This window comes from Pteronotus mesoamericanus, unplaced genomic scaffold (genome assembly GCF_021234165.1).
Source record: "Pteronotus mesoamericanus isolate MK-2021 breed Mesoamerican mustached bat unplaced genomic scaffold, CSHL_Meso_final scaffold_21, whole genome shotgun sequence".
NCBI classification, from domain to species: domain Eukaryota; kingdom Metazoa; phylum Chordata; class Mammalia; order Chiroptera; family Mormoopidae; genus Pteronotus; species Pteronotus mesoamericanus.
The window spans coordinates 14,977,518-15,049,606 of NW_026555310.1; the positions used below are offsets into that span (position 1 = coordinate 14,977,518).

A 72,089-nucleotide genomic window follows, 5' to 3' on the forward strand; every position below is an offset into this window, starting at 1 on the left:
TTGATAATTTGCCTGCATAGTCTTCTGTTGAAATAAATTTCCCTTAAGAATTTTTGAGGCATTGCCGTACTGTCTTCTAGCTTCTTAATAATGGGGTTCAGGATGTGCTACCCCAAATATGGCACCTTCGCATATTGAATATCTTCAACAGAGTTTGAAAAAACAGCAGTAGCAGGAAGTTTGCTCTGACCGCCACCCCTCCCCAATCCTCCTTCCCTAAAAGCAGGAGATAAATCTCCTGCATGAAAGGTGCTCTCCCTGTACCGGGAGGAAGAGAGACATTCTTATCGCCAGAGACAGGGAATTTAGGGCCCAGAAGGCTGAATAAACAAATATTGTTACTGCTTCATTATTTACTACCCAAAGCCCAAGCCTCTTTGTCTTGTCAATTCTTCAAAGACTGTCTCTTGCTCTAAAATGTATAAAAGCTTCCTGCTGTGGTCACTTCTTCAGGTTTTCATTTTCTTGTGATGTGTCCCATGTACTTGTAAACATCCTATGAAATTTATATGTTTTTCTTCTGTTAATCTGTCTTTGTCAGTTTAATGTTCAGGCTCAGCCAGGGACCCTAAGAGGGTGGAAGAAAACATTTTCTTCCCCTACAATTTGATGCTGTTGAGAAGTACAAAGCAATTTCAATTCCAGTTCTTCTTTTTTTGTGCCCTGTTCCCTCTGATCTCTTTTTCTGGTAGCCTGAGAATCTCCTCTTTTGTCCTAAATGTTTTAAATTTCACAATCATATGTTTTGGTGTAAAACAATTCAAATCTGTTATGATGGATTCTTTCAGTTTGGAAGTTTGTGTCCTTCAGTTCTGCGGATTTTCCTTGAATTATTTTATTGTTGATTTCTTCCCCTCTGTTTTTCCTTCTGGAAAATTCCATTATTTGGCTGCTGAATTTCACAGGTTTAATTTTCTTACCTTTTTTTCACCTATTTTAGATCTCCTGTCTTATTCTGTTCTTTTTTTTTACATAATTTTTTAAATTTTATCTTTTTTTCCTTTAATAAGTTTTCATTTCTTATATCTTTAACTTCTAAAAGCCCTTTTTTGCTCTATGAATGTTCCTCTTTATAAAAATATTTATTTATGCCCTGGCTGGTGTGGCTCAGTGGATTGAATGCTAGCCTGGGAACAGAAGGGTCGCTGGTTTGATTCCCTATCAGGGCACATGCCTGGGTTGTGGGCGGGGTCTTCAGTTGGGGGTGTGTGAGAGGCAGTTGACTTAATGTTTTTCTCACATTTCAATGTTTCTTTCCCTCTCTTCCTCCCTTCCCCTCTCTCTGAAAATAAACAAAATCTTTTAAAAAATATTTACTTATTTTATTGATTTGAGAGAGAGACAGACAGACAGACAGACAGAACCATCTGTTTATTGCTCCACTTATTTATGTATTCATTAGCTGATTCTTGTATGTGATCTGACCAGGGACCGAACCCACAACCTTGGTGGGAGGATGCTCTAACCAGCTGAGCTATCTGGCCAGGCATGAATGTTCCTCCTTTTAAAAATAATGTCCTGTTCTTGTTTTAAGGATGTGGTATCTTCTCTTACCTTTCTCAGGACTGAGAAATGGAAAACTACAGAAACCACAACTTGAAAAACAGAAAAACTGCTCAGAAACCACAATTTGCAAAACAGGAAAACTATTTCAGCAACAGCCCCGCTTACACTCCTGTGCTCAGTAAAGATAAAACCACAGACTCTTTCACAAGTGGCCTTGCCTAGCCTATCAAAGCTGTCAGAGACTCAACCCACTTGCAAAACCAGACCAGTTCTTTCCTGTTCAGCCCCACCCTTCCTTCCTGCCCCTCCCCCACCCTTGCCAACTTCCGCCCTAAAACCATCCTTTCACTAACTCCTCCCCAACCAAACTTTATAAAACTCAAGTTTCAAAGCTTCTTGGGGAGTCTAGTTGAAAGTCTTCATCGGCCAGGGTCTCCCTTGCTCGACACATTTTTAGCAAACTAAATTTGGTGGTCATTGTTTATGACAATAAACCTAACAGATTTCTTTGATGGTCTCTCCTTGAGAGCTTTGACTGAAGACATTTATGCAGAGTTTTCTTTCATCTCCAATGCTGTTTTCTCCACGGTGCTTTTTCTGCTTGTTTGTTCTTTATCTTGCATGATAGAGATTTTCTTTGGAGTTCTGCTCACAAAGAAACACTGATTGAAGTTCTGAGTACATGGAGAGTTTTCTGTATTCTGAGTTCACGGCAGGGCCATTTATTGGTTGGGTAACCCCCAAACTCAGCTTCTTTACTTCCTCTCTTTTGGAATTTTTCCAGAGAAAGAGTTGTCAGTCTCCTGCTGAGAGGGGTAAAGGTCTGGCTGCCATGGTTTGGGGACCCAATAGTTGAGGAAGGCCTTGGAGCAGGAGGTGATGCTTTAAGCATGCAGGATGCATGTGATTACATAAACTCCATTTTGCACATAAACTCCATTGTACCAATGTCCTCAACGGTGCCTACTGTTCCCCAGTCCAGAGACTTTCATTTTTATCCTCTTCAGAGACACCAACTTCTATTGGAGTCAGGGAGAAAAAGTCATTTAGTACCATGGAGATAGAGAGAGGAGAGGGGGAAGGATTTAAGTCTGTGGGTGATTCTGCAATATAATCGTGTCCGCTCTCAATTTTCTACACTGTTGCCATAGAATTCAGCTTTCTCTGTTCTTCTAAGTTAGTTGGCAATCTATTTGTTTTCCAGCTTCCAAAGGTTTATTGTTGTAGTCCGTCCCACCACATTTGTGCCTTTGTGTCTTTTTTTTTCTTAATACCACTTTTGTGATTTTAGAGAGGGAACAAAGTTAAAGTGGTGGGTTCTATCCATCATCTTAACTCAGAAGGCCTTTAATGCTTTTTGCATTAGCCGAACCCACTCCCACCCCCCCGCCATTGGCATTCTACCAGAAAGACATCTTCGGAGTCAGTAGTTTTTTATAAGAGCTCATTCACTAATAGCCAGACTATTTTTGAAACATTTGGGCAGGTCATAAGATTAAGCAATGAACTCTCTTTTAACTGCTGAGCACTGAAGTCTCTTTCAGGTACAAAATTCAATCAATGAACCAACGGATTGCAGCAGCTTCCTCTTTCCAAATTCTCCTCCTTTGCACTTTCAGAATCACAAATCAAAAGTGTTGCAGTTTAAAGTATGCAGAATTTGAGGGGGTAAGGAGAAAGGAAAAAAGAGGGAAGAGGAAGAGAGGAAAAAGAAGGAGAAGAGTGAGATGAAATGACATTTTGCCTGAAGAAGGTAGGGGAAGAGAGATTTTCCTTCCACCCTTGTCGGTTTGATAGCTGGATCTATGAAATACACTGACAACAGGCAGATTCACAGGAGACAGAATATACCAATTTATTAATTTTTAATATTATGAGCATGTGGGCACCACAGGAATAAAAAGTGAATACCCAAAAAGCAGTAAAATTTCAGAACCTATATACCACCTAAGTAGGGGAAGGGGAGGGAGGGTCAGGCCACTGAGGGGCGAGTGAATGGGTTTGAGAGCAGACGAACGAACCCTTAGAAGAACAGATGGGAGGTGTACGGCTTGCAACAGGGTGTCAAGGTGCAGTTATCTTCTAATCACCTCTCCTGTCACGACAAGTCAATCCTACCTGGTTGGTGAAATTCTTGAGCAGAGGACTTAAGACAATTGAGTTTTTTGAGGATCTGTTTTTAGGCAGATAAGGGAAGTTTAGAGAAAGCCTCTTCCTGCATTTGCTATTTTTCAAGTACTTTCAGCTCAAAACAATTCTTATGCCAAAGAGGTATAGTTTAGGGAAACTGGCCTGCCCACAGAGGCCTCACTTGATCTTGCCAAGGTCACCCGTTCCAAGGTCTGGTCTTCAGTTTAGAATTTAAAATGTTAAATATATTCAAAATTGGCTGGACTGCAAACTCAAAAAGATTTATTTATCCATTTTTCATGAAAGAATTAGTGTTTATCATGTGTAACCTTGGTACTGTGTGCTGAGGTTACAAAGGTGAAGAAAAGAGACATAATCCTAGACTTTACGGTGCAAGTGATCTACATAGAAGAGATTCCTGCTTTTGTATTTGTTACTTTGCAGTGACAAATATTATTATCAATGAGCATACCATCTATTTTTCTGAAAAGACGTTACCTGGTTCTCAGTCAAGTCAGTTATAGAATCTTCTCCCCTGCATAATTTCCAGATTCAATGAGAATTTCTTGTTCTGTTGCTTTCATTTTACTCTACAGATTAGCTTGACTGCTTAAGACCTCGTGTTGAGAGAATGAAATGCCATTCATTAAATCTCTGCTTTTTAGTTATAATAACATTCCAGTCATGACTTTCTGATCTTAATTGAATTTGGGGTATTCCCAACTTGTTTTCAACATATAAAACATGCAAAGACTATGCATAGACTATGTAAAGAATAGCTCAGCAGGCACGTCCGGCTAAAGAAATGAATCATTGCCAATGCATTTACATCTCTGCCTTATATGCCTCCCCAATCTTTCCCTCCAGAATTGAGCACTATGCTGAATTTGGTGTTCCATCATTTCATTATATATTTTATAATTTCACAGTAAATATATGTATCCTTAAGCAAAACATGGGATTATTTTGTGTGGGTTTTGCCTCATATAGTGGTATCATACTATATTCATTCCATAACAGCTTTTTATTTATTTATTTTTGTTTTTTTAATCCTCACCAGAGCTATGTTTATTGATTTTAAGAGAAAGAGAAAGGGAGATTGAGAGAGAGAAACATTGATGTGAGGGAGAAATATCAATTGGTTGCCTCCTGTACTCATGCCAACCAGGGATCAAACACACAACCTATGTATGTGCCCAGACCAGGAGTCAAACCCTCAAACTTCTGATGTACAGGAGCAATGGTCCAACCAACTGAAACCCAGCCAGGGCACAGCTTTCTTTTTTGGATGAATGTTATAAACTTAGAGATAAAAAAGCAAATTATAGGGTAAGTGCTTCTTCAACAGTACTATATATATTAACAATTCGTCCTTCGATATTTACAACGCCTGTTATGCCTCCCCTGCCATAGGATAGAAGAGTTCCTATTGCTTAAAACTTCCTCTCAAACTGGGTGCTTTTCTAATTAAAAATGTTTTTAACAATAATGGGTTTAAAATTATATCTGATTGCTACTGTGATTTACATCTCCCTTATAATCAATGAGAACCTTTTCATATGGCTGTTTGTATTTTATTGTGTTATTTCATGTTGGTTAGTTGTGTCCTCCACTTCTGTGAGTTGCATAACAAGAATGTAAGTTCCATGAATACAAGTACTTTGTACCCCAGCATCATGTGTAATGCCTAATACATTGTAGATATTCAAGAAATATTTTGTCGAATCTTTTGTCAGCAAAATATATATTGATTGACTAGTGTAGGGGAGGAAAGTTTTCCTCAATCTTTTTAGGGTGCCTGGCTGGGTCTGAAAATTAAATTGGCGAAAACATATTAACTGGAGAAAAGCATACAAATTTATTTCTTTAAAGTTTTATGTGACACAGTATCCTTCATAAAGAAATAAAGATCCTCCCAAATATTAGACCTGTGTATTTTTATGCTAGGTTTCATGAAGAATGGACAGTCGTGGAAGACTATCGGAGGCTAAGGAGTATGAGGTAATTGTAGTAACCTGAGGACACTGAGCATGACCTGTTTGTTAACATTCTTCTTGACTTCTCTTGTCTTTGGAGATAAGGAGGGTTTTATGACCTGTTGCAGGAGATTCCTATTTGCCTCTTTCACCTGGCCACTAGCCCAGTTGACATGCAACATTTTCCTGAATCTTAGAGTGAGTGGAGCACAGGCTCAAACTAAAACCCATGCCATACATGTAACTCTTAGCTCACTGTACAGTTCATTGCTCATAACACTAGTAGATAGCACTTATCAAAGGCTCGTCATGTGCCAGGCACAATACTAAGAATCTTATGTATATTATCTTCTTTAATCATTTCCACAAGACCATTATTAATGCCCACTTCTCAGACAAGAAAATTGAGAGACCAAAAAATTAAGCACCCATCTGCAAGTGATAATGCCAAGAGAAGAACCCAGTGTTTGTCAGACCCCACAGACTATCCTTTGTAAGCACTCACATGAGGTTTCTTGAAAAAACTATTACCCTTTTTGGTAGTCCATGGCCAAAATACAGTTACTGCCACTGGGTCATGCGTTCACATAATACTCTTTTTTGTCACTTTACTTAAGACATTCAGCACTTACTGAAAACACTCAGAAATTTGAAAGTATCTTCTTTTTGGACTATTTCAAGTCATCACCGAAGCAACAATGAAAACAACTACAAAACTACTGCTATCTACCTTTTAATATCAGATGTTTTGCTGTTACATGTTTTTCTGACAACGCAATAGACCCCTTCTAACCACATCCTCTTCTTAATGCTCCCTGTTATGCTTAAAGCTCAGGAAATTATGAATTTTCTAAATCGATTAAGATAATTTGCAATCTTATACAAAAGTTACTTTTTGTTGTTTCTTCTTGTCACATAACTTTTCTTTTTCCTCATGCTAGATGGCATCTCCCACAATTAATTCCATATACATTTAAATATTTTATTGCATATTTATGTCCATGAGTATAAAAATTAAAACATAAGAAAAAACTGAGTACATATCATAGAGTATATTTTATTACTCATTTTTAAAATTTGTGAGGTTTTTTTTTCATTTTGGTGTTTTCTCCTTGAATTTAATGACAGCAAGAAATATTTTAAATTGTCTTTTGATTTTAATTATCTATTATTGTTACCATAAAATGAAAGAAAAATTTACAATATGTATAAATGAAAATAATATAACGAAAACATTAATTATCTAATTTTTATTGTGGGTATGTATATAACATACAAGTTGCCATATTAAGCATTTTTAAGTTTAAGATTCAGCGGCACTTAGCACACTCACAATGTTGTCCAACTGCCACCGCTGTCCGTATCCAGAACTTTCTCATCATTCCAAATGGAAACTTTTTACCGGTTAAACAACAGCTGGCAATATGCCCCTCATTCAGCGCCTGATAATCTCTTCTTACTTTCCGTCTTTATGAATGTTCCTATTCTAGGTGACTCATGTAAGTGAAACCCAATAATATATGTCTTCTTTGTCCAACTTATTTCAATTAGCGCAATGTTTTCAAGTTTTATCCATGCTATAGCATATCTCAGAATTTCATCCCTTTTAAAGGCAAAATAATATTCCATTGGATATAAACTACAGTTTATTGATCTATTCATCTATTGATAGATATTTGGATTGTTTTTACCTTTTGGCTAATGTGGATATTGCTTCTCAGACACGGATGCACAACTTTGAGTCTTTGCTTTCAGTTCTCTTGGGTGTATACCCAGGAGCAGAATGGCTGGATCATGTGATCATTCCATGTTTAGCTTTGAGAGGAACCTCCAAACTGTTTCCATAGCACTGCAACATTTTACGTTCTCAGGAGCAACACACAAGGGTTTCAGTTTCTCCCCATCCTTGCCAATACTAATTTTTTTCTGTTTTGTTCTCTACATCATGTCCTAATGGGTATGATGTAGTATCTCATTGTGATGTAATTATCTACATTTAAACTCTTATTTGAGAGGCAAGGAAATTGAAATCAAGAGAGATAAATATGAAACAGGGAATAAAAACTTTATACTACTTTGACTTACCATAAAATGAAATTAGAATAAAATGTACTAACAAACTGATAAAAAAGAACTCACATACTAACAGTTTGTAAGCATACTGCAAGTGCCAGCAGTCCTAGTTCCTGCTTGGTGTAAGAAATGGCCTTGACCGTGACTTTGGGTGACGCAGATCAGCCAGCTGCAGGAATCTGGCTGGCACTGACCAGTTCCAAGATGATGACATTAAAGATCCATATCAGGACCACCACGGATCTTGCCAGCACATCCACAGCCCACAGCCTCTTCCCCGATCTCTTTGTTCTCATTGTCCCCCTTCTTCCTTATAAAAACCACTGCCTGCTCTGAGATGTTAAGATGGGCTTTGAGATGAGAGTCCCCCATCTTCCAGGTTGCTGGAACCTGAATAAACCCACTTTCTTTTACATTGGCTCCTGCCTTTAGAGTGTTGGCTTTTGAAGCGGCCAGCAGCTGGACCTGCATTCGGTTACAAATAGACTTCCCCAAGCACTTATAGTTAGTAGGAGCTGAGGGAGAAACTAGAGTAGAAGCCTTCTAACTTGAACCAGATCTTTTTCTTCTTCACAGTCTTGTCTTATTATATATTATATTTTCTATCTATTTGGCTTGTTATACATTTTGTCTGACTTACATTTAGAGATGAAATAAGATAGTGTCCATGTAGTATTAGGCTTAGCCATATGAAATTGTTCTTTCTAGGCCAAACACAATCAAATATCAGGGATTGTATAGTTGAACCTAATATTGAAACGTGCTCTTTATTCAAGCATGTGTTGAGAAATAAAAGTAAAATTTCAGAAGAGGTCTACAAATATAGTGAAAGAAAAGTTGTTGGATGGACTTGGGAAAGTGAAGGAAGAGAAGACTTTTTGGTTATGCAGAGTAGTTTATACGTCCCTTATATTTAGATTGTATTATAACTTTATCCATATATATTTTAAAATATGTCCAATGTATTTCCTTCTAATTCTAAAGACCTTTAAACTTGATTGTATTCTAAGACATATAAATGTCCCTTTTTGTTGAATTTTAAAGAACCTTTAACTTAATTAAGCTTCCATCATTTTTATATTCTCAGAACCACCCAGTTTTTATTTATATTTAAAATGACATATGGGAAAGAAAGGGTTATTGTGCAGCATGTCTGCAATTAACTCTCTATTGTTACTGGGGAAGACTTCTGGGAAAAAAAGAAGGGAGTAGTCTGGTCTAATTTTTTGGTGAACATTCTAATAAATAGCCTTCCTGGCAAAGAAGCTAATGATACTTGCTAGGTGAAGAGTTCTTATTTATGGAATGTTTTTGGCAAAGTATCTAGTTTTCTAGGATTGCTTATTATAACGGCACCTGGAATCTTTGAATTTATAGGATAAACCTTTCTGAAAAATGTCATGTAAGCTGAACAACTCTCTGAGTATAAAATGGAACTTTCATGACTAAAACAGCTTACTAGACAAGTCTCTGCTTTTGACAATCTGATCTTCTGTGTTATTCTATTATGTGAATTTTGGAGGTTGCCCATAGCTTTTCTAATTCACAGCCTCATCATACATAATACATATTCAAATAAATATATATAATAAGCCTTTGCTCTTTTCAACAGCTGCATAATATTCCATTGTGTATATGTATCACAATTTATTTACCCAGTCTGCTATTGGAGAATATTTTAATTGTTTCCATCCTTTTTGCTATTATAAATAATGCTACAATAAACATCCTTGATAACAGATCAGCTTGCACTATTGGGAACATATATATAAAGTAAATTCTTAGAAGTGTAATTTCAAATAATTTATGCATTTTCAATGTTAGGGGCTATTGCCAATTTCTTCCCTATGGAAGTTATAAATTTATATTCTGGTCAACTATGTGGGAAGCTGCCTATTTCTCTATACTCTCACCTCACATTTTCCAAACCAACAGGTGAAAACTTTTATATAATTTTAAGTTGCATTTGCTTGTCTCTTGTGGGTAGAACTAAACATCAAATAAATGCATCTTTTTAGACATTTAATATCTCCTTTTAGGCCTGGGACCTGGATTGGTGGTTCGCTCACAGGGTACAACACATTACAATGCTGCACTAAAGATGTCCTTTTTCACAGGGGTTTTATGCCTGATATTCTCCACAAAACCCTCAGTCAGTTCAGGACTTAATCTTCCGTTAAAACTAGTTCCTTATCAGCTTCTGGGTCTCTGTGCAAAAGAAGACTCCAAGGGTGGGGTTAAGTGAGAGGGAAGAAGAGAGTACTGCGTATGGCAGATAAGGCGCTGGGAAGGAAATATGTTCATTGGGAGTGCTTTCAACCAACTGAAAGCAGGAAGGATATAGAGAATAATGAGAAATGGTTTTAAAAGTGGTAAAAAATCATTTCTTATTAATGAAGAAGAAAGTAGCATCCCAACTTCTTAAAAGAGGCAGTGGAATGATTGAAACATTTAAGCACAGCATGACTTTTGAACAGTTAGTGAGTTGGCTGGGCAATGTAGTGCCGAACACAGGGAAGCCAAACTAGATATTTTAAAGGAAGAACACAGAATCTAGATTAATTATTCTGCACAGGGAGAGACAAATATTTTTTTTAATCTAAAATTAGGTCATCATGCCCTGAATTTCTCTCAGTAGTGTGCTGGCACTGGCCCTTATCAGTTCAGAAAAACCAAATATCCAGGAATTTTGTGTGCTGGCTCTTAGTACCGTTAATAACTCAAAATTGGCCACAGTGGAGTATTTACACCATGGAAATCAGCAAACGCTAAAAACAAAATGTTTTGCTCTGCTGGAGAGCCAATTACTAGCACATCGCCAGTTTCTCTCCAAATCATCCCACCCCTACAGGACCATAAATATTCAAGTTCAAGTTTACTGAATTAAAAAAAAGATAAAGTTTCAGTTGTACAAGATTAAAATGTTCTTGATATCTGCTATTCAAAATTGTGGTTATAATTAACAATATCATACCATACTCCTAACGATTTGTTGAGGGTGGATTTTATGTTGTATGTTTTTTTAAAAAATAAATTAAAAAAATAATAAATAATAAAAGCAGAGTATCATCATCACCATAACTTTAACATTGCCTGGGTGTTCTCGGTCCAGTTCCTTCCAAAACAATAGGTAACTGAGGAGCAAAAAGGCAATGTTTATAATGATGTGGACAGGCTGAAGATAAACCAGGAAAAGATGGTGAAGCTTTTCAGGGCTAGCAAGAGCCTTCCTGGGCCATAAAGGGCAAGGAGAAGAAATAGTTATTAGAACCCAAAGAACATAGCTTGATTTGGAAGAGAGGGCTGCTTGGTAGAAGTCATGGCCTTTTTTTTTTTTTTTAAAGACTTTATTTATTTATTTTTAGAGAGGGGAAGGAAGGGAGAAAGAAAGGGAGCAAAACACCAATGTGTGGTTACATCTTGCATACCCCTAACTGGGGACCTGGCCCTCAAAGGAGTCATGTGCCCTGCCCTAGGAATTGAACTAGTAACCCTTTGGTTTGCAGGCTAGTGCTCAATCCACTGAGCCACACCAGCCAGAGCAAAGTCATAGCTTTCAGAAGGGGATGCAGAGACCAGCAGGTAGGGAGCCAGAAAACTAAATACTTTAGACTTTCTCTTCTCATGCTTTGTAGTCTCCAGTACTGCCCCCCATCCAGTTGGAAACAATGTTAGGCAGAATAAAGACCTTCCAAGATGTCCATGTTTTAATCTCTGAAATTTGTGAATATGTTACTCTACATAGCCAGAGACTTTATAGGTGTGATGAAGATTCTTGAGATGGGGAATACCTGTGGGGACCCACTGTAATCATAAAAGTCCTTGGACATGAAAGAGGGAGGCAGGAGTGTCAGAGAGAAAGAGATCTGAAGATGCTACGTTGCTGACTTCAAAGATGGAGGCAGGGGCTTGTAAACCAAGGAAGGCAGATGGCCTTAACACGCTTTAGAAAAGGCAAAAAAATAGATTCTCCTCCAGGGCCCCTAGAAGGAATGAGCCATGCCAACACATTGATTTTAGCCCAGTGAGACCGTTTCAGACTTCTGACTTCCAGAACTAAGATAACAAATATGTATTGTTTTAAGCCACTAAATTTGTGGTACTTTGTTAAAGCAGCAATACAAAACTAATACGGAAACTAAGCCTGCTGATGTAGTCCATAATGATCCAATCCCATAGACACAGAATAGGGTGGGAGAGAACAGGGAGCTGACCCATGGTAACAGGACAAAAGCCACTCTCTCAAGTCCTCTTTCCCAGAGCTCACTGGACCTGATAAAGCATGACTGATCCTAATTGTGTTATAAGCCTTTATCCTCAGGACTGGAAAATTATGGGAAGTGCCCTGAAGACGCAGAGGCTCCAGGGAACTTGCAAAGCAGGACATACCAGACCGCAATGACCACCAGACCCTGCACCCAAAGCTATTATCAAAACAAGCTGCAACCTAACTAAAATATTCTGCTCTACTGTAGTGGGAAGAAAAACCAAAAACCAGAAAGCCCGATGCTATTAACCAGCTCTGCTCTCCTTCTGTAAATTTGCTTAGCCCAGGAACCGCCACCAGCTGCAATAAGCCTCTCCCCACCTCCACTAGCTGCGATAAGCCCTCAGACCAAAGGCTGACCGTTCCAATCTACGTCCGCATTCCCTTCCAGCCCGGGACTTTCCGGTCCTTTTCCCGCCCAACGCTAAGGCTTGTAAACCCCGGCCCAACCTCAGTTCGGAGCTCAGAATTTGGAGACCGCCTCCTCTGGGCCCGCGCGTGAATAAAGGCTTACTCCGTTCCCTGAAACGTGTCTGAGTCTGTTTTCCCGCAACACTACAACCACCCCACTACCCAGTTAAAACTCAAAGCTTCCACCACTCAGGGCTGGTGTCGGTGCACATCTCTGTACCTAGCCCTTTCCCTCCCTTGGGAAAGTGAAAATAAAACCTTTACTCTGCACTTTCTTTTCCTTGTGAATTTGTTCACAGCCCGCATCACCGATCACCCTAACACATGGGGCAAATGGAAACTACACAGTGCCTTTTCCACACTTTTTTCCCCTCTTTACACATTCGGTCCTTGGACGAAATGAGAAATTTATTTCTCAACACCAGAGACACACAAAGTCCCATCGAGCACATTATCATGGAATGATGTCAGTTCTGTCATACCCCCCCCCCAACCTGAAACCAAAAACACTAACCATTCCCAAAGCACTCTCTCTCTCTCTTTTTTCTTTTTCTTTAAATAAGAGAGCATTTATCTAGAAAGTGACAGAAGTTGGAGTGAGCTGCAGAAGAAATGGACTCAGTAACATGTTACAGAAGCAAAAGAAGGGCCCTCGGGGCTGGGGGGAGGGGATGGGGAAAGGTACAGGCAGACATGCTCCCTACAGAGAGCTGCCTCCCCAAGATTTTTGTATAAGTTGTCTGGGGAAAACAAGGAAGGGAGGAAAATCATTAACAGAAAATGTGTTGACTAATTTCTCCAGTGCTCTATTTAGTTATAAAGCTAAATTGATAATCATATCCTCTTTCTCCCACCACTCATTTTATAACCTCCTTAGCTCTGCCAGCCTCCCTTTTTAGACAGAGTCTTTTACCTGGTGGGGTGACTCAGCCTTTAGTGGTTCTCTCTTTATCAACTTGCCACAGTTTCCCACTGAACATTATTATTGAGTGTGGCCGTACTGAAAGGTATCACTTGAGTCCTGGGTTCTGGACATAGTCTTCCTCACTTCCACTTTCAGTTTCCCCCTGGTAATCAGGATTGATCAATCTGGCCAATAGGTGGTTCAGTGGCATGAGGAACTCAAAGGGGTCATGGAGGAGTCTCAGCTCCCAATACATCTGGATTCTAGTTCCTGGGAAACACATCCCTCTTCTGGGTGCTAGGACCTCTAAATCCACTAACCCCAAGAATTGCAGATAGAAAGCAAGAAATCCTTCACTGGATGTTTAGGTGTAATAGTGACAGAGTCACTCCCACTTTAACCTTTTAACTCCCAGGTTTACTCATCATAGTTGTAGAAGAGATGTATCCGATATACCACACATGCCTAGATTGTCAAAACAGACTCGCATGAGTCATAGGTCTTACTGACACCAAATTTTATCAGTGATTCAATTGATATATGCAGGATATAGACACAAACGTAGCATTTGTTCCTGGAAAAGCTCAATCTGTAAGACACATTTTCCTTATTTTCCCATTCTCCCACACTGGGGATGCATTTGGCTTTGGAGTAACAGAGGAGCACTTAACAATGTATTCTCAGAGAAAATTATTTGATAGATAGAAAGATTTGCATGACTGACACTTACTATCCAGCCAGTAGTCTCTACCAGTCCATAAATCTTAGATTTATTTACAAGAGGAAATCTAGACAGACAAGTTATGTCCAGCTAAAAAAATTTTTTTAATATAAGCATTTATCAAATGTCTTTCTTTCTTTCTTTTTTTATATTTTATTTACTTATTTTTAGAGAGGGGTGGGGAGGGAGAGGGAGAGAAACATCGATATGTGAGAGAAACATCAACTGGTTGCCTCTTGCATGCTCCCAACTGGGGACCTGGCCAGTAATTTTGGCATGTGCCCTAACTAGGAATTGAACCAGTGACCTTTCAGTTCATAGGCCAATGCTCAATCCACTGAGCCACATTAGCCAGGATAAAAAAGTTTTTTAAATAAAGAGTTTTCTGTATATTTTTACTATAAACATACTGATGACATCAATATCAATGACATTAGCATGTTTACAAGGCAGGATGGTTAATGTCTATCAATTCGTTCATGTCCCTAGTAAAGAGAAAATTAGTCACAGGCCTGCTATTAACTCATTCCTTCACAGAAACTTTTTTTAGCTGCTGGTTTAAAGTATATACTGCATCATATAGGATGGTGTCCCAGCTGCTTCTGGGTGATGGGACATATATTAAGACAGGCAAATATTTGGGGCCTGAGCACAATTCTTTCACTGCAAAGTGATTCCTCTGGGTGGAGTCTGTGTGTGGATACCATACATACAAACTGGCAGAAGTAGTTTTAGCAGGGCAAATAAAATTATACCTGAAATGTATGCCCATCCCTATGAGGACAAGTCCCTCTCTCTCCATGATGGAAGGGGTTCAGTGTGATCAATCTGCCGCAGGGTTGGTTGGCTGATTTCCCAGGGAATGGTACCACATTTGGGTTCATTACTGGCTCGCACTCTTCTTGGGGGTGGTAGTCACAGGCTTTGCCAGGTGAAGAGCAGATGATGTCGTTACACCCCTGTGTGTTAGTTTCCTAGTGCTGCCAACAGAACACCACAGACTGGGTGGCTTAAAACACAGACATTTATTTTGCACAGTTCTAAAGGCTAGAAGTCTGAGATCAAGATCTTTGGCAAGCTTAGTTTCTCCTGAGGCATCCCTCCTTCGCTCACATATGGCTCCATTGTCGCTGTGTCCTCATGAGGCCTTTTCTCTGTGCCATGTGTCACACCCGTAGGATCTTTGTGTGGCTGAATCTCCTCTTCTTATAAGAACACCAGTTACATTGGATGAGGGCCCACCCCAACATCTTCATTTTAGCTTCATTTCCTCTTTAAAGTCCCTATCTTCAAATATAGTCACATTCTAAAGTTACAGGGGTTAGGGCTTTGACAGAGGATTTTAGTGGAACACGATTCAGTCTATAACACTGTGCCTTCTGGACACCCAAAACTCATGTCTGTCTCATATGAAAAATACGTTCACCCCAATTCCAGTGGCACAAAAGTCTTAACCCATTTTAGCCGCTTGTCTACCTGATTGATGAACTTTCTCCTTCAGAGCAGATGCCCTCTGGTGGCACTTAGATGGACCAGTAATTAGCTTCACACTATACAATTCTGAGCGGTCCATCCTCATATCTCTCTCCCTTATCCTTGTTCTCAATCTTCTCATTCTCCCTTATAAAGTCTCTGCATTAGCCACTATCTATGAATCAGTTTAGATACACATCTCAGGTCACCTCTCTTCCATATGAAGCGCATAACCAAATGTATCTTCCAGATTTCTGCCCTTGGGAGGGTATCCTTCAACCACTCTCAGAATTACCCCCAAGTGGGGCTATAGAGTAGTGGCCTTCCTTTTGTCCCCAGTGTCAGGCCAGCATTTTTTCTACTCTGGGCATAGAAAACTCTATCTAAAGCCTTGTGAGATGGAGAGAAGACAGCAAAATCACACGTGCATTTACTAAGAAGTTCTAACTCACTCACTTATGCAGCTTAATTGTGCTTCTTGAACCTACATGGACCCAGTGTTATATATAATACTGCCTTTCAATAATAAAATGCTGCTGTACCCATGTAATGTGCTAATCTTATCACAATAACAGTTTATGATTGGCAGACTGCATGAATTAAATACTTGGATGTTCCATGGTCAGGAGCTCAGTCTCTACTGGGTCCCAGTAACATGTAAAGAGCTACTTTTCAAATGGAGTATAGTTGTCAGGAGAAACTCCGAGAGTCTCTGATATGACTCTTATCTTGAGGTTGCAGGTTGAATTCAGCCTCTTTGTCTCCCACAGACACTTCCAACACCAGTAGGACTGCTGCAACCTACACAAATGTTAGGGACACTTGCACTACACTTCTTGCTAAGAAATTTCTAATTCTTGGCTTTACTCAAAATAAAGGTTACCTGGTACATGAGAAGGAGCAGCTCATCAGTAGTGTAGGTTGTCAATTCAAAGGGGTCCTCCAAACTTGATGCCTCTTTCTTTCTGGGGGACAATGCAACATGCAGAAACTTCTTCACTTTAGAAGGGTTATCCCAACATACCCTTAGACCACTAGACCCCTAGAAATCCACCAAAGCGGGAGGTCTTGAGTTGCATGGGGTTTACCTACTATTCTCTGGCAAGACTGTATCTACACCATAAAGGTCATTCTTCTAGAGATGGAGCAATCGAGAAGAACAAAGAATGTATATAGAGGGGAGAAAAAGAGAGAGACATGGCCAAGATGTAAGAGGTAAGGTTTATTGTTATCCCTAACACATGAAGGCAAACTGCTTCTGATTATCTTTGCTAAAAGTAATTGGAGAGAGAGATTGATTATTTTCTAGGTCATTAGTTCATATCAAGTGGCAGAAGCCATGTTGATATTTGCTCCATAAATATACCACAACCAAAATCACAGCTGTGACTGGCTTCATTCACTGATTAAGTTTCTGATAATCTACAGTCATTCCCTAAAACATATATGTCTTTTGCATCAGCCAGAGAATTAAGTGGAGTGGTCACAGGAATCAATATCTGCATCTTTCAAGTTTATGGTGGTAGCACAAATCTTTAGAATTTTCCCAGGGAAGCTGAATTACTTTTGGAACACAATGCTGGTGGGCTGGAAAGTTTCAATAGCTTCCATGTGAACCTTCTTATTATAATAGCCGTTATTCTATCAATCAAAGGACAGTTATGAAATATTCCTTTTCTCACCATACCTCTGAGACTCAAGAAATAACCATAGAATAGCTCCATCAGGCCATTGGACCTGCTGTGAAACTGTCTCTAATAAAGATTCCATTTACCGCCTGACCTCCATAAGGTCCAACTCTGACTGGTACACTATGATGGATTTGTTTACTTGCTTTTGTTTGGTTTTGCTTTGTCTTATTTTTATTATGTGCCTCTGGGGATAAGCTTCAGTTCAAAGCCAATATTAAATAATGCTAAAAGATATTTACCTTTTCCCAAATTACAGTCACACTGGTAAGTGACCTGACTAGTCTCTGGGAAAAGTTTTACTAAGGATTCACAAAACACACCTGTGGCCATCACATTTCTGAGTCCTTTGTGGCTCCATGTCTGTGAACTAGTTCAGTTCTAGAAACTGCATTAGAGGCTGTGAATTCCAACTGCAGTGATTCATATTAGGTTGCTGCCCACCAGACCTGGAATCATTGTCTGAATATGTCAAGACACAACTTGGTAGGCTGCCCTTGTGTTTTTAATTTCTAAGGTCTTGTGACCAATTATGTATTGTCACATATCTCTATGGGTCACACATTCTAATTACTACTTCATCCCTGTGGGTTATTCTGTTAATTGTATTCACCTTGTCCCTGAAGTCTGAGGATTGCTGTGCCTCTTCCACTCCTGGATCTCTTTATTCCATTTGAGATGAGAACTCAATTTCTTAGCAACATCCTTCACTGTCATCTCTAGCCATTCTGTTAAGGAACAGTCACTTGAGAGTTTTAAAAGGATGCTGATGTCCTCCTTCCTAATGCATTCTGTAATGTGTTGGTGTAGAGATTTTTCTCCAGGCTCTCCTAGGGAGGTGTCTGAATCAGATTCATGCAATCATGCTTGAATGTTGTCTCTCTGAGTCCTTAGATTCCTTCCTCTGCGTTGGGTCAGGAAAGTTCATCCATCTCAAATTGATGGGCAATGAATTGGGCCCAATACTCAATTAGCCAACTTAGGAGAATATTCATGCCTCAGCCAACACGTTAAATTTTGATTCCCGTGGGGTGCACCTCACTGAAAACTTCAACCTAATTAAATCTTGTATTTATCATCATCAGTCTAATACCTTTGGAATCCAATTTCATACATGTTTCTCAGATTCCTGCCAATGTACAAATTGCTGGGATCCTTCCAGTTTTTTTCATGTAGAGTCTTACATTTCTCTCTCTGCATTACTATTGTAGGTTTAATTGTGTCTCCCCACAGTTTCATATGTTAAAGTCCTAACCCTTGCTACCTCAGGATGCAACCTTATTTAGAGATAGTTTTAATAGAGGTAATCAAGGCAAAATAAGATCACTAGAGTGGGCTTTGATATAATTTGGCTGATGTTCTCATAAAAAGGGAATATGCACGCAGAGAGAACAGCATATTAACATGAAGGCAGCAATCAGGGCTATATTTCTGTAAGTCAAGGGACACCAAAGACTGCCAGAAAACTACCAGAAGTTTAGGTAAGAGTCATGGAAGAGAGTCTCTCTTACAGTCCTCAGAAGGAACCAACCTTGCCAGTATCTTGATTTCTGGATTTCCGGCCTCAAATGTGAGGCTATATATAAATTCTGTTGTTTATGCCACACAGTCTGTGTTACTTTGTTACAGCAGCTTGACCAAATTAAGACATTTATGTTGGATCTAACTTTCATTGTGGGACTAGAAAGAATGAAGGATGATAGAGAAGCTTAAAAAAACATCATAACCTTGGGAGGCTGCTGCACAAGGTACAGTCATTAAAATAATTTTATGCAGGGGAAGACTATTTTTTTCAAACAACTAAAAGGGATCTGTCGTCTGTGAGGAAAAAAGGTTTGGGGGTGGGTATGGGTAGTTATTCAGGATTTTGAAGACTTGACCTTATTCATGTCTGCCAAAATGAACCTATTCTATGTTTCAGGGTCTACCTCTTACTTACAAGTACCTTTACTTTTATAAAAGAGATCCTGAAAGGATTGAATATCAGTTTTGTTGGAGCTCTACAATCATTAAATTTAACCCCTGTGCTTGATGTTTTAGCTCTATGGGCTCTGCAACTTCAAAGTTGCCATGGAGGCTTTCTGATTTTTCATTAAGTTTCTGAATCAAACATGTAAGGAACTGTCCTTTAATGTTGGGAACCATCCTGCCTGGTTTCAGGGACTGTAGCCTCACCAACAGATGAAAAGGCTCCAATGCTGGAGCTGAGCAAGGAGGCCTTGGGAAAATAGGCCACTGAGGAGACAAAACCTGTCTCCCTGGCAGGGGTGCAGCCCCTGCCTCCCTCACATCACCCTGCTTCACCCCAAAGGATGGCTGGTTAGTCAATGATGGATAAGACCCCTCAATGGCAGGGGCAACCTAAGACAGACACAGTTGCATAGGGGCCATCGGGAAAGGACTTGGGAGACACACAGAAGGGACAACAGACCTTCACCCCTCAGTTTTATCACGGCCAGAGCCCTCATTCTATCTGAAAGAAGTGTCTCCTTCTCTCTTGGCTGCTTGCTCTACCTGCCTGGCTCAGGCTTGAACAATACTAAAGACAGGTACAGCCCTAAACTAGATCACCCGCTCCCAGAGAAATTAGTCCTGGAAAAGGAATGCATCAAATCCTATGAACCTTTGCTCAGAATGCCCTCGAGTTAATGAGTGTTGATGTTTGGGGTTGAGCATAGAATGCGATCAGTTTCCCAGGTTTCAGGGCTAAATGGGTGCCACCCTGTCTACCAGACCCTGACTTGAGGCAAATCTCTGTATTCCTTCAATTATTACCTAGGATCTCTATCTGTTTTCTGTAAACATAGCCTTTTGACATTGATTGATGAGCTTTGCATGCATGCTATTTACCCCTGTGCATATCATTCTCAATAAAAGCCACTTCAAGAAAAGGGCTCAGGGCATTCTCCATTAGAGGGAACCACCACCCCACTTTCTTGGCAGTCTGAGAAGTGTCTGGAATGACTTATTTTATTTTCTCCATCCGCAGCAGCTAGGGGGGACTCTGCATGGTGGAGTACATCCTCCATCACTTTACCCTTCACCAGCCGACCCTGAAATATTTATAATTTCCATTGTAAGCACAACTAAGTGCCATAGTAATCTGATCTCTCAATGTCTTCAACCTGCACATCATCCCATGCCACTGCTGATATTTCAGTAATCATGTTGCCACTATATTCTGTGGATTATCAGCACTCACTTTCCTCCAGAAAGGGGATTAGCCACTGCTCCTCAAATGTTTTAGCAACTTAATCCCAGAACCCCATTTGAAAAAGCTTCCTGGGACCACTTCTGGTACCAGCTACTATATCAGTCAAGATTAGTAGGAAACATTGCACTTCTAAATAAAGACATTGAAAAGAGTTTAAGAAAAATATAGGTCAACTGAATTTCCACAAGCATGGTCAGACAATTCAATGGGGGAAAAAATAGCATTTTCAACAAATGATACAAGGACAACTAGATCAACATGCAAAAGAATGATGTTGGACCCCCCCCCCCGCCAACTTGCTCTTTCCTCATCTCAGTACTCTGTTTTCTTTACATAAAAATGGACTCAAAATGGACCAAAGACCTAAAACTCTTAAAAGTAAATAAGTGTAAACTTTCCTGACCTTGGGTTAGGCAACGGTTTCTTAAACATAATATTAAAAGCATGAGAAACAAAGAAAATTTTGACTTCATTGAAATTTTAAATATTATGCTTCAAAAGACAATACCAAGAAATGAAAAGACAATCACAAAATGTGATAAAATACTTACAAATCATATCTAGGGACTAATATCCAGAATATATTTTTAAAAGTATTGCAACTTAACAATCAAAAGATAAATAGCCCACTTAAAAATAGACAAAGGATCTAAACGGATATTTCTCCAGAGAAGATATATGGCCAATATGCATATGTAAAAGGTGACCAGTATCATTAATCATCAGGGAAATGCCAATGAGACACCACTTCATGTTAAGTACAGAGGCTGGAGTCAGAAAGATAGACAAGTGTGGTGAAATGTGGACATATTGAAACTTTGATACATTACTGTTGAGAATATAAAATGGTGTATGTTCTTTGGGTAACAGTCTGCCAGTTCCTCAAAAAATTAAACATGGTTACCATACAATGCAATAATTCCATTCCTAGATGTACACTCCAAAAATATGAAAACATATACACACAAAAACTTGTACACACATGGTCCCAGCAGCCTTATTCATTATAGCCAAAAAGTGGAAACAATCCAATGTGTGCTCATTGGCCAAGTCCTCACTCTTGTTGTTCACTTGCCCCTTATTCAAGGTGGTTAGGTTTTCCTTGCACATCCATTTATCCACCCAAGGCATCCAAGATCCTCACCATCAAATAAGATGAATATAACTGTCCACAGTGTTGAATAGTGGATTGCCCTTAGATTATGTGTTTGTTTGGGGTGGAAGAGGGCAGGAAATTTTCCTGATCCTTCTTAGTCTTCATGTTGGAAGGTCCTTTTCTCCATCCTTCTTCCTCCCAGCACTCTGTTTTCTTTCACTTCCCTTTGCTATCGGACTCTGATTCTGTCTTTTTCTCCCTATTCTCAACTGCATTCATAATTAAGAAAATGCAAATTAAAACAGCAAAACACCATTTTAACTTAAACAACTTCATGATGCTAGAGATTTTGTTGAAAAATAGACATACTGGTTGGAACTGTAAATCTTTGTAGCTTCTTTGGTGGGCAATTTGGCAAGATATACCAGACCTGAAAACACGATGCTGTTTGCATCAGCCATTACCTGTTTGCTCTCAGCTCCATCCCTACCCTTCTGCTCTTCTCTGTCCCACAGGGGCTGACCCCTACAAATTACAGTCCCTGGACTCTTTTGGTCACTTGCTTTTTGATTGATTGAGTCAATGGGAAGTACTGGCAGAAGAATGAAGAGTGAAATAGAAGATGCTAGGATGTTTCTTTCCCTTTTCTGCTTCCAGGTCCATTTGTAGCAATGGCTGTCTATCTCACATATGACCCAGCTCCCACCAGGCAGGACAATCCCTTCCTCAATGGTCCCTGCTCCACCAAGTGTCTCCAGCTCCAGCTTTTGATTGTCCTATCTCCTTTCTGTCCCTTTAGCCCCTAGTGGCTTTATACTCTTGCTGATTTTGAGTGGCCTATTTGCCCTTTCAGGCTCTCTTGCCTACTTTTGAAACTGGCTGTCCATATTGAATTCTCTCTATTGAAAGCATCCTGGAGTGGGTTTTTTCTCCTCTGTTTGTAAACTAAATTAGGGATTTAGATGAAAGAAAGAAAGAAAGAAAGAAAGAAAGAAAGAAAGAAAGAAAGAAAGAAAGAAAGAAAGAAAGAAAGAAAGAAAGAAAGAAGGAAGGAAAAAAGAAAGGAAGGAAGGAAGAAAGAAAGAGAGGTGTACTATAAGCAAACATAAGTAGATTCTTCTTTAACTTCAGTGTAGGTAATGGCTTTCTAATTTTGACTCAAAATTTAAAAGTAAGAAAAAAGATTGATAAATTTGATGACATAAAACATTTAAATTTTCATGACAAAAACAAGAAAAAAGTCAAAAGACAACTGACATACTGAGCGAAAATATTCATAACATATACCACAGATAAGAGGCTAATATCCCTAATATACTAAGAATCATCAAAAATCAAAGAGAAAAAGGCCAAAAACTCAATGGATAATAAAAAAAGACATGAACAGATAATTCACACAGATACATACACAGAGGGCATAAATAAGTGGGGCAATAAGTCAATGTTTTTCTCTCTCTTTTTCTGAAATCAATAAATAAGAAATTTAACAAAAAAAAAACCAAACCCCACACTGAGATAACTTTTCTCATCTGTCAAAATTTAGACTTGAAAAAATTTAAAGACACATTCTGACAACACATTTCATTAGTGAGGCTCTAGGAAATACGTAGTCTCATAGATTACTAGTGGGAATGATTTTTGGTATGACACTGCAGAGAGCAATTTGTTAATACCTTAAAAAACTATATATGTGCTTATCTTTCAAACAAGTGAATCCCATTTCTAGGAATTTGCCCTGGAGATATGTCTTCAACAATATAAAAATACATAAGCACAAGGTTATTGCAAGTTTGACTGTACTTTTGAAATACTGGAAACAACCTAAAGGTCCATACTTAGGAGAGTGAGTGAATCAACAATGCCACATTCACATTCACACAATGGAGGACTATGAAACTATACAAAAAATATGAGGGTGCTCTTCATAAACCAATATGAGTAATTTTCAGAATATGTACTTGTACAATAATGCAGTGGAAAAATTCTAAGAATATCTATAGTATGCTCTCCTTAATGTAAGAAAGAGGGGTGTATAAGACAACATACATGTATGTGCTCCTTGGGCAAAAGAAACACAGGAAGAATATCCCAGAATCTAAACAGACTTGTTACAGGGAATGAATGGAAAAGGGGTAGAAATAAGTGGGGAGAATGAGATCATGGTAGCAGGGATGAGGTAAAAGTAAGGCAGTTAAGAGCATGATGCTGGAGCCACACAGTCTTCATTTGAATCTTAGGTTCCAGCACTCACTGTGAGCAATGCATCTGGAACACTGCTTAACTAATGCTACTTATTAATAAATTTATTCCTAAGTATTATAGTTTTTGTCAACTATTGTGACTAAACTATTACCCATTTCAATTTGGGGATGTTTGCTTCAAGAATTGTAAAAACATTGATTTTTTTTATCTTTTGTATATTTATCTTAAATTCAACTACCATATCAATACTTTCATTAGTTCTAGTAGTTATTTTTACTTGAGTCTTTGGGATTTCCAATCATAAATCTTATAATCAACTAGAGGAATTTATCTTTTCCAATATATATGCCAGTTATTTTACTTTTTAAAGTCTTACTGAATTTACCAGAAGATTTAGATAATAAAAATTATAGTGATGGATAGCGTCCTTATCTAGTTCCAAATTTTAATATTTCACCATTTAAAAAAAGAAAGAGATGGAAATTATATGAAGGAAAATATTGATAAATTTCATCATACTAAGTTAAAAAATTCTGTTCATTAAAAGACTCATAAAGAAAGTGAAAATACAAGCCACAAACTGAAAGAAGATTTTTGGCACACATATCTCCCTGAGGAAGGATTAGAAGGATTAGAAACTGTAAATAACTTCCATGGATAAGGAAGAAATACCAAACAACTCATGAGAAAAATGGGGAAAATGTGTTGGGGAGGTTTGGACTTCAAGGGAAAGTAAACTGCAGGGTAGTGACTACAAAACATGTGATGGAAACTGTTAATGGCAAACAGCACCAGATGTTAGACCTTGGTCCTTGAGTTTTGCTAAGAAAGAACTCAGAGCTAAGAACTCAAATATAAGCAAAAGTTTATTTAGAAAGTCAGAGGTAGAAGAAGTGGGCCAGCTGGGCTGTGTCCTTCATCTTAAGGGTGTTTTTCTGTTCTTTAAACGTGGGAATTTTAGGGCAGGTCTCAGGAGAGGATTGCAATAGAATATTTATCAGCTTTTCCATGTAGTCTCTACTGATTGGCAAGCGCTATGGTAGGGGGTGATTAATCATTGCAGCTGGTCTTGATGTCAGTCATGGTGTCGCTTCGACTGATTTTGCTGCTTTTCTGGGCCTGGAGCTGAAACACAACTGAGACCTAGATGTCATTTCTAGTTTGGCCAAAACTCTGTCTCTGTGGTCAACAGAACTGAGGCCTTTGTTCCTAAGATTATTTGAAGTGAGTCAGACACTGCTTTAGGGCTTAATGCTTAGGGGTGTGGTCATGCAAGGGCCTGTATGGGAGTCATATGAGGCTATTCATCAGCCCTTTGTTCTTCCTCTAAGGGGGTCTTCTGCCTGACTAGAGATATGCTAGGGAAGAACCGGTCAGGGGAGGATCTAAACTACTTGGTCAGTGAGATGAACGGTCAGGGGGTCTAAACTGCATCGTCAGTGGTATGGGGGAAGGTTACCCTGGGGATGAGGTCCCACACTACAATACTTGTTTTCCCAGTTTTGCCTGTTGCTAGGTATCCAGGTCTTTTTGCCCTGATGACCTTCTGTACCTGGCCTATCATTCCTATTCTACTGATGTCTGTCTAACTGCCTACTATATCAAAACTAATGGAAGATAAGGGTTATTTTAGTAAGGGTTCCTTTTTTTTTTTATTAATTGTTCGAATACAGGTGTCTCCATTCTCCTGCCACCTCTTCCCCCCTCCACCTCCACCTCATACCCTCAATCCTTCCCCACTTTGGCTTTGTCCATGGGTCCTTTATACATGTTTCTTGATGACCCTTCCTCTTCTTTCCCCCGTTATCCCCTTCCCCCTGCCCTTCTAGTAAGGGTTCTTTAAGCATACTCTTCTCAGAGCCAGCTCTCCATCTTCTTTGATAAGAGTTACTCTCCCCTTCCAGGTACAGGAGAAGGGGGAACACCTCACAAAGGGAAATTTATGCCAAGTTTTTCAGCAGTAAAGGGGAGGGTGGAAAACTGTTCCTGCATCTGTTGATTTTCACTTGTTTTTAGCTCTAAGTAATCCTTTCCTCAAAGTGATATATTTTGGCTAGCATGTCCTGATCATCTTTAAAGGCACATGCAGACATTTTACAATGAATCAATAAAAAATGTAGATAAGCATGACCTCACTAGTAATATAATTTTATATGAAGCATATTGGGTAAAAAAAAAAAAAAAAGAGTACTAGCAAAGATGTGGAGCAATAAGCAATCTTATATGCTGCTGATGGGAATCTAAGTTGGTGTATTTATGTTGGAAACTAATTTGGCATTAAAGTGAACCAAGCTTTGCCACCCTGAGGCTGCACTTTTGGGATTTGAGTTTAAGCCAGTTATTAAGAAACAAGACTCAGAAAGAAATTTTGGCTCTCCTTCTTTCTGCCTAAGAGATTCGGATAGAAAGGCCTACTCCAGGAAGAAAAATTTAGGATGTTCACCTTAGCCTAATTTGAATAAGTATGGTAAATAAGAGGGCTGCAGGCAAGCACCTGTTAGCTAGATATCTACTGTGCCCCTTTGTTCCCTCACCTAGTAAGAATTTGCCTTCCCTGTATGTTCCAGCTCTTCCTCAATTACTTGTAAATTGGCCCATTCTCACTTCTTAAATCTGATACTCTCTTCCCCATCCCCGCCCCTGACACCTTTCTCCTTTCTCAAAAATGTCATTAACAAGGTTTGTCCAGAAGGTATCCAGCTATGTAATGTGAAAAATAGAAACATTTCTTGAACAAGATACAAAAAACATTGTACATAGGACAATGACACCTCAGTCCCCTTCAAAGTAGGCACCTTGGGACCTCACACAGTTCTCCCAATCAGCTGCCCTGATGTATTTTCTTGCATCTTATTGATGGTCTGAAATCTCTTCTCTTTCAAAGGTGATTTCAGTTTGAGGAAAAGCCAAAAGACTCAGGGTGCCAAATCTGGGTTGTACGGGGCCTTAGTCACCTGGGTGACTTGATGTTTCCCGAAACAACTCTGCACAAGACTGTGATACATGAGAGGGTGTGTTGTTGTCATGAAGCTGACAGTCATCAGTTGCTCATAGCTGAGGCCTTCTGAATCATCCGTACAGTTTCCACAGAGGAATGTTCAAGCTTAAAGCAAAATTTGATGCAGATTCGTTGCTCTACTTGCTGTCATTTTGAATGCAATGGTTACACAATACACATGCTCACTCAATGGGCATCTACCTGCTCCACTGTCTAGTACTGCGAAGTTGTCATTGTTTACGCATGCTCATTCTAGTCCACTCCCCTTGGCTGCCAGGTTACATCAATGTTGCACAAACCATTCTCATTATATTTACAATGGCTGGACTTCTTCTGGACAAACCTCATTGTATACCCAACGTCACCTCACTGTCTTTGAATTTTCATGCTTTTGTGAATATCCCATGCACATGTATTAAAATTTGATTTTCTCCTATTAATTTGTCTCATGTTAATTTGATTAGCCCAGGTAGCAGATCTTAGAAGATGGGAGGAAAAGCATTAATTATTTTTTAGCCCCAACAGCATCATCTGGAAAAGCTGAAATGGATGTACACTGTGACTCAGCAATTCCACTTTCGGGGCATGTACCCTGGAGAAACTCTTGCAACTGAGCTCAAGAAGGCATACAAGAATGCTCAGAGCTGAATTGTTGATAATAACAGAACACTGGAAACTCTCATATGTCCTTAAGTGGAAATGACAAAGTCTAATATAATAATACAATAAAATACTGACAGTAGTGAAAATAAACTACAGCTGCATGAGTTAAAAATCAATACTTTTTAAAAACATAAAGTTGTTTGGAAACAAATCAATCTGCCTCAAAATATACAGGGGTGGGCAAAAGTAGGTTTACAGTTGTGAGTACCTGAAACAGTTTATTCTTGTATTATTACTTATTAATTATTGTATCATTTATTTGTATTACCACTGTAAACCTACCTTTGCCTACCCCATATATACTATTCTACTTTTACTAATTTAAAAACAAAACTATATGTTTTAAGGATACATAAAATTTAGTTAAACTATGAATAAAATCAAAAGAAAAAAGAAAACCAAACTCAGGATGGAAGTACTTTTAGGCAGGATAAGACTGGATAAAGAAGGTACCCACTGTCTTTCAAAACTGAATATTTCTTAAACTGGGTGGTAGGTGCCTTAGTGTTGATCAATTGTTTCTCTATATAGCACTGGTTCTTAAACTCAGCTGCACATTGGAATCAAAGGGCGCTTGTAAAAAATAGTGATGCCTAGTTCCCACCTCAGAGATTCTGATTTAATTGGTATGGATCTGGCAAATATATTAAATGGAAACCTTAAGTTTTTCTTAAAATGTGTCACTTTGAAGATAACTTGCCTCATTCCTGATATTTTTAAACTTTTTATTTAAAAAATACTTTTAGACTTACCACACATTTGCAAAATATTAGTTCCCATGTATCTTTTACCCCACTTCTTCTAATGTTAATATTTTATATACTATAGCATAGTTATCAAATCCTGGGAATTAACATTGATACAATACTATTCTATAGCTCATATTTAAAATATCATCAGTTTTTCCACTGATGTCCAGGATCCAATTCAGGATCCCACATTTTCAGGAGGTAGCATGGCCGAGTGGTCTAAGGTGCTGGATTTAGGATCCCACATTTATTTAGTTGTCATGTCTTCTTCTTCTTCTTTTTTTCCTTTCTATTAAGATACTTCTTTTAGTCCTGGCCAGTGTGGCTCAGTTGGTTGAAGCATCATCCCTTACACCAAAGTCACAGGTTTGATCTCTGATCAGGGTGTATATGTGAAGCTAGCAATTGATGTTTCTCTTTCACATCAATGTTTCTCTCTCTCTCTCTCTCTCTTCTTCTCTCTCTAAAATCAATACACATAATAAAAAATAAAAATAAAATATTTTTCTTTTAATATGTTATGAGGTATCTTGATTATATATTTTCCGAAGTACTTTTCTAACTACATCTCCCAACCCTTCCAAAAGATTTCATCAGTCTTTCCAATGCAATAAAAGATGCTGGATTATAGTTCTGTCCACCTTCTCTGTTTGAAAGCAATATAATCCTAATGACTTCTGTGGTCATATATTTTTATCTAATATGGAAAAATATTTACAAATATCAGAAAGCCAGTTTTGAAACATTTGCATTAATTTTGAACTGAATCAGCATTTCGTGGCCTTTAAGAAAGGCAGTAGCTTGAACTTACGACTTGCTGACAAATACATGTCTGCTGAGGGAAGGGAAGAAAGGGAAAGTGAATGCTACATTTTTCCATTGGCCCCACAGTGCCCATTTCACAAAGGGATACATGAAAAGCAAACATGCAATGGTGGTTTTAAAATCTTTACTGCAATATAAGTGTAAAGTACATGGTAATTAGACACCAACCAATTTTCCCTGAAACAAACCCCAAAAAATGTAAACAGGAAAATAACTCTGCCTATACTGTACAGCTTCTCACATCATGTTAGAAGGGTCTCACATTCAATGATCAAGAGATCTTAAAAAAGCAGTAATTATTTTCATTCTAAGACAAGGTTCCCCTTCTCACCTTCCCCTAAGTATTTAACATGAAATAATGGGGTTTCTTGACATTAATTTTACACTTATTTGAAGCAGCAACAGTAACCATCAATAATTTGGCATTTGTTTGTAGTTTCAATTTTTTTTTCAATTTCATAAGGCCATTATCCAATGTTGCCATGAAATAGACAGTAGATTCTAAGTGGCAAATATTCTTTCTGAAACCAATGTTAAGTCAAAAAATATAAAGCAGGGCATTGCACTGAATTCCTGGATCCACTACACTAAAAAAAGTGAAACTAGGAAGATACCTACTGTTTTATATAAGAGATAAAGATCTGTACGTGCTGATTTTTGGTTGTATATTTTACATACTGTGTGAATTTGCAGTATCTGCTAATTGAAGCAGACACACACTGTATTTATCCCTGACCTATATCATGGATCCCTCCCTCCCCACTGCCAAGAATCTACTAACTTATACCAGGTATTGTGGATATGAGCCCAAATAATTCCAGACAATCCAGTGGGGGAGAGGTCATCACCCACGTGAGGCTTGGCCTTCTTCCTCCTTTTCTTTCTTTCTTCCTTTTTTTTTTAAAGATTTTATTTGTTTATTTTTAGAGAGAGGGAGAAAGGGAGGGAGAGAAACATCATTGTGCGATTGGTTGCCTCTCACTCGCCCCCAAATGGGGACCAGTCCGCAACCCAGGCATGTGCCCTGACTGGAAATCCAACCGGTGACCTTTCAGTTCACAGGCCGGTTCTCAACCCACTGAACCACAGCAGCCAGGACCTTCTTCCTCCTTTTCATTTGTCTTCTCAGCTCAGCCACCTGCTCCAACCCCAGGCATGCCGGGCTCTTTTTCCCGCCCTTTCCCTTTTCTACTGTTGTACTCCACGATGTGCTAGTTGAGCACTTCATGATCAATCCTACAAAGACTGGAGCGCATCTGGGGCCTCAAGTTCCCTGAAGTCACTTTGTGTCAGGTTTTCTTTTTCATTTGGGGACTGGTGGGTATGAAGTGTGAGACTGAAAAAAAAAGTCCCTTTTAATCTTGAAAGTTTTGCTATAGGAAAAAAATCGTCAGCTAATTTCTCATTCTTCTCACAAGCAAAAGTATGCTTGTATCACAAGTCCTTCAGAAAATCCTAATGGCTTCATCCTTTCTATAGCTTCTTTTTCCTGAGGCGCTACTTGAATGTGGTTCACAAGACCACTTCCAGCTTCTGCAGCAAGGAGGAGCTTACCCTCCTCCTCGACCACCAGCTTCTCATACTGGCTTATTTAACATCTGAATAAAATTCTCCTGCTGTTGACTAATAGGCTGCAGTAACTGAGGATTCTCTTGACCTATCTGTTGTAGCAATGCTGGAAGCAGGGAAGGATTCTGTTGACTAATTTGTCTCATCTGTTGAATCTTTGGCTGATTCCATAAAAATTCAAGGGGACGGCCTTGGGATTGGTGGTTTTAGTCACTGCTGTCCTAGTTGCTGCAGGTGCAGCCACTGAAGACCGAGCCCCAGTACGAGCTGCTTGAGGGGGATCAACCGCAGCCTGACTTTCTCTGTCTGCTGCGATTGCCATTAAAAGATGCTTCTCTGCTCTGTCAGGGTTGTTGAAAGTGGCTCTCAGGGCTGCAATTACTCGCTCTCCTTCATAGCCTATTGGTGTGATCATAGTTACTATATTGTCATAAGACTGGTCTGTCATAAGTGCACTTGTTGAATCTTCAAAAGGGTTTGACAGGGGTAGAACGTCCTAATGCACTGCCAGTGGATGTCAGGCTAGTAAGCACTGGTGTTTTTGCTAGCTTTTCTACAGGGCTCTCCCGTTTCGTTGCACTAGCAGGTGCAGGATCAGAAGATGCCGTCAGCGATGCTGGCGTGATAGATGCAGGGCGTGGGAGTGGGAGCCAAAGAGGGGGAAGAGGTTGGAACCTGAGCTGCAGCTAGTGCTGTGGAGGAACCAACCATGGTAGTGGTAGTAGGATTTGATTGCTGAGTTGTTGTTGGTGCTGGTGTTGTCACTGCTTTGGGTTTCATCACCAGAACAACCACAAAGTTTTTCTCATCAATTTTATCTTCTTTTAGAGCAGTATCATCACTGAGGATTTTACCTGCATAAGTTAATTTTTGACTAACTCTAAGAAAGGCATATTTCCCCTTTTCATATTCACTTTTTTTTCTGTGCTCTATCCTTTTCCTCGAGGTTGATAATGATCTTAAAGGTCTGTTGCTGTTGCTGCTGCTGGATTGCCTTCAGGGTGACCGGCGAGGTGTCTCCGCCCAGCATTGCTGGGCCTGCTCCAGGTGTGGGCCTCTGGGAGCGCTCTGTGGCTTGGAGAGCCCCATGGTCACCTGTGCCCCTCTCACCCAGTTGGAAGGAGGTAAGGGTGGGCATGTTTCACACTCACCCTCTCCCCCAGCTTGTGGCCTGGGGCTGTGCTGGCCCTTCCCTGCTTTCCTACCCACCTGCTGTCTCTACCTCGAGCTCAGGCTTCTAGCTGTCTTCTTAATCTGTTCTAGTCTGTGACAGTTCTTCAGTCTTTCTTTGTCTTTCCTAGTCTTAATACAGTACTTTTAAGGAGTGCTGATTAGTTATTTTTGTAGAGTGTTGCTCAATTTGGTGTATCTGATATTTTCTCATAATTAGATTGAGGTTATGCACTCTTGGCAAGAATACCAAAGAAGTTACGTAATGCCCTTCCTGGCCATTATATAAGAAACTACATTATGTCAATATGTCTCATCACTGGTTATGCTAACTCTGATCGCTTTATTAAGGTGGTGTCTACCAATTCATCAGGTTTTCAAGTCTCCTTTTTTTCATTCTCAAAACTCACAAACTATGAAGAATGCTTGTCAGTCTAATGCACCAATAAAGAAGTGCTGGATCAAAATACATCAACATAGAAATATACATCTGTGCATGTGTGTGCACACACACACAAAAGATATTGATATTACTGATAAAAGAGAAGATATTGAAACCCCATTGTATTAGTCAGGTATTGCCACGATAATGCTGTATAAGCCCGGAGATTTATAACAAGCCCATGGAGCTCTGCATGGGCTGGAGCAACTTTGCTTTAGGCTGTAGGTTGCCTGGGTTTGGCTCTGTGCTTCATTTGGGTTCAGGTCTATTCTACGTGTTTCTTCAGTCTCTTCAGACCAGCAGCTACTTGAGGGCAGGCATGTCCTTGTAAGACACAGAAGCATATAAGGATAGTATTATCTCTTGGAGCCAAAACTGTCATACTGTTCCTTCAAATCATAATTTTATTAGCCAAAGTAACTTTCAGGATATATTCCATCTCTAGTGGGGGAGGAAATCGCAAAGTACTTTATCTGCCCTTCCATTCTAAATGATAGCTTTGCTGGATAGAGTAATCCCAGATGTAGGTCCTTGCCTCTCACAACTTTGAATATTTCCTGCCAGCTCCTTCTTGCCTGCAAGACTTTTTTGAGAAATCAGCTGATAGTCTCATGGGGACTCCTTTGTAGGCAACTGTATCCTTCTGTCTTGCTGCTTTTTAGATTCTCTCCTTATTTTTAATCTTGAATAATGTAATTATGATGTGCCTTAGTGTGTGCTCCCTTGGGTCCAACTTCTTTGGGACTCTCTGAGCTTTCTGGATCTCCTAGAAGCCTATTTCCTTTGCTACGCTGGCCAAGTTCTCCTTCATTATTTGTTCAAATAAGTTTTTAATTTCTTGCTCTTCCTCTTCTCCTTCTGGCACCCCTATGATTCAGATGTTGGAACATTTAAAGTTGTCCCAGAGGCTCCTAAGCTTCTCCTCATTTTTTCACATTCTTGTCTCTTCAGTCTGTTCTGGTTGAATGCTTATCTCTTCTGCTCCCAATCGTTGATTTGAGTCCTGGTTTCCTTCACTTTACTCTTGGTTCCCTGTATATTTTTCTTTATTTCACTTTGCACAGCCTTCACTTTTTCCTCCATTTTGCAACCATACTCAACCATTTCTGTGGGCATCCTGATTACCAGTGTTTTGAACTCTGCATCTGCTAGGTTGGCTATCTGTTCATTGCTTAGTTCTATTTTTGGAACTTTGGTCTGTTCTTTCATTTGGGTCATATTTTTTTGTCTCAGCACTCCTGTTATATTGGAAGGGGCAGAGCCTTAGGTATTTGCCAGGGCAGGGCAACCCAGGTCACTGCATTGTGATGCTGTCTGTGGGGGAGGGGTCTGAGAGGGGAGTTATGCCACTTGCTCAGTTCTCCACTGGCTTTCAGTCACTTCTCCCACTGCCCACTGATTCCCTGGGTGGGTGGGTTTGTGTACATTCTAGGACCCTGTGGGTCTCTCCAGTGAACTCTCCTGTGAGGCTGGGAGTTTCTCCCACTGCCACATCCCCCATAGGTTATTATAGCCGGAGGTTTTGAGGCTTTCTTTTCCCGCACTGAAACCCTGGATTGAGCGGTCTGACTCACTCCCCAGCTGTTCCTCCCAGTTTATCCACATGCAAATGTGAGACTGCCAACTGCCATCTTGCCTACCTGGTCATCCAACCACCACCTTTCCACACATCCTCTCTATACCGGCTGCCGGTCTCTGCCCATCCTACCAGTCTGGATGAGTATTTCTTCTTTAACTTCTTGGTTGTTGGACTTCCATACAGTTCAATTTTCTTGCAATTCTGGTTAATTTTTGTTTTTAAATTTGTTGTTGATCTTCTTTTGGTTGTCCAAGGATGCAAAGTATATCTACTTATGCCTGCATCTTGCTGAGAAGTTGCCAATATATTATGCTTTTTAAGAAATGACTATTAAACAGCCTGGCTGGTGTGGCTCAGTGGATTGAGTGCTGGCTGCAAACTGAAAGGTCACTGGTTTGATTCCCAGTCCATACATGCCTGGATGGAAGGCCAGGTTCCCAGCTTGTGGTGTGCAAGAGGCAACCCATCAATATATCTCTTGCACACCGATATTTCTCTCCCTCTCTTTCTCCCTCCCTTCTCCTCTCTCTAAAAATAAATAAAATCTTTTTTTAAAAAAAAAGAAATGATTATTAAACACAGTAAGAAAAAAATTCTCAGTGAACTGAAGCTCTTATTCTAGATCCAGGGACATCTGGGAAACTGACCCTGAATTTACTTTCCTGCAACCTTAATTCTTGGAATTTAAGATATAAATGTGGAATAGGGTTCAGATTATGCTTTTTCTGCCTAAGAGGTATCTGGTTGTCCAGATTTTTCCTTGTATAACCTTTCATTAATATCATTCACCTGCCCCAAAGTAGAATGTTAGTAAGTTACACATACTCTGAGGAACAATATGACCAATATGGTATAAAAATTTGAGGAGTAGATAGTGAAATAGCTCCCAAAACCAAGGTGATACACCCTACTATACCTTCATTCCTTGTAACTGAACATGGTCCATAAAATTGGATGTCTTAGAAGCTTTGTATGAGATATTGCAAGAGTTTTTGTTAAAAGTGGTACTTGCTTGTATGCTGAATTACCTATCTTATACCTTTTGAATAAAATAAGTATACTGGTATTCAGAACACATTATGGTTTGTTAGTCTTTCCATCAGCCCAGATTTTAATCAGAAGTAGCAATTGATGTGAAGATCCCTAACTCCATATGGTAAAACTTTCATGCAGTAAGAAAGCAGACCGTGAATAGAGAATTTTGAATACACCAAGTTAAAATGCTTCTGCTCAGCAAAAGGAATATCAACAAAATGAAAAGGCAACCTACAAAATACAGAAGGAAACGTTTTCATACCATATACTTGATGAAGGGCAAATATCCAAAATATTAAGAAACTCAAAGAAATCAATAGCAACCCTCTCCCCCAAAAAAACAAAACCAATTTTTAAAAACAGGGAAATGAATTGAATAGACATTGTTTCAAAGAAGACATAATGTACAAATAGCCAACAGGTATATGAAACTGTTTATATCAGTAATCATCAGGGAAATGCAAATCAAAACCATAATAAGATGTCATCTCAAAAATGTTAGGATGGCTTTATGAAAAACAAATAAAGCAAAACAAGGATACATATCGGAGAGGATAAATATGGAGAAACTACAATCCTTGTCCTCTGTTGGTGGAAGAATAAAATGGTGGTTGTCAGGGGCTGGCAGAAGGGTGAAACAGGAAGTATTAGTCAAAGGGTAATAAAAAGAGAATTTTGGTTCCTGAAAGACTGCTAACCTATCATGTTGTTTGATATGGTTAATGTTTTATAGTACTCTCCAAGAATTGATCTGATGGGTAGAATCTAAAAACATTAATGATTCACTAAGAACTGATTAAATGCTACCAGCTAATGTTGACAAAGAGAAGTTGCTGAGGGCCAAAGACTAAAAATACCACCCCATGGTGGCTGCTTACAGCATTGTTGGATATGAAACCACTGACAAGAAAAAAAAAAAGGAAAAGGAAGAGCCAAAAGCTCTAAGACCAATATTTGAAACCAAGGCTGATCTACCTTCATTGCTTCCCTACTGCCCTTTATGGAAAGGTTATACAAGGAAAAATGTCCCTTTATATGGGGACATATAAGGACACCATAATTTACTTTGCCATCCACTGAGATCCTTGACTAATCAAACTCTCCTGTGTCACAGTGGGAGGCGTGCAATCATTGCATCACATTACATACATTGTAGTATGAAGAAACTGGACCATTTTTGCTGAAAAAATACCAGCAGCTGCCTAGAGAGTCCTTGCTATCTTGGATCCTTAAATAAAACCATCAGGATGCCAACAATTGTATCATGGATACTGCAGAATGGAGAGGTTTGCATGGAAAAAGCATCTATAATTTGGGAACAAGTTGTATCTAGGAAGTCTATCAATCCTGAACTTAACACTTACCAATGGCTGAGTTGGAGATCACTCCAACACAGAAGTAACATTTTATTGGAAATACATGTCTTAATGAGATAAGTGCTCTTTTGCTTTTTAGTTCACATATCCATGGATGATTACAATTTATTAAGAAAATGGTTCAGGGTTCAGCATCATTTCTGTGTGTGCTTTTGACAATGTTGAATTTTACCTGGGCCCTGTCCTTCTAAATAATTGCTTTAGTTTAAAAATACACACACTCTTTTGTCTTCTAGGCAATAGCTTACAGCCCAAATCTACCCTTCCCCCTTGCTTAGAGAAGACATTTGGATGACCCCTTTGTTTACCTATAAAAAATCCAGACACAGACCCTCCAAATACTCATTCCTTGTCTCATAAAGGATTAGCTGAACTGTTTGCGTTGACCAATCTGAACAAAATGCCACTAATTTGACTTGACCAAATATTAGCTGGCTTCTCACCCTCCCCCAGGCGCCTGAACTTTGGCCTACCCTTAAGTTTACCCAAGATTGGATCAACCATCACCCTCTTCAATGGCCCTTCCAGAATTGGCCAACAACAAAAAAAAGTGGCCAGCCTTGCCACTTCCTCAGCATGCCATCTACCATTCCCATCCTTCATGGCCTGTTCCTTCTGACCTTGTTTACTATAGCAGCATGTTCTTTCTCTTACAATATCTTCCTCCCTCATCACAATAGTATTTTTTAAGCCTCTCTATATCTGTGTCTTCATTTATTTTTATTTGACATTTTGTAGTGAAAACAAGTAGGTGGAATGGAAGGGGTTTCATCGTAGAGGTGTATTGCCCAATTATTTGAACATTTCTTGGGTACATACCAAAAATTACATAGTTATCAATCATGAAATGTTGGGTTTTAATTCAATTTGGCTATAACCTTCTTTAAATTCTCCTTCAATTTTGTTGAAAGCAAAGAATTTGGAAACATCTAGCTTGCAAAAGTTGTGTTACTCCATCATTTGAGTCATTCACTTCCTTGATAGCTGATACTATGCTTTGAAGTATATGCTTTCCAGGAGCTGGAACCTTCCTGTCTTAGCAATACACCATAGTAGGTTCATGTAAGTGGGAGGAGAGTGGACTTAAAGGGCAACTGGAAAGGTGGGACCTGTATAACATGTGAAAACCAGCATGATGCCTAGACTACAGCCAAGTTCTTGGGCAGACCTAGTTGAAGAAAAAGTGTACACAGAGCTGAGGATCTGGAACCTCATTTTTCTTAAAACTAGTTGTCTCCTCTCTCTAACTTCACCAAAAGCAGCCATTTTGCTCTTGTCCCCTTCTAGTGCTTAAAGAGTCTCCAGTTTCAGAATGACCAACAATATGAATTATAAAAAGGTGGGCAAACTTCAAGCTCAGCTCAGGAATGGAATCAGTTCACCTTAATTTGCAGAAGGAAGGTGATGCAAGACTGGTAACAGCTAATAACGAAACAAAACCCCCTCAGTTTTCTTTTTTTTAATAGCTGTAATATTACTGGAGTGGAAGAGAGAAACCAAATTAAAAGTGAAGGGGAAATTCCAGGACCTAGGTTTTCCTCTCAACCACCTTTCTAATTATTCATCCTTTGTCAAAAACCAAAATAGGTCTCAGAAATAGTCCCAGGAATATGAAGTCAGCTGGATACTGACAATGTTGAATAGAGCCTGATGATGAAATTAATAATGGTCTGTGGCAATAAGCAAAGACTACCCCAATGAGAACAAGTAAAGGCTAATTATTATGAGCTTGCCATAGCAAGAGTCAGCCACTACCACTTGTGTTTTGGCAGAAACTCAAAGGCAGGCAGAGGAGTGGGAAAGCTTTAATAGCAGAAAAAAGGGAAGGCTTTTCAGATGCCTGATTGGAAGATGGTGATGTGGGGAAGCTGTAGGTGGACTAATTAGAATTGGAATATCCTATGTGGTTGGTGAGGGATGCATATTTGGCCTTCTCTACTAGGTCCTAAGTTGGAGGCGAAGGCAAAAATTGGTAAAGCTTTCAAGTATAATCAACTCCTAGGCATTTGGAGCCAACTGTTACAAAAGTTAGTTGGCTTCCTGGACTATTTGCTAGAGATAGAAATCTGACTTCCTACAAATATAACTTCCTACAAAAATGACTTTGTGAGTTGGTTAATGTAGATAATGGGCTCATTTCCTGAACTGGTTGCTGCAGAATGTGCAGCAGAGTTCTATTTTTATGGGTAACCTGGTTGTTTTCAGTTTCTATATTCAGTTTCTCAGTCTAGACACCCTAGAAATTTTTTTATGTGACATCAAAGAATGACAGTGAAGTTTTTCTGGTTCTTAAAGCTTACGTGGAGTCAGTTTAACAAAGTTGTAGAGAAGCAGAGAATATTATCTACAAATACTTATGTAATAAGAATGTTTTCCATATTAATAATGCCCTCTGTTCATCATTTTTCCATCAATTAACTTTTTCAAATTTATTGATTTTAGGGAGAGAAAGGAAGGGACAGGGCAGAGAGAGAGAATAAGAGACATCAATTTGTTGTTCCACTTATTGATATATTCATTGTTCGATTCTTTTTTTTTTAAAGATTGTATTTCTTTTTAGAGAGAGGGGAAGGGAGGGAGAAAGGGAGGGAGAAAGAGAGGGAGAGCAACATCAATGTGTGGTTGCCTCTCACTCACCCCCTACTGGGAACATGGCCCACAACCCAGGCATGTGCCCTGACTGGGAATTGAACCAGCAACCCTTTGGTTCGCAGGCTGGCACTCAATCCACTGAGCTACACCATCCAGGGCCATTGGTTGATTCTTGTATGTGCCCTGACTGGGAATTGAACATGCAATGTTGGCATATTGGGGCAATGCTCTAACGACTGAGCTCCCTGGCCAGGGCTCCACCAGTTAACTTTAAATTTTGCATTTACTCCCCAGGAGCTTTGTTTAAATACCAACTATAGATATGGGTTGAGGGATTATTTTGTTATTATTGTTTTTGTTTTTATTTGGGGAGGAAACTTCCCCTCTCCTTTTTTGGTAAATGTGAGTTTGTGCAAGTGGCTATGTATTGATATGCAGTGAAGAATAAATTGGAAAATAATTCTGTTGATTGTCCTCCTCCTCTCTTAGGAACAAAATTTACATTTGTTACATTTTTGCCCAACCATGCAGAGAATTACTGAAAAGTTAAATATCCTGTGTTTTGAACAGAAAGACATTCAAGACTTGGTTTTAATTTTCTTATTAATTTTTGTATTTGAAAAAACACTTTTCTTTAAGGTGTTTTGCTACCAGCTTTAGTCCAATTGCCTTTTATTTAGTTATACAGTCAGACATGGAAGAATTCTTTTCACTCTTTTTCTTCCTACTTTTTACCTTGTACACTTCCCTCTTCTATTTGTTCTCAAATAGCCTGGTTACCCTTTGGCGATATGCTCCCTGATCTCCCATGCAGGAAAGCGGTGAGCAAGCTTTTTCTATAAAGAACAAGTTAGCAAGTATTTTAAATTTAGTTGGCCATAAAGTCTCTGCTGCAACCAGCCGGCTCTGTCCTTGGAGCATTAAAGAAGCCATAGATGATAAATAAATGAATGAGTGTAGTAGTATCCCAATAAAATTTTATCTATGGATATCGAGATTTTCTTATAATTTTCATGTATCACAAAGTATCACCTTTTTTTTAATTTCTTCCAACTACTGAAAAATATAAAAAACAGTATTAACTATGGGTTGTACAAAAATAGGCAATGGGCCAGATTTGGTTCACAGGTTATATTTTGCCAATCACTGATCTAGATCAAGAAAAAAATAGGCTAAAATGAGTGCTGAGACCTCTGTCTGTAAGGATTGTTCACATTTCCTGGGTGATAACTGAGACTCCCTGGATTAACGTAGTTTAACTATTGGGATGAAAAAAATGCCACAATATTTGCCTCAGGAAATTTTTTCCAAAAAGACGAGATGAGAAATCAATAGATAACTTCACTAGTCATTTGGGGAAATTTTTGTGAAGCAACTTTAGGTAAACAATTTGGTCATCCCAGCCGAGAATTCTTCTTCTGTTAGGACAATAGATTATCCACCTACCACTTACTTGTCAAGTAGCAGTTTACTTATCAGGACTCACTTCAATGCCCTCATCTCACTGTATCCACAAATCCTATTATGTCACAAACTTTGTCCAAACCTAGTCAATTACCCTTCTTGAAAGACCCATCTAAGCCACTTGAACTCAGACTTTAACACCCTATATATATTTTCCTCTGACTTCATTCCTCTGAAATATTACCAAGACTCTATCAAAGTGGTATTTTTCCTTACTGTGGTAAATATAAATAAAAAATAATAAATAAAGCTTTCCCAGATTAACAAGTTTTTCTAGTAATCTTTTGGAAGAGTTGACAGTTGACCTGAGAAACAACACTTCTATTCTCAGTTTTTAGTCTTATATTTCCTTTACTGTTTTTTTTTTTTTTTGAGGGGGAGGGATTTCAAGATGCAACAGCTTACATGCACTTAATAAATAATTATATGTCAACCTTATCCTGTGTCCTAACTGTTCTTACCAGAATATGTAAACTTGTCTCTTTTTCAGCAACATTGAAATTTTCAATGTCTTTTTTTGGTAGTCCTTACCCCGAGGATATGTTTATTGATTTTAAAAAGAGAGAAAGGAGAGTGGGGGCGGGAGGAAAGGGGGAGAGAGGGATAAAGAGAATCATCTATATGGGAGAGAAACATCGATTGCTGTCTCCTTACACACCCCAACCAGGGATTGAACCTGCAACCTTTTGGTGTATGGGATGATGCTCCAATCAACAGAGCCACCTGGCCAGGACTCAATGTCCTTTTTGAGAGGAAGTTTTATCAAAAAGTAATTATATAATTAACATACCATGCAGTTCACCTATTTAAATGATATAATATTGGAAATACTATCATTTTTTAAAATGTAGTTAAAACATGTACATAACATAAAAGATGCCATTTTAACCATTTTTAAATATGTACTTCAGTGGCATTAATTAATCATTTACAAGGTTGTGCCACCATTACCACTATCTACTTCCATAACTTCTTTATCACCTCAAACAGAAATTCTTAATTATTGGGCAATAAGAACCCATCCCCCTCCCTCTAGTCTCTAGTAAACTCTAATCTTTTATTCTATAAATTTGCTCACTCTATATATTTTATGTAAGTAAAGTCATATAATATTTATCTTTTTGTGTCTGGATTATTTCAATTAACATAATGTTTTCAAGGTTCATCCATGCTGTAGCACATATGAGAACTTCATTCCTTTTATGGTTGAATAATATTCCATTGTATGGATATACCACATTTTGTTTGTTGATGGGCAGGTGGATTGTTTCCTCTTTTTGGCTAATATGAATAATGCTGCAATGAATGAATACTGGCTTACAAGTATCTGGTTAAATCCCTGCTTTCAATTCCTTTGGGTGTATGCTGAGAATTGCTGAGTCATATGGTAATTCTATATTAGACTTTTTGAGGAACTGCCAGACTGGATTTTTTTTTTTTACCGTACTATTTTACTATTTTATATTCTCATCAGCGATGTGTAGCACATTCTCCACATTTTCACTAACACTTATTTTTCATTTTTAAAAAAATTAAAGCCCTCCTAGCAACTGTGAAGTAATGAGTGTTATTTTGAATAATAAAAAAAAGTCTTGTCCTGGCCAGTGTGGCTTAGTTTGTTGGAGCATCATCCCATACACTGAAAAGTTGTTGGTTAGATCCCCGGTTGGGGCATGTATGAGAGGCCACCAGTTGCTGTTTCTATAGCACATTGGTGTTTTTATCCCTCTCTTTCTCCCTCCTTTCCCCTCTCTCTTAAAATAAATAAATAAAATCTTAAAAAAAAATACATGGACACAAAGAATCCATTTGATCATATGAAGACTACCTTCATCTATACCCTGAATAATTTTGGCACATGTGCTTCATATGCTATATTTAAATTTCTTTAAAAATATATGGTATATTCACATGTTTCAAAAGGTAAAAACTACAAAATATTTTAATGAAAAGTTTTCTTCCCAACTCAGAATCAGCTAGTGCCACAATAATGTTGTATAAAGAAGCCACCCAAACCCAGCAGCTTACAGTGACAAGCATTTATGTTTCTTACTCACCTGTGGATTCATGGATAACTCCTGCAGGCTGGGACTTGGCTTCCTGGGCTCCAGGATCCAGGCTGTTCCTCATGTATTGCTTGGGGGCTCATACTAAAGGAGCAGTGCCATTGGGCCATGTTCTTCAGGCAAATGGCAGGACTACAGCAGACAAGTCAACCATATTTAAGTCCTCCGCTCATCTCTATCTGTACCATGCAGAAACTTCATTTCTTTAATGTAGCCTTTTCTTCTTATTCTTCTTCTTCTCCTTTTTTTAACTCAGACTGGCCTTGTGCAGCCAAGGAGCACCCTGACTTACCCTCCTCACTCTTCCTTGCACATCCACCCCCATAATCATCAAGCCCTCAGGACAATGAGGTTCTGGTCAACATCCAATAGTACTAAGAAAAAAGCCTCGGGTCTGTTGACCACAGAGACAGAATTTTAGTCACACTGGAGATAACATCTAGGCCTCAGTTATGTTTCAGCTCCAGACTCAGCAGAGCAGAATGACCTCACTAACCACACCCTTGCAAAGCCAGACAGAGTGATGCCATGGCTGACGTCAAGACCAGATGCTATGATCAACTATGCCCTATGCTAGTGCCAAGCAATCGACAGAGACCATGGCCCTAGCTCTGCCATGACCGGTGATTTTTCCCCTATGTAACCCATACCATAGAAGCCATTGGAGAGCCAGGTCTTAGAGTAGTAAGTTATCTGTAACTCTCTGTTTGGTGCCATTAGCTTAAATAAACCTTTACTTTCTTTACTGCAAACTTCTGTTTACTTTGATGGGGCTTTAATGCACAAAGGTAAATGAAGGCTCTTTGGTTGGATAACATGTCTGTTAGTATTATTTTGACCAAAGCAATTCACATGGCTAAGCCTGAGAACTATAATTTACCAACAGTAAAATTGCGAAAGGGATAAACATTTACTACACAATAATCCAAACTATTGTACCAACCATCAATCACTCACAGCTTTTCCATAGACAGCTGATGTTACTATTTTTGCTATATTTCATTAATACCCATACACAGGAAATTATATATGAAGTATATTCTTTTTTTACCCTCTTTTTTACATAAATGGTAATATTCATCACAAATTCCTAATGCCTAATATAATGGTCCATCTTTAATGTACATTGTAAGAGATTTGGAGCTTTCCTTCCTCCTCATTTAGCTCAAGAGTATTGTCCCATACACCATCTGTCAATGTGTTTTCTGCCAAAATATTCTAATTGAACACTTTAAATTTGTTGCCTATAGTGTTTTGATATTGGGGAAATTAGTAGCATTTTATTTGAGACTTTTCACAATTGAAATCATTGGAAAGGATGACATTTTTTTAAAGGGCAGTGCAGTGGAATATTCAAAAACAAAACTTTGAGATGGGGACTATTTAAAGATGTTAGCACTCCTACATGTTTAGCCCATGTGCTCCAGAACTATCTGTCCAAGAATGCTTGGCAAGCAGGCAGCCCTGGAAAGATAAAGAATGTATTTGTATTCCCAGATAAGATCAAAATAATGACTCCTTCCAAGAGACTTTTAAATGTCTTTCCCCGGAAATATTTACTTAGATTCCAGGATAATAAAATAATTTCTCTCCCTGGAAGGGAGGATGGGTAGTTTTGCCAGCAGCACTAAGATTAGAGGCTTCTAAACTCAGACTTCATTTCCTACACTGCACCCCAAAAGCACGTGTAGGTACCATCTGGCCCTCCCTGTGTCACCCCACAGGGGCTAGAGCTCAAGGAACCAGGGCTATGATGGTACTTGACCGCTGCCTTTGCTGGGAGTATACTATCTTTGTCTCTAGCACAGAGGTCTCCTGTTTTCTGCCAGTGTGTAGGTAAATACTTGTGGCAGGGTAACTTGTTAGCTTGCAGCCAGATTAGTATCTCACATCCTTCACAGCTTCTGACTTAACAAGAATAAATTAGCAAAAGAAGAATCAGAAAAGAGTGAATATCTGTCATTTGAATAAACTGAGGTATCTGTCCCTCCTAGAGTGACAGAGTGACTCCCTTGCTTTAAGAATAATAGAATTGAATCAGAGCGATATGAGGAATGAAGAACGATAAAAGAAGATACCACTGGCTTTGCAGGTGGAGCAAGCAGGCCACTAGCCAAGGAATGTAGGCAACCGCCAGAAGCTGGAAAAGCAAGGATACAGATCCTCACCTAGAGCCTCCAGAAGGAGCACAGCCCTGTCAACCTTGATTTTAGCCCACTGAGACCTGGGCCAATCTTTTGAACTACAAAAATGCAGGCCTCATCCAATCAGTTGAAGGTCTTAATAAAACAAAAACTGTCTTACCCTGAACAAGAAGGAATGCTGCCAGCAGACTCTCTTTGCACTCAAACTGTAACTCTTCCCTGAATCTCCACAATCATATGAGCCAATTCCTTGAACAAAATCTCTCTCTATATATACACATACACACATAAAAAAATAGGGTTGGTCATTTGTATGTCTTTTGGAGAGAACTGTCTGTTCATGTCTTCTGCCCATTTTTTAATTGGATTTTTTGGGTTTTTGCTGTTATTGAGTCGTATGTGTTCTTTATATATTTTGGATGTTAACCCCTTATCAGAGGTGTTGTTTGCAAATATATTCTCCTATTTGGTTGATTGCCTTTTCATATGGTTAATGGTTTCCTTTGCTGTGCAGAAACTTGGATGGATCTTGAGAATATCACACTAAGCAATATAAGTCAGACAGAAAAAGGAAAAAACTATACGATTTCACTCATATGTGAGATATAAAACTGAAAACAAATGAACAAACAAGACAAAGAAACAAACAAAAATTCATAGGCACAGACAACAGTAAGGTGGTTGCCAGAGGGGAGGGGTGGTAAAGTCTAAAGGGGGTCAAACATACGGTGATAGAAGGAGATTTGACTCTGTGCAGTAAACAATGCAATATATCGATGATATATCATAGAATTGTTCATTTGAAACAGATAATTTTATTAACAAATTTCACCCCAATTAATTTAGTTTAAAAAATGATAGGATTCAAGAAAGTGAAGGTAGAAATGTGGGAGAATAGTCTGCTATCCTTAAGTTCCCATAAGGTGACATAAGAAGTAAAAAATATGGTCCCTGTAATTGGAGACCAAAAAACATATGGATGGATGGTCCCTGCTCACATGATGTTTTTATTCCCTAAGTGCAAAGGATAAACACTTTCTGAAGGGAAAAATGGGGTGTTTTGAAACATCCAGAGAGATAGTTGTTAGAGTGCCACACTGGTGCTGGGGGAAGGAAACAATGAGATGAAGCCAGATGCCACCAAATACCACCGAGACATGAACACACACCTTTGGTGGACAGATCTGTTCTTGTATCCACTATTTTTCCTTTTCCAAAGAGGAGGAAAAAAGCTGTTTTTGATATTTATTTCAATCAGAACATGAATTTGTATCTGTGTGGGTTGGGAGTTGAGGAACAGATGAAGTTTGGAGGTATTCGCCTCACATTATGTGTTCTGTCTCATCTGGCCATTCTTAAAGGGATCCTGCACACAAACAGTTCTTGGAAATGATTGTGAGTATCCTGGAGTGCTTGACAGGACCTCCATAAATTAATCTGAGGAGGACTCGTTGGAGATCTGAAGGGCTAGGAAGCTTGGTAGAAACCAAAGGGCAGGGGGCTTGCTTGGGGTCTGAAGGTGGTAATAATAAGACCCAACGGACAAGCAGTGCAGAGAGGCAGGGTAGGAAGGAAGAGGTCTATGATTCTCAAGTGGTTGGAAATTAGTCATGTGCCAGATATATCTCAGTAATAGGTGGTCAAGAACTTTCATAATATGCATTGTAGGTAGAACTGCATAAGTTTCATAGTGTGGACTAGGTTTAATCTCCTCCTCCTCACATCCTAAAATAAAGTGTCCAGGATAACACAGAATCTTTTTTTTCTTCTGGGTGCTCAGAAGACTTCTAGATCTAATACTGGGGTATCTTAAAGCTGATGTCCAGTTTCTAGTGGATCGCTCCAAGTTGGGGTTCTCTCTTTATTAAGATTTTTTCACTAAAGGGGTTGTTTATGTTTCCCAGTTAGACCTTGAGTTAATGAGATGATTTTACTATGTTTGGGGTTTGCTTTTAAGGACTCACAGTGAGAGGCGAATGGGGCATCTCTTTCCCTGGCACGCTGATGGCCTTTTGCTTTGCAGTTAGCTTACATAAAATACCTTGTAGAGACTAAGAAGAAACTATGATTTCAGGAAAAAGATCTGATTTTTCCGATCAGAATCAGATATGCTTCTCACAGAAATATTGTATTTTAATAATTTTCACGTGAGAAAGGGTAGCGTTCTGCAAGCTGGGAATTTACTTGTTAAAAGAAAGTTAAATGTTTTACATCATTTAAGCCATAAAGGATATTCCCAGTGATATAGGGAATAATAAGGTAAATGGTAAGTAGGACCCAAAATTAATTTTCAATATTTTAAAATGAATTTTAAAATATTTAATTTAACATTGATTTAACTATAAAAATACTATGTGCTCTGTAAATTGTTGCAAAAGCTACTGTGAAATTTTTTGAATATTGTAGGCATTTTCACTAACATTTATAAACTGATAAGACCAACTTCTGAAACTGTCCAAATGTTCTGCATGCCAGAGATAATTTGAACTGTTCTCTTTAAACATCTGAAATGTAAGAAAAGAGATATGTATTCCAAAACACTGGCTCAGTAAAACACTTCTTCTGCAAGATTACCTCCCATATTCTCATTGGTAGATTGCCATGTTTGTGAACAAATATAAATCCTTAAGTTTTTCTCAGTATTACAAATCTTCATCTTATTGCAAACGTATAGTTTAATTTGTATGTTGCTAAAATACATTCAAGCGCACTTCAAAGAACTTCCCATGTGGAGCCTCTATCTGTATTTATTGGGATTCTTTAAGTTGCAAGGGACAAAAATCCAAGTCAAACTAGTTTAAATACAAGGGCAATTGATTGGTTTATGACACTGGAAATCCCAATGGTAGGTTTACTTTCAGGTACTTCATAATCCAAGAACTCAGCCAGTATTATAGTTTGCAATTGCTCTTGTAAACACCCTTTTTTAAAATCTCTTTCTCTCTCTCTATTCTGCTTCCCTCTGTCAATTAGCAATGTTCTCTCTCAACAGGTGGGCTTTTTAGCCTCCTGTCCTCCCAACTCCCAGAGCCCAATGTCCATGCTAGCTCTGGTAGGTATGTCTACTATACAAAAAATACTAGTTGGTGCTTCCATATAAATGCTGACCAGAATTTTTTTGTTTGTACATTTTTCCTAGAAAAGTGACAATGAGGAAACAATGATCAGAGACTAGATTATCTTCGTAGGGAGTGGTGGTAATACCATTTCTTAAGTGAAAGAAGTACGTATTCCACAAATGTTGATTGAGAACCTGCCGTGTTTAAGATACTGGAGGCAAAGTAGTAAAGAAGCCAGACACCATTACTCCCTTCATAACTGAAGAAGTGCTGGTAAGAAGTATAGAGTGCTGTGGCATTTATATAAGATGGGGTCTGGCTTGAGATTTAAATATTAACTTGAGGAAGTTATATTTGAGCTGAGCTCTGAAAGGGCCAGTCAAAAAGACTGCGATCAACATTTCAAGGAGAGAGGACATTATGTGCCAAGGCTCTGAAGTGGATGAGAATATGGCACATTCATAAAAGTGGTTCAAATTTTGAAAACAGAGAATGGTACGCAGTGAAGACGGAAAGGTAAAAGAGGAAGGTTAGATAGAGTCTTGCAACCCTTGTTAAAGATTTTGATTTTTATGCTAAGAAAAATAGGAAATCTGAATGGTGTTAATGAAAATAATGGTGTTAATACCCTATACCACTTCAGCACTTGTTACATTCCAGTTACCACTCTAAGAATTTTATAAGTGTTGTTATTTAATACCCTGCAGAAACTATGAACCAAGTATTATTATCTCCTACTGGAAACATAAAAACATTGAAACATAGAGAATTTTTTGCCTGTTTTTCACAAATGTTGCAAGTGGTAGAACCATAATTTACAACAAGGGAATGTAATTTTAGAGTCAGGAGAAAACATTCTATACTTATCTTATATATCACTGCCTCAGACTTGGAATCACTCATTTTCCTAATTAAAAGCAATGATACTGTTTGCTGGGGAACAGTATTTAGAAACTATCATCTGGACATCAGGTTTGCTCAATGCTACTAAAGTATCATTGCTTCTAGTTCATTTCAGTGGGCAAAATTAGGAAACGATATAGTTTTTAAATCATGAGTTGATATTGATATTACCAGTTCAAAGATACCATTGTGGTTTTTTCTCCTTTTATTTTTGTATCTTATTTCTCTTATACTCGTCTTATTTTTGTTTTAAAGAAAACAGATATTATTGCCCAGCAATTAAAAGTATTCAAACATATCTTTTCTACATAATTTATTGTGAAATGACCAAAGTTAACTAAAATATTAATTTTCATTATTTGCTTCAATTCAAGTCTTCTAGACTCTTTGTTTTTCCTTCCAAACTAATGCATGCCATACCCCTGAGACAATGAAGGATTTTTCAACACCACTGCTAAGAACTGGAACATTCATCTGCAGCTACCTATACACTGGAAAGGCCCAGCCTCTGGCCCGCAGGTGCCGCTGGGCCCATGTGATTCGCATGGCTGATGTCTCAAGAGCCTTTCTCACCTGGAGCCAGGCGGGGTGGGGGGGGAAGCCCTTAAACTCTACTCATAATGTACTCTTTTACATGATTTACCCTATTATACACGTGTGTGTTTGTGTGTATACACAATAGTTATGTATAGTCTTTAAAAGTCAATGTCATGAAGAACAAATAAACAAAGAAGGTGGTGCCAATGTTCTAAATAAAATGACTAAAAAGACCAGACAAACAAATATAATTCATGAACCCTTATTAGATTATGGTTAGGAGACAAAATAAAAAACCAGCAATAGAAGGCTTTGGGGACACTTGGGTAAATGTGAATATGGACTAGATCAGTGATTTTTACCTAGTGTATCATAAGAATTTTTAAAACATGGAACACTTGACTATTTAGTGAGGCACTGACCTCTTTTCCCTTAGATTGTCAAATAAAAAATGACAACAGATAACGCAGCAATAGCCGTCAGGTTGAATGCCCTGTCTCAAGCTATAAATATATAGGTCATATAATAGAGTTACAACTTATTGGTCACATCGCATAATAAGGTTGCATCTGATTGCTTCATACCAGAACTCTTATATACAAGTGGGCACCTGATTTTTTAAAAAGTCACTTTCAAGCAAAAAGTGTAGGTATTTTTTTTTTTGGTAAATCAATAAAAAATTATACCAATTTTTTAAATCAGATTAGCAAAAACTATATTTTCTGGCGTTCCGCAGAATTTTGGTGATTATTTTATGTGTGCCATGAGATGAAAAAAGTTGAAAATCATTGGACAAAATATTAGATGGTATAAAATTACAGTTAATTTTCTTGGATGGTTATGGTTATGAGATAGACTCTCCTAAGAGATGCTTGTTGAGATATTTAGAGGTGAAGTGTCATAGCATTTGCAGCTTACTTTCTAATGGTTAGATTTTTCTTTTTAAAGCATACACACACACACACATACACACACACACACACAATGGAAGAGTTTCCTTTTTAAGTAGAATATGGCTGATTTCAGGTGCGGGGCTGGGAGATGTCAAATAAAAACAAATCTAGGCTGCGATAGGAATTTAATTAGAAAGAAAGACTATTGCAAGAGGGAGAACTCTCTGATCTCAGAAATCTGCAAGCATTTAAAAATCAAAGAGAAAAAGGTTTATCTTTTATAAGACAAAGGAAGGGAAACAGAGATAAGCAGAATCTTTTAAGGGGAAGTTGGATAAACAACAGAAAAGACCAGTGGGGTCTGACAGGAAAAGGGTCTGGCTGTTGTCAGCCCGATTCCCAGGAAAAGCTGATAAGGGGGCCACGTTTCACTGTTTTGTGTATGTAATTGCTCAGGCTTGGGCCGAGAAGAGTTCAGGGGGCAATAGGATAAAAAAGAAACCTACGACTAAAGTTTGATCGAGACAAACCAGAGGGTAAAAAATGGGTAATTACGAACACTTGCTCATAAAATATAAGGTGAGCTCAGAATGTCTTGATATGACCCTAAAATTAGATTCCCTAGTTTTAAATAATGACTCCACCATTTGCTAAGTTTGTGAAAATGACACAACGACAACAAAAAACTACACACACAGACATTAAAACAAATAGAACAAAATTAGCCCTGGCTGGTGTAGCAGCTCAGTGGATTGAGTGCCCCCCTGCAAAACCAAAGTGTCACTGTCTGATTCCCAGTCAGGGCGCAGGCCTGGGTTGTGAGCCAGTTCCCCAATAGAGGGTGTGCGAGAGGCAACCACAAATTGATGTTTCTCTTTCTCTTTCCTTCCCCTCTCTAAAAATAAATAAATACAAAGAACAACAAAATTGACAATTGAAAGGTTATATAGATATCCATTGTATTATTTCAATTTTCCTGTGTGTTTAAAAGGTTTTTTGAAAAGTTGGGGGAAATATACCTAAAAAAATACGTATTTTACAATAAATTTCAAGGCTTAGAAATAAATCTAACACAAGTTGTATAAACCCTTTTTGGAAAAATTAGAAAAGCTTATTGAAATACATGAAAGAAAACCTAAACAAGTAGAGACACCAGATTTCTGGGTAAGGACCAATATCTCTAAAGCCTCCCAAGATTAACTCATAACTTGAGCACCTGATTCTAAAATTATTATTGAAGAGCAAAGGAAAACCACAATCGAACACTGTTTTAAAAAGTGTAGTGTGAGCAGTAGATTTTTAAAAAATGAATCAGTGGAACAGAAATGAGAGCTCAGAAAAAAGTCTCTTGCGTATGTAGAGACATGACTGATGATAGAACAGCACTACAGATCAGTAGACTCCTGAGTCAATGTTGCTGAAATAAAAGAGTTCTAGGTAAATTAAAATCCTAAATATAAAAGACAAAATTATAAAAATTTTGGAAGACAAAATATTTTATGATTTTAATGTAGGCAAATGCTTCTTAAAAACGTGTGAAAACACTTAACAAAAGAATTGACAAATGGAACCACATTAAAATTAAGAACATCTATTGACCAGAAGAAACCATAAAGTAAGTGAAAATAATCTATAAACAAAAAGAAAATGAAAAGACAAAGACAGTGCCATTTGCTATTGTGGCGCCATTTGCCTAGCAGGCCTATGACCTTGTTAAACATGACTGACATTTTACTCTTCTGAGCTCATGTCCCCAGGACTGGAAATTACTGGAAAGCAAGAACAAAATGTGACTAACTGCTCCCTGGAGCCACAGGCAGAAAATAACATTGGAACAAACTGCAACACCCGCCCCCCAGCCCCCCAGCCCCTTACAAAGTTCCAACAGCTCAGGGCCCACACAACAGCAACCCCCATGCTTTTTGAGTCCAATTATAATCCAATAAAATCTCAAAGCCCCTACCCCTCAATGCTGGTGTATCTCTCCACACCATGTCCCTCTCCTATGTTGGAGAGTGTATATCTAAAAATGTATGAAACAAACAGAATTCTGAATAACATATGTGGTATGATTCCATTTTTATTATGCTTAAAAACAGGCAAAATGAAACAACATATTGTTTAGGAATGTATACATACTATACAGAAACAAAAAATAACACCAAATTTGGAGTCAAGGACTATGCAACCTCAGTGAGGTACACCAGGGGGCCTTTAAACAGGGCAACCATGTATCTTTTTTTTTTAAGTTTCAAATATTTATTCATCAGTGTAAACCCCAACAGAATACAGCAACGTGATCTCGTGCATTTGGAGGGGAAATATTTCCTGGTTAAGTGGAAAGTTGTGCAGATGGCTTCTGGAAGACCTTAATTCTAAGCAGCTTTATAGTGAAACATTTCATTTAGAACTCTGGATCTTCTTTCTTCAGTTTGCAGTAATCTACATTCACAGAGTAGAACTCATATTGCTCATTGAAACCCAGCTTGTTCCAGGGTTCTGGGTTGTTCTTTTTGTCCCAACAGACATCTGGATTGAACACTGCCAAGCACATGACAGACAGCACTGCCCCAGTACCTCCAGCTCCAATAAACACAAAGAGGAGAATCAAGCGTGGATGTTTCTTGGCCTGATGATCTGATGGAGCACGGTTGCGACACAGGGCCCAGAAGCAGAGAAAAAGAAAACTGAACGGCCCAGGAGCAGGTAGTGTGCCCAGGAAGAGCGGACGTCCAAAGTCACCCCCAACTGTGTATCCTGATCTGCCTGGGAAAGTCCTTGTGTTATACATCTTGCGGTATCCTGTCCTTAAAGCACGCCTTTTTACTCTCAAAAGTGTCCTGCTTTAAAGAAAAAAAGTTATCTTTCTTATAGATACCAGTAATGTGGGGTTTTTTTAGCCAACATACTGGCCTTTGAAACCAGTCATGTACAGCTTATGAATGTTAATTAGGAGATGGTTCCTTTTTTTAAAAAAAGATTTTATTTATTTTTAGAGAGAGGGAGGGAGGGAAGAAAGAGAGGTAGAGAAACATTAGAGTGTGAGAGATAACATCAATTGATTGCTTCTCACACACCCCCAACTGGGAACCTGCTCTGCAACCCAGGCATGTGCCCTGACTGGGAATCAAACTGGCAATGTTTAGGTTCACAGGTAGACACTCAATCCACTGAGCCAAACCAGCCAGGGCTATTTTATTTCTTAAGCAGAATGATGGATATATGGGTGCTTATTACTATTAAGCTGTATGTATATGTTATATTCACAGCTTTGTACGAATGATATTTCACAATAAAAAATTAAAACTAAAAACAGTGGGACAGAAATTCTACATCAAACTACAGTAGAATTGCCAGGAAGTATGAAGGTCATTAGGGTCTGCCCAACAGTCAGGTTTAGAGTTTACAAATTTAGAGTGGAACCAACACACCTGGTTTATTTTCCCCACTAGGGCTTGGGTAAAGGCAGCCCAGGTATAAGAAAAGAAAAAGCAGGGTATTGGGTTTATCTAGGGTTAGCATATTGCCAGGAAGTTATAATAAGAAGACAGGGGGATGAGGAGTTTGATACTTGCAAGAAACCATAGCATCATGGAGCTTTTTTCTTGGTTCTTCTTTGCCTCAGCTTTTGGTACTAGTTCCCAATTCTGACTCAACAGGGAAAGTCACTTTCAACATCTTGGTATAGATATGTAGATAGTAAGTGAAGCCACAAAAGTCGACAAGAATCTAAAGAATTGTAAAGGTAACTGAGGGGTTCTACTTATGTCTTTTATTAAGTTGTCTCTTAATTAGATTGATAAGATTTTTTAAATGATATGTATATATGAGTTATGTGTATATATATGAGTCTATATATCATTTAAAATGATATATGTATCATATATTATGATATATCTATATATTAATGATGTATCTATTAATTATATATCTATATATTAATTGTGTATCTATATATTAATGATGTATCTATATATTTTACACCCCCCCACATATATGGGGTGTGTGTGTGTGTGTATATATATATTTTTTTAAGATTTTATTTATTTTTAGAGAGGGGAAGGGAGGGGGAAAGAGAGGGAGAGAAACAGCAATGTGTGGTTGTATCTCGCGCACCCCCTCCTGGAGACCAGGCCTGCAACCCAGGCATGTGCCCTACACTGGGAATTGAACCGGCCACCCTTTTGCTCACAGGCTGGTGCTCAGTCCCCTAAGCCACACTAGCTAAGGCTAAATGGTATGGTATATTTGAAATTTGCTAAGACAGTAGATCCTAAGAATTCTCATCACAGGAAAAAACTTTCTTTTTTGTATTTACATGACATGCTGTTAATTAAACTTAATTTGGTAAACATGTCACAACATATGCAGTCAGATCATTATGCTGTACACCTTAAATTTATACAATGCTGTATGTCAATGATATCATAATAAAACTGGAAAAATGATTTTTAAAATGTGATATGGCTCTGATCAATGTGGCTCAGTTGGTTGGGCATTGTCCATCAAAGCAAAGGGTCAGCAGTTTGATTCCTGGTCAGGATGCATACTTGGGTGTGGTTTCAGTCTGAGGTTGGGTGCACACAAGAGGCAGCTGATAAATGTTCTCTCTCACATCAATGTTTCTCTCTGTCCCTTTCTCCCTCCTTTTCACCCTTTCTAAAAATAAATTTTAAAATGTGATCATGTACTGGCAGTGATGGCAAAACATTAACTAGCCATTGTAGAATCGTGTCTTGAAATATCCTATTGCTAACTGTATCTAGAGTTGCCAGCAAAATATATTTTATGAAAGGGAAGAGGTCCAATGTTGGGTAAATGCATATGAGGAAGAAAGAAACAATTAGAAAGTCTACATTAAGAAACATAAAAACAAAGGAATTCCAGGAGGAAAAAAGTCATCTACCATCTTTCAGAGAAAAGGAGTATCAAAGACAAGGAGGTGAGGCCAATGCATGAATGCCTTCTATAGTCCCAGAAGACCCAGCTGAGCCCAGACCCTGGTTTACGATGACTTTTTTGGTGGAATACAGCTTCCGAGCCAGCAACAGTGACCCACTGGAATCCTTCTGAAAACATCACATTCACTGTTTCCTGTTTCAAAGGATTTCCCAACACAGCATAGCACTTCCTCTCCAGTGGTCTTCAAACTGAGATGTGTACCCTTGGGAAAACTTCAAGAATTTCCTGATGTATGTAGGCACGAATTGCTTTGGAACCAGTTTCTGAGTCTCAGCTTCTGCTTGTACTCTCATAAAACTGATCCGCCTGGGAAAATTTCTGTGATCAGCTAGTATTCCAATCACCCTTCTCTCAACATGCAAAACAAAGCATACTTTTCACCCATCCCAAAATGTGTACGGTGTGTAGAGTGTGGGGGTGGGAGGCTATAAAAATGCCCTCTGAAACACAAAATAAAAGGCCTATTGGGACTTATTTTGTCCAGATATTCAAATGAGCAACTTATACCTTGACTAATGTGCTGTTTATCTATTATTGCATAGAAAGTTACCCCAAAATTTAGTAGCTTAAAACACCAATAAACACAAACTCCCCAGGTTCCTCACTCATAGTAGAGTGGGGCTTCATCATGAGATTGAGGCATCAAGATATGTGCAGTAAATCTTGGTTTCAGACAAGGCAAAAGCAAAAGTTCCCAGCAGGGTTTTTGTCTGCCTGGTCTCATAATCAAGGCATGTGATCTAACTGGTTAGGCTAGTTGAAAACCGTCAGTAAAGAAACTGATCTTGTGGTTAACCAGGGGAGATTCAGATTTTAAACCACACATCACAAGTTCCACTGTCCTCATATGGCCAAGAGGCAAAAATCAAACATCCAGTCCTCCCCAAAGCTGTATATCAATCTATTGTCTGTCCACACATTCCCAACACATGGCCTTTTCTTTAAGAGCTCTTGGTGCAAATTCGGCAAATTGAGGGTTTCACACAGATTAAGAAAATATCTAGACACATGTGACTCAGGCTTACTTGAAGATCATTCATTCACTCAGACAATAAGCATATATGATTGCTCTTAGTGCTTATTATATAGGATTCTATAAGCAATTGTTGAGAGAAAAGAGGAAGAAAGAAAAGGGAAGAAACATAAAAAGAAATCTTTGTGAGTCCCAATTCCCTTTCAGCTTCTACAATTTTCCTCTACAAAACATTTTTACTTCCTCATCTACATTTTAGTTCTACTCTCAGCTGTTTGAACTTCCCTTTCGTAAAATGGTTAATGTGACCGTGATATCCAATCCAAACTTAAGTCTCTGTTTCCGCCTTCTGACGCTGATTATGTGCTCATTTTTCTTACTTCTGTATGTCCAGATGCTGAGCTCCTATTGGTCTTTTCTCAGTTCATCCCATGGTAGAAGTTAAATTTCCTGCTCTAGAATGAATAGGTTTGATATGTTACTCCAAATTAAAAATTAACACTTTTTTTCCTAATAAAATAGATTAAAAACTACTTTGTAACCTTCATTATTTATGTGGTACTTTTCATGACTGATTCAATCCACTTCCTTATTATTTTCTTAGCAATCTGAATTTTCTCAATACATTTGTTCTCAATTCCTTGGGCATATTGAATTTTAGTGTTTAAATCTTGCTGATAAAGATGGTTCTAGAATGATAACTCTCTTTAAGATATCATCTGTGAAGTAAATCGATCCAGCAGGTCTAGTTGCTAAGTTCTCATATCTCCAAGCAGTCTGGAATCATGACAGACCGTTGGCCAACCTACAGGAATGTGGTCTACCAAATGTTCTTTAGGTAAGCAAATGATTCATGATTTACAATGTACAGCTGGAGCAATGTACAGTGCCATACGAGCTTGCCAATTTGCTTAGCATAAAACCCAAATTGCTGATGTACACCTGGTTTCATAGCTGAGGTGCTGAGTTTTGGTTGCTGTCAGTGGTAGCATGGCAGAATAGCCTATGAGACAGTCCCCCATAAATGACTCACATTCTGAATCCTGAATGGGCTTCTCTGAGCAGAAACATTCTAATTACGATCCTGTAGTTTGCTTCTAGAGAGAAAGCATGTCCTGTATCATTTCAGATTAGGTAGGACTCAGGATATGTGTTGGCTCTCCCTAGATACCTACCACCGGATGCATGTTTTTTCTTATTACTTTTGCTCTGTAGCCTATGCTGCAGTAAGCTTTAGCTATGAGTTTAACCTGCTACTTAGTTGTGTGAGTCTCCTGGCAAATCATCAAACTTGGGGTGAACTTTGAATCCCTCAAGCCCCATCTATTCCAACCCACATACATGTTGCCTAGGTACTGTCTCTGCTAACTAGTCATCCCCTCTCTATTTAAATGTACCCAGTAATAGTGAATTCATTATTTCTTGGTGGCATATGGATTTAGAAATCATTTGACTTTAACAATAATGTAATGCAATATTCCCAACTAAAAACTGAACAGAAAAGTTGAGTGATAAACAAGAAATTATTCTATTAGATACACTATTTTTTTTTTCAGAAATCAGAAGAGCCTCAAGTCAATAGTAATTGTGACTTTTTTTAAAATCAGAGATTATATCTGGAAGTATGAAAGACAAATTCCACCTCCAATAGCAATCATGAAAAAGACAAATAAGAAGTGTTGGGGAGGATGCAGAGAGCTGTGCTGGCAGGAATGTAAGATGGTACAGCCACTATGGCAAACAGCTGGGCAGTCGCTTGGAAGGTTAAACATGAAGTGATATGTGACCCAGAAACTACACTCCTAAGGAAAAAAAATATATCCAAGGGAAAAGAAAACATATGTTCAAACAAAAAACTGCCATGAATGTTCATAGCAGCACTCTTCATCATAGCCGAAAAGTAAAAATAGCCCAATTAGCTATCAGTTGATGAATGGGTGAATAAAATGTTATCTCTACACAATGAAATATTATTCAGCAGCACACAGTTTTTACAGAAATTAAGTACTGATACATGTTACAACATGGATGAAGCTTGAAAACATGCTAAGGGAAAGAAGTCAGTCACAAAGAACTACATAATACATGATTTCATATCAAATGTCCAGAAGAAGTAAACCCATAGAGATGGAAAGCAGATTGATGGTCACCTAGAGCATAGGGTTTGGAGGGGAAAAGGGTGACTACTAATGCATACAAGGTATCTCTTTGGGATGATGAAAATGTTCTAAAATTGACAGTAGTGATGGCTGCACAATTCTTTGAATATGCTAAAAGCAATTGAATTGTATACTTCAAGTGGGTGGGTTGTATGGCATGTGAATTACATCTCAATAAAGATGTTATTTTTTAAAAGGCAACTACTGGATCCTTCATCATTATTTCTAGAATAACAAAAACATTTGTAATTATTATAAAGCACTATGTGTTATGCACAGTTTATGAGCATAAATAACTCTTAAATAAAATGTTTTTTAAAAGATTTTATTTATTTACTTTTAGAGATGCGAAGGGAGGGAGAAAGACAGGGAGAGAAGCATGAATGTGTGGTTGCATCTTATGTGTCCTCTACTGGGGACCTTGGCCTGCAACTCAGGCATGTGCCCTACACTGGGAATCGAACCAGCGACCCTTTGGTTCACAGGCCAGCGCTCAATCCACTGAGCACACCAGCTAAGTCTTAAATAAAATATTCTAAAATTAAATGCTGCTAGACTCTCTTGCTAGTTGTTAATTTTACCTAGACATGACTCACAGATTCTGTTAAAAAAATAAGACATCGAGCAAAGTCATGGCCTTTTCCACACCACACACGAGAAAGATGATGAACAAGTAATTTTCTGATTTGCAGAACAATCTTACAAGAATTTATACTTCTTACACATGCAGAGAGATTAATTATAGCATTGCTAACAAGACATTATTAAGTAAAACAACCTATCAGAATTGTAAGCTACAAGAAAGGAGCTTGTGCAGTTGATCTGCCAGTTTCCAGGAGTATAGGGAGTCATGATACCAAGCCTTGGTCAAACTCTGCTTAATGACGTTGCCTTGTGCTTCTATGTCACTGAGACAAGATGTATCAGGTTGTGAGAATGTGGAGAAAAAGGGAACCCTCATACATTGTTGGTAGGATTGCAAAATGAAGCGGTCACTATGGAAAACAGCAAAGAGATTCCTCGAAATATTAAAACTAGAACTACCTAATTATCCAGCAATTCTACTTCCAGGTATTTATCTGAAGAAAACCAAAACACTAATTTGAAAACATATATGCACCCCTATGTTCACTGTAGCATTTTTTACAGTAGCTAAAATATGGAAGCAACCTAAGTGCCCATCAATAGATGACTGATTAAAGAAGATGTGGTACACATATAATGGAATATTACTCGGTCATGAAAAAGAATGAAACCTTACCATTTGCAACAACATGGATGGAACTAGAAGGTGTTATTCTAAATTAAATAAGTCAGACAGAGAAAGACAAATGCCATATGCTTTCACTTATATGTGGAATCTAAAGAACAAAATTAATGAACAAAGAAAATTGAAACACAGACACAGAGAACAAATTGATAGTTGCCAGATGAGATGGGGAGTTGGAAGGCTGGGTGAAAAAGGTGAGGGGATTAAGAAGTACAAAATGGTAGATACAAAATGGTCTTAGGATGTAAAGTACCAATAAGGAATATAGCCAATAATACCATTGTAATAACTATGTACAATACCAGGTGGGTACTAGATTTATCAGGGGGATTACTTCATAAATTATAAAATGTGTAACCACTATGCTATGCACCTGAAAATAATATAAAATAATATTGAATGCCAACTGTAATTGAAAAATAAAGCAATAAAAGATTGAAAAATAAAAATAATTAAAAAGATTGTCGGTTTTATTTAACATACATGTCCAGCTTTATCATGTGCCCCTGTTTCCTGGTTTGAGGCCCATATCATGGGTGGTCACACAAGAGCAATGTGCTTACATGACCAGATGCCTGTAAGAACTCTGGGACCTGCGACCTAAGTGGGCTTACTTGGGCAGACAGCTCATACACATTCCTGTCATTTACTGCCAGAGCAACTGCACTTCAAGGTGGCCCGCATAGAGAAAGGACCTGGAAGTCTGTACCTAAACGTTCTGGATGTCACCTAGACATATCTTTTTTTGCTGATAGTATATATTATACATTTTGTTGTAATAAATGTTGGCCATGATTATAACCTGTTAGTCAAAGAAGTCTTTCTAACAAACCTCCAAACTAGCTGTGTTCTGGAGATCCTCAAAGTTCAAACATTTCTCTGAAGGTTATTTTTAAGGACATAACAATTAAATTTCTAAGTCTTAGTAGTTTTACAAAACTCTTTTAAAATTATATTTCCAAGGACAGATTTATAATAACAAGAAACAGAACATGATGGAAATAGTTATGAATATTCACACCATTTCCACACTGCACAGAAAAAAAAATCAATATTTTTAGTAAATATCTACCATTTAACACATCACAAAATTGGAAATATTGAACATTTTATGTCACAGAAAGTTTTCGCTTCCTCTCTGCTATGGGGCACAGGGGCCTATCTTTTATCTCCTTCTGAGACTTCTTTTGTTAATTAGAAAGCCTTCCATTGACAAAGCCAAGCTCTGGGTTTTCACAGTTAGCATTATAAGCAAAAGCAGTCCTGTGGAGATCAATTTTACTGGCATAAATGCAATAAAGAATGAATAAGATCTGACTATAACAGCAAAAATAAAAAGCATAAACATTATTTTTCCACAAGGTATGATCACATATTTATAAATATGACAATAAAGGAAATATGACTAGAATATATATTACTCTATATAAATTTATGGAGATGTGTGTAAATACACCATAACTACTGCCTTGTTCTTTTAAGGCAATTTCGTATTTACATATGCTTTTTATAAGGTCTGCCAAGTTTTACTTTGATACAACAAGAGATCATAGGCCATGAAATAAAAGATAAGAGATTTGGGTCATGGCCAGGGAATATGAACCTTAGTTGATTTATATATATCTTGTATTTTTAACAATAGGGTGAAAATTTGAGGTTGTTCACCAGAACGCATAGCTATCTGAATTCTCTCTGACATATAAATTATTTACTTTTCACAAAAAGGCCTTCCTGCCCTGGCTGCTATGGCTCAGTGGATTGAACACCGGCCTGCAAACTGAGAGTTCGCTGGTTTGATTCCCAGCGAGTACACAGGCCCAGGTTGTGGGCCAGGTCCCCAGTTGGGGGCGTGTGAGAGGCAACTGATTGATATGTCTCTCACACCCTGGTGTTTCTCTCCCTGTCTTTCTCTCTCCCTTCCCCTCTCTCTAAAAGTAAGTAAATAAAATCTTTATTTAAAAAAAGGACTTTTTTCCTCTCTAAACACAAATAAGCAATAATACACTAAAATAAGTGGCAGATAAGTAAAATAAGATTTTTATGTTGTCATCTTTTGCTTCATGGATAAAAATAAACCGTTCTGCAGACAATAACATCCCTCATAGGTATACCAGGTATGTATTCGAAACCTTATCACGCAGAAGAGAGTAACGACTCCTGGCCTCTGTCAAAATAAAACAAAACAAAAGCTGGTGAGATAATCCTCTATTATAAGCCAGGAAATTATTTCACAGATCAGGAATGAGGAAGACTATTTTTCTTAATTTTCAGTTCCTGCCTCTTACTGTCTCCAGGAGTTTTTCCTATCTATCTATTTATTTTCCAGTTTTATTGAGGTATAATCGACATGGGTTCTATCTATTTATGTTGAGGTCATGTGTTTTTTTACCACATCAACTGCCTACTCTTGCAGTGTTGATCCTGGGATCAAAGTTTTTCTTTGAAAGTCTATCTCCAATAGCCAGACATACATCTCTTAGGCCCTTGGCCTTCTAAGTATGATGCAAAACCAAGAGGAGATCTTTTTAAATGATCAATTTGACTACTAAAAGAAAAAAGTAATGCATGTCGTAAGTCAAGGACTTACTAACAAAGTCAAACTACAAATGAGAAACTCCTATGAAATAAGATTACCTGGAAACATACAAGATCCACTGAATGATTGGGCTATAATAGCAGCAAAAAAGGACTAAAACATAATTGTACCTAATATTGCTAAAACAAATCTTACACTGTCCAAAGAAATTTCACAATAAAAGCAAAGGTCAGAGGAGTTAAGTAAAGGATAGCAAGAAAACAAGATTTTGGCACTGATTACTGGGCATTTTTCAGAGAAACTGATTATTGATGCAAATAACTCTGGTTGTGACATAATTACATATTACTGTAGGACAAGGATAGTTTACTTTATAGTTTGGATCAGAAACTTCTTTTTTTTTAAATTGAATTTATTGTGGTAGCATTGGTCAATGAAATTATATAGGTTTCAGGTATACAATGCTATAATACATCAGCTGTATATTGCATTGTGTGTTCACCACCCAAAGTCAAGAACTTCTTAATTTGGATAACCTGTATTCTCATTGCTTTGCTTCCATTCTCCCCTAAGTAAACTTCTGAATGTATAAATGCTTCCCAGTTACTTAAACAGAGGCCAAGAAAAAAAATACATAATTTTCAGTATAAATTTTTTTTATAGATGTCCTGGTTTATAAACAGTTTCTTGTGAGTTTGGTTATCATGGTATTCATAAAGTCACATCAATTCTGTATTCATTAACAATTTTAAGTTTACATGTCTGTGAGCTGAGGACCACATTCTGTATATTGATGACTCTAATTAGCAATTTGACTTTGTGAGTCCTTACCCAAGCAGCCAGTTTATCTCAGATATACTTATTTCAATTAGCTTTTGTTGCATAACAAACCACTCCAAAATTAGTAGCCTAAAGCTCATAATTTATTGCTCATAATTCTGTGGGGTGCAATTCAGTCGGGAATCAGCTCAGTAGTTATGCTGGTCTGACCTGGAGTTAATCACCTGGCTAGAGTAATCTCTAAGATAGTCTCATTCACATACCCGGCATTTGTGCTGGTTGTCAACTGGTGGTCCTCAATTTCCAATAGGCTAGACTGAGCTTCTTTTATGATAGTCTCAGGGAAGCATATGAAGACAGCCAAGAGAATAACTACAAGGCCTTGGGAGGCTAAAATTCAGAAGTAATATATCATTGCTTCTGCATTTCATTGAGCAAAGCCACAAGACAAGTCCAAGAGTCAAGAGGAAAGTGTGATGGTTAATATTATGTGTCAACTTGACTGGGCTAAAGGATGCCCATGTAGCTGGTAAAAAATTATTTCTAGGGGTGTTTGTGGGGATATCTCTAGAAGAGGTTAGCATTTGAGTCAGTAGACGAGTAAAGAAGATTCTCCTTACCAATGTGGGTGAGTATAATCCAATATATTGAGGGTCTGAATAAAACAAAAAGGAAGGGTGAATTTGCTCTCTGCTTGAGCTGAGGCATCCATTTTCTCTTACCTTCAGACACTGACACTGGTTCTTGGGTGTTCAGACTGAGACCAGGACATATGTCATCCATCCCCCCAATGTTTAGGTCTTCAGACTCAGACTAAATTACACCACTGGCTACCCTGGTTCTTCAGCTTATGGACAGCAGACCATCAGTATCTTCACTTCCATAACCAAATAAACCTATTCCATGCATCTATCTAGCTAGCTAGCTACCTATCTATATCTTGTTGGTCTTGATTCTCTAGAGAACTCTGACTAATAAGAGTGGGTGAACAGACTCCCCCTCTCACACAAATCATCTGTAGCTGTATTTAGTTCTCCAGTATTTCTAGCATAAATTCACCAATTGCTTCAGTAATGTGTTTTATAGGAAAAAAAAAAAAGACTTCTAGGAGCCAATTTAGGATTACACATTGCATTTAGTTGTCACATCCCTTTGGTCTCCTTTAATCTGGAACAATTCCTTAGTTTTTCTTTGTCTTTCATGACATTGACATTTAAAAAAATTTTTTTAAAAAGTTATTTAACATTTTGTAGACTATCCCTCAATTCGGGTTCACCTGACATTTCTTTGTGGTTAGATTCAGATCATGTATTTTTGGCATGATAGCTGTATAGGAGATGTTACAACCTTCTTGTTACATTACATTGGGAGGAATGATGTCAGTTTACATTGCTGTTGGTGGTAGTAACTTTGGTCAATTGGTGTTTCCACTATCGAGTTATTATTTTTCTTTTGTAATTAACTAGTCATTTGTGTGATAAGCTGTTTCTTATTTAACTTTTACTGACTAGTTTTAGTATAAATTGATTATTTCTAAATAAAATCTATAGAAGAAAAAAGTGTTTTAATCTTATGTTCAAATATGGTTTGCTACTGCCAGCTATGTGGTGTTAGAGCAACTCACTGGTGGCTCTGAGCCTCAGTTTTCTCACCTGTAAACTGTAGGTAACATTACTTATCTCATAAGTTGTTGTGAACCTTAAAATAAGATAATATATGTAAAGTACTTAGTAAAGTGATTACCATTCATTTATTAACTAATTTTTACCAAAATCCTTTAATTTTTAATAATGTGCTAGGAAGACATAAACAAAACAGAGAGTAATTAACCTAGTAGAGATTATAGACTAGTCTACAGCAGAAGTCAGCAAACTTTTTCTGTAAAGGGCCAGAGTATAAATATTTTAGCAGCAATACAAACAATAAATAAATGATTGGGTGCTGCTGTGTTTCAACAGAACTTTATTTACAGAAGTGGTTGTGCACTAGACTTGGCCTATCACCCATACTTTGTTGATACCTAGTCTAGAGGAAATAGACAAACAAATATAATTACAAATTTGCATAAGTTCTATGAAAGAATAGTATAGATATTAGATTATATAACAGAGGCTTTATCTTGTCTAGAATATCAGGGATAATAAAGCTGAAGTTACTTTTATACCTGAAAAGTGTAGATCTGGAAAATAGGTAGCTGTTAACTGTTGGGAACTGTCCTGCCTGGTCTCAGGGACCAGATGAAAAGGCCCCAAGGCTGGAGCTGAGCAAGGAGGCCTTGGGAAAATAGGCTACTGAGGAGACAAAACCTGTCCCCCTGGCAAGGGCTCAGCTGCTGCCTCCCTCACATCACCCTGCTTGGCCCCAGAGGATGGCTGGTTAGTCAATGACGAGTAAGACCCCTCGATGGCAGGGGCAACCTAAGACAGGCACAGTCACATGGGCATCAGAGAAGAACTTGGTGGACATGGAGAAAGGGCAAAAGACCCTCATCCCTCAGCTTTGATATGGCTGGGTCCTCATTCTATCTGAAAGAAGTCTCCTCATCTGTTGGCTGCTCTGCCTGCTGCCTGACCAGGTCAGTGAAACAATACTAAAGGCAGGTACAGCCCTAAACTGGATTGGGTGGTTTCCAGGGACAATTAGGCCTGAAAAAAGAATGGATTGAATCTTATGAAATTTACTTTGCTAAGAATGCCCTCGAGTTAATGAGTACTGATGTTTGGGGTTGAGCATAGAATGTGATCAGTTTCCCAGGTTCAGGGCTGAATGGTCACCACCCTGTCTACCAGACCCTGACCTGAGGCAAATCTCTTGTGTTTCTTCAATAGTATCTATGATCTCTATTTGTTTTCTGTAAACATAGCCTTTTGACATTGATTGATGATCTCCATCTGTGCTGTATACCCCTGCGTGTGTGGTTCTCAATAAAGGCCACTTCAAGAGAAGGGCTTGGGGCATTCTCCACTAGAAGGAATTGCCAACACCCCTCCCCGCTTTCCCTGGTAGACTGAGAGAAAAGAATCTGGTGTGACTTATTTTATTTCCTCATCCATGACAACCCGGAGTGGCCTCTGCAGGATAGAGTCTGACCTCTGCCTTGGTTAACTAAATATATGGTGGCACGGAAATTTTTAAACAGAGCAAATAAGATACACCAAGGAACTGAAGGAGAAGGTTACATAGAATATTTGAAGAACTCAAATAAAGCCTAGTGGGCAAAACCTAAGAAGAAGTGATGTGAAAGTCTTGTAATAAATGTTAATTCCTTCCTAGTGCTAGGCATTGTTCAAGCTAAAAGGAACACACAAGTGAATAAGACAAACAATTTCCCTGCCTGAGAGAGCTGACATTTGGGGTGGAAGTAGGTGTTGAAGATAGATAATAAACAACCTCATAAATAGTTACATATTTAATATGTAATTGTATGTATGTATATGTAAGTATATATGAACATAATTATATATTGTGTTAAGTGCTGAGAAGAAAATTAATATTTTCTTCTGTGATACAAAGCAACATGGGGACACTTTAGATGGCATGGTTGGAGAAGGCTTTTTGAGGAAGCGACATTTGATCTGAGACCTGAACACAGAAAAGCCCAAATACATAAAAACAGAAAGAATGTTAAAAACTATGAAAAACAAAAGTACATGTCCTAGTGCCATAAAGAGCCAACATGGAGGAAGAAACCTAGAGGGAGCCAAAGGAAGGATGCTTTGGAACAAGACTGAAGAGGTAGGCAAAGGCCAAATCATGTAGCTTTGGGGTCCATGGTGAGAAATTTGGATTTTCTTTGAAATGCATTGAAAATCTATTGCTAAGTTTTATTGTAGGGAGTTAAATTTACACTTATATTTATATGGTGAAAAGATCATTCTGGGTACCATGTTATGAAAATGATAGAGGACAACAAGGTTAAAAGCAAAAAGGAAAGTAAAAGACTTTCGCACTAATCCAGGTGGAAGACTACAAAGCAGCTAGAAGATGTGGCAACAGTATAGATGGAAGGAAATGAACGTATTAGAGATAATTAAAAGTCAAACTCGATTAGATTTGGTGATTAATTAGATAGGAGCAATAAAGGAGAAAGATGATCACCAGGCTTCTGAAAGGAGAAATTGAGTATATGATGATACCATTCACTGGGATACTCAGGTGGAAATGGAAAAGATGCAGTTGCAAATAGGAGCTTGGAGAAGATTTTATAAAACTGGGGATGTAATTGTCCATAGATTGTTGTTGAAGTCATGGATGTGGATAATAATGCCTAAGAAGAAAGCACGAAAGAAGAAGGAAAGCCAGCATACATGTGAGTCATGAGAAACTTAGATTTAAAAACTGTCAGAGTAGACCCTGATCAAGGAGACTAAGAAGAAATGAATACAGGTGGAGGCAGAAATCCAGGAGGATGTAACATCACAGAATGCTGCTGAGAGACAACACAAATGAGGATTAAAATGCAGCCACTGTCCAAGATTGAACTATAATAAATCTATGGACTTTGGATGATAAAAATAAAAATTGAAAAAAAGCAGGCACTGGATTAGGAGATAAGGAGGTCATTGATAATCTTGGTAAGGATCATGTTGAGGAAGAGGACAAAGCCAGAGTGCAGTGGCGAAGGAGGCAGTATGAGGTGACAGGGAGTGTAAATGACTGAGAAATAGAGATATAAAAAAAGGAGCTATAGACCACAGAGTAATCTCTCAATAAATAGTTTCTGTTAATGTTATTTTATAGTCATTTAATAAGTTTTATAAGTGCTTGGGAATTTTCACTGAAATGTCAAATCTACTTGCTTAGTCCACATTAAGTTTTGATGTTAATTTTATTTTTAAAACTATGTGATACACTTAAATGATTCCAAATTCCCACCCTGTCCTTCAAGTCCAAGTTTCTTTCCCAGAGGAACTAATATTGTGAGTTTAGCTGCCTCATTCTTTTTGGAAGCTACACCGTGCTAAACAGAAACCACAGGCCCAAAAGGGGGTCACTTCTGCTGAAAACTCAGGATACCAAACCTAGATTTAATACTAGATCTAATTGCACTTTCAACCTCTCCCAGAAACATAATCCCAATCCATCAGTCTAGAATTTCCTGAAAACACGAGTGAGGTACTCTATCTGATAAGACACCCTGCCTTCTCCTAAGGCATCCTTGCCTAAAATAATCCACTTTTCTTAGCCCCACCCCAATCCACTCATTTAACTTCCTCCACCTTTCTGCTTATAAAACCCTGCCATCCGTACAACTCTAGTTGCTAGAGAGGATGCTGCTGATTTATGAGTCACTTAATTAAAGCCAATTAGCTCTTGAAATTTACTCAGTTGAATTTTGTTTTTTAACAACGGTAAGTATTCAACTATATATTATATTATTGTGCTTTGTTTAACCAGTATGCTAATGATGGACATTTAGCTTGTTAACGGTCTTTTGCTATTATTGTACTAATCATGAAGCAGTGAATAACTGTGTGTCATTTCACATATGTGCGTCTTAGGTCTGTCTCCCCAGAAGCAGATTATGGTGGAGTGTTGGGGACCACTTTGTATGGTATCGGAAACTGTAGCCCCGTGCAAGCAATGCCTCAAAAGAGGCCTGTACCTCTCAACCAGAATGCCTGGAAGGCTGGTGGCCAGCATGATTTGATGCTAGCACCGAGGATTCCCATGGGAAATCAGGCCTGAAGAATGCATTGTACCCTTTGAAGCTTGCTTCGCTTTGTATAGCTCTTAATATAAGCTAGATCTTTAAGCTCCAAACAGAGAGTGAGTTCTTGAATTCAGGAGACATGACTTAATGACCATCTGGCATTAGCATGTCTGACAGACCTTGACCTGAGACCGATCTCTATGTTCTTTCAATTGTAATCTATAGCCTTTAGGCATGAATTGATAAACTTTGCATGCATGCATGCTGTATACTCCTGCACATACCGATTCCAAAAAAAGCCACTTACGGGAAGGGTTCAGGGCATTCTCCACTAGAGGGAAACGCCACCCCCTTTCTAACCGGACAGACTATGTCTGGGATGACTAATTTCTTCATCCACAACCAGGAAAACTCTGCAGGACAGGGGTCTCCCTCAGTGGAGGGTATTGGGCACATGATTTATTAGGAGATCACTCTCAGGAGAAACCTAGGATATTTAGGAAGCAGGACAGGGAAGGGGAAGAATGTAGTTGCAGAATCTGTCTACCCTTAGGCTAAAGACCAGAACATTTATTATAGTACCCCACCCACACTCATCCCTAGGTAGTTCACTGGCTAGGGCTGGTCTCAGGTGGAAAGGTGGAGAAGGAAGGGGTGAGTATGGGGGATCAGCACAGAACTCAAGGCACTTCTGGTTCAGGTGGCTCTACTCATCTAAGAGCAATCCTCTGGGGTTGTAGCTGCTGGGGGCATGGGCACACCAAAATGGTGATGAAACTGGAAAAGCCGGTGTTTGTGCTGCCTGTTACCTACAAGACCCAGTAAACAGAGACAGGGACTGAATCTTTATGGGTACTTTATTCAGAAGGTTGGCAATCTGAGAAGATGGTGGGTTTGCACCCTAACAGGCTGTCTTAAATTCCATTTTAAACCGACTCTTTTTATAAGGAGACGAAAAGTATAGGTAAAGGGATTGCAATTCTGGGGGAAAGTTAATCAGATAAAAGCTGCAGCATTCTGTCATCTCTGTCCTAGGCGGTGCTCTTTATCTGTGTCCTGGGTGGTGGGCGTCTCCCCAGAGAACAATGGCTCAGATACCATCTTGATCACTTGCAGTCCCCCCGAGGCACAAAGGTGGGTCTGCTTATGGTCTCCTGGAGTCAAGGCAGGTCATATCTTCAGTTCCTGGAACAATAGCTTTTTACATACATTGATTACAAAGCTTATTAGCTATTACCTGAAACTAAGATTTTTCTAACAATTTGAGTCCCCCATCAGTACCAGGGATCCCCAGAAATCTAGGTGAGGGCATCAACAGGTCTGTGATGATAAATTCTTAGAAGTAAAATTGCCATATAGGCCCAAAGTTGCTTGTTGCCAACTCAAACAACATCCACCCCAACTGCTGCCAAATCCTTCTTCCTAATAGAGCCTTCATTTTATTTGAAGTAGTGTTTACAGTAGCTCTTTCCCCAATTAAAAATACTTTCCCATCCTCCCTGTCCTCTGGGCTGGTCATGTGACACAATTTTGGGTACTAAGATGAAGCTAGTAGTTTCTCAGGATAGTGCCCCTTTCCAAGTAAAAAGACAAAGCTTATTTTTCCCTCTTTCCCCCTTATTTCACATCCTTCTTTCTGCCAGGACTATATGGCAACATGAGCCTGTAGGTGCAGCAGCCACCTTGTGACCATGAGGCAGAAAGTAGGGAAATGAAGTCCTGTGCACTGAAATGGGCAAAGTCAACACAAGCCATGAATTAAAATAGTGTCTTTGCTTAAGCACTTAGTGTAGTAGTATTCATAATAATACTACATAATAATAATAGTAGGTCTCAGTGTAGTAATATTAGTAATAATTACTATATAAACTGACTTTTATTTATATGGTATTTTACAAATTATGAGTGTGTTTTTCACAAAATTTCTCATTTCATTTTTTCAGTTCCTTTCTCTCCATGTGATAGGCATTGTCACTCTTGGAGAAAAATATCTTCCACAATATCAAGAGTACATAATTCATTAATGGTCAATTTTGAATTAGTTTGCTTTCCTCCTAGCAAGTAGCCAAGATCTGCTACCCTAAAAGCGTGGGATTTTAAAATTTGGGAATATGGGACAAAAGTAATGTTGTAGCATGGAGTATTTTGGGAAGGGGCCCATACCCCAAAATTAAAGTAGTGTGAGAGTCCCACAAGAACACCAAAGATGAAAGAAAAGATGCACTAAATGGAAGGAAAAAGAGTGGAAAGAATGTCCACATGTTATCAAAGATTAACTTAACTCATTTTGAAAATTTGCACTGTAATCTGTGGGAAAGTTATTTCTATGTTCCTGCAAAACTCCAGCCTCCTGAGCCATGGACACTGATCTACTGAATGTTTGCTTGTATGTCCCCCAGGAACATTTACTCTTTATAGCCTTGATTGTGAAGCCATTTACTGGCACTTACAGGGTAATAAAACTTCTCTATCTTACCTGGAATCAATGCCTTACATTCCAGTATAGGAAATTGCTTTATCTCCTCTGTAGAAAGAGCCCAGAAGGAGTTAGAGAACTATCTCCCTTTGTGTTGACAAATCAAAACAAGAGAAAACCCTGTTTGTAATCTCAAAGAGACTGGTTTTATCTTCTCCTAGAGACAATTTAGATAATTTAGATTCCAAAATAATTTAGCTTCCAAAGAGTAAGAATCCAAGAGAGTGACATCACTCTCTTGATTCCCCTCTTTTTTCCCTGGCTACTTTTCAGTGTCCTTTGCTAGTTTCTCTACATGTCCCCTAATTATAAATTCTTGTTTGTTCCAAAATTCACTCTTTGGACCTCTTCCCTTCTCTGTCAACTCTTGCTCCTTGAGTGGACTTTACTAGTAGTACAGCCTTAAAGATGATCTACAAGCTAATAACTCCCCAGGTTATATGCCTAGCCTGGTTTCTTCTCTGAACTCCTGCCTATTCAACATTGCCACTTGGATATCAGACAGTCAAAAAATACTCAACTTACCTAAAAAGAAAGCCTCAACTTCCTTTCTAACCCACTGCTTCCGTAGCATTACACATCTCAATGAAAAAATCTTTTACATGTTTAGAGCAAGAATCTTGAAGTCATCTTAATGTCTCTTTCTTTCTCTCGAGCTCTTTATTAGCTTTTTGTTGTTAAAGATTCTATTTATTTATTTTTAGAGAGGGGAAGGGAGGGAGAGTCAGAGAGAAACAGTAATGTGTGGTTGTCTCTCGAGCACCCCCTACTGGGGACCTGGCTCGCAACGCAGGCATGTGTCCTGACTGGGAATCGAACCGGCAACCCTTTGGTTCACAGACCAGCGCTCAATCCACTGAGCCACACCAGCCAGGGCGAGTTCTTTATTAGCTTTAAATTCAGAATGCAATATATTTATAATCTGACCACTTGTTACCACTTCACTGTTACAACTCTGTTCCAAACCATCATCATTTCTTGTCCAGATTATTGCAGTAACTTCCTAATTAATCTCTCTATTTCTCTGTGTCTGTTCTTCATACTGGTAAAATGCAAGCCAGATTATGGCACAGTTTGTCTCAAATCCTCCAATGACATCCCATCTCACTTACGATCTTATAACCAACACCCAACTCTAACATCCCTAACCTCGTCTTCTTATGTTTTTCCCCTTAGTGGCTCAGCTCCAGCCATGTTGCCTTTCTTTTTGTTCCCTGAATGTAAGCATGTGCCTACTTTAGGACCATTGCACTTACTCTTCCTTCTGTTTGGAACACTTTCATCACATAATAACAATTAATATACTGTGTGAGGATGTTAATTAAACTCATTGTTGTGATTATTTTGCAATATATACAAATATCAAACCATAATGTTGTACATCTGAAACTATTATAATGTTATATATCAATTATACCTCAATTATATCTATGTATACATTTTGTATACAATTGTAGAGACATACAATGACAATGTTCTGATGTACCAAAAACCCACGTCAGTCATAATTATTAAAAAGGTGAATTTATATGGTACTTTAAAAATTCAGGTGTGC

At 38.4% G+C, this 72,089-nt stretch overlaps 1 pseudogene; it reads right to left on the reverse strand.

Moving 5' to 3' along the window:
* Window positions 1-30,132: 30,132 nt before the first annotated feature.
* On the reverse strand, window positions 30,133-31,603 carry LOC129085128 (UV excision repair protein RAD23 homolog B-like; annotated as a pseudogene).
* Window positions 31,604-72,089: the final 40,486 nt, after the last annotated feature.